General features: G+C 41.1%; 2 protein-coding genes across 4 annotated transcripts; both read left to right on the top strand.

The window, feature by feature from the left end:
* The first annotated feature begins 20,446 nt into the window (after nucleotides 1-20,446).
* dpt (dermatopontin) lies at nucleotides 20,447-26,968 on the top strand. 3 transcript variants are annotated; one of them, XM_028587519.1, is made up of 5 exons: nucleotides 20,447-20,534; nucleotides 20,915-21,398; nucleotides 24,496-24,621; nucleotides 25,326-25,433; nucleotides 25,678-26,968. In XM_028587519.1, exons 2-5 carry the CDS (start codon nucleotides 21,124-21,126, stop codon nucleotides 25,742-25,744), a joined length of 576 nt encoding a protein of 191 aa, XP_028443320.1. In that variant the 5' UTR covers nucleotides 20,447-20,534; nucleotides 20,915-21,123; the 3' UTR covers nucleotides 25,745-26,968. The 3 variants fall into 3 exon arrangements, with proteins under 3 accessions (XP_028443320.1, XP_028443321.1, XP_028443319.1); XM_028587520.1 differs by having other exon boundaries at nucleotides 20,483-20,534; nucleotides 21,014-21,398; XM_028587518.1 differs by lacking the exon at nucleotides 20,447-20,534 and having other exon boundaries at nucleotides 20,701-21,398.
* Nucleotides 26,969-41,798: 14,830 nt separating this feature from the next.
* On the top strand, nucleotides 41,799-54,868 carry zbtb11 (zinc finger and BTB domain containing 11). The gene is made up of 10 exons (XM_028588333.1): nucleotides 41,799-42,385; nucleotides 43,366-43,604; nucleotides 44,047-44,278; nucleotides 47,222-48,234; nucleotides 48,732-49,058; nucleotides 49,569-49,983; nucleotides 52,409-52,526; nucleotides 52,623-52,781; nucleotides 53,511-53,686; nucleotides 54,117-54,868. Exons 1-10 carry the CDS (start codon nucleotides 42,073-42,075, stop codon nucleotides 54,656-54,658), a joined length of 3,534 nt encoding a protein of 1,177 aa, XP_028444134.1. The 5' UTR covers nucleotides 41,799-42,072; the 3' UTR covers nucleotides 54,659-54,868.
* Nucleotides 54,869-55,174: the final 306 nt, after the last annotated feature.

The raw sequence follows: 55,174 nt of genomic DNA, 5'->3' as shown, positions 1-55,174 counted from the left end.
CATATGGCAAGAGGCAGAGGAAAGGGCTTTAACTACCCAACTATTGTCATCTGAGTTACAATTGTTGTGGTGATTTTCTCCCTGCCAACACAGGCTCTGGTAGCATTAACTACTGTTTGCAGAAAGTTAATGACAAGCCTGTTAGAAAACTGTTGCCTATTTACTAGGGGTGGGGAAGAAAATCGATACAGGATAGTATCGCGTTATTTTCCGTGGCAACACTGTATTGATACACAGACGCCGAGTATCAATCTATTAGTATTTATGTCAGTCTGTCTGCTTGACAATCCCATTTTGCAGCAATACAAGTGAAGTGAAATGAACAAACAGTTGGAAAAAAGGTAATACATTGCAATATATCGCAGAATATCGTGATGTGTTTATGTGAAATTGCAATAAAATCGTATATTGACATAAGTATCGTGATGATAATGTATCGTGAGGCCTCTGATGATTCCCACCCCTAATATTTACACAGCCAGCAGATATACGGAGCAACATTAGCATTAGAGTTGTGTTTCAACACGTACAGATATGTGCAATGTAGTAGCAGTAACATTATAATAGTAGTAAGAATAATATAGATATATTCAGTGTATTAACAGAATATATTATAATAATAATAAATAATAAATATGATGCAACAAGAAGTTTTTTTAATTTCATTTTTAAACACTGATCTCTGTGTTAATTTAGTCAATAACAGTGGTAAAGAATTCCATGTTTTCATCGCTATATATATCACTGTGCGTTTAAAGAAATTAGTGTTTTCCCTGTGGAGTAAAAAACTGCCTTCTGTAGCCTGTCTGGTGGCATATGTATATGACTCTAAATTGTGTTTTAATTGACTATACTGATATGATGAAATGTTTTTGGATTGTAAAACGTTGAAAGTAGGAGTGCAGCGATTAACCTGTCTTCAACCTTTAGCCAGTTAAGACCTGATGTTGGTGCTGTATGGACACTGGAGAGCAAGGCAGGCTGCATACTCCGATTGGACAGATAGTCTAGCTAGCTGTCTGGATTTACCCTGCAGAGATCTGAGGAGCAGTTAACCATAGTCCTCACAAATCCACCGGAGGTTAGAATGCCAACACAAAGGAAGAGGAAGGTGGTGCTGGACAGGTAGCATGCAGTGAGTTTATCCAAGCTTTTTCAGAAAAACAGCACCTGCTGCTAAAATAAGGCCTCAGCCTACATATTCCATGTTTAATTATAAATATTGTTTTAAGGCAAGGAATACTCTTTAAGGTGTTAAACTTCGTGAAATGGACTCTTTATAAAACACAGGGCCTCTATTCATTAATTTATGTTCACAAAATTATCTTCATAATACTTCTGATTGAATATGTTGTCAAAACAAACACAGCACATTTACAAAGTCAGGAATTTAAATACGTCAGCCACTTACAAGTTGATTTACATAATAATTTTACTACACTGCTCTCCTTTACAGTTTGCCTCTTTACTTTGAAGAAAAGAGACCGACAACAATTCAGTTCCATGCAGTGTAAAGTGTAGTAGTTCTTAGCTTGAGCTATGCTTTTTTGGATTGTATAGGCTACCAGTCAATTTGAGCGGTGGGAGTGCTATTTACCACATTCTCTGCACTTTGAAGGAAACCTCACGTGAACATGATAGCTTTCTGTTCGAAGCAGTTTGGCAGGTGCACACGATGACGACCATTAAAAGTTTGAGAATGTTGTCGGTGCAGTGCCTTGGAGTCTCTGCCTTTCACTGACTGTACATTCCACTCTAGCAGCTGTACTTCACATTTCTACTTCAGTATGTACAGACTGTCCAGTTCTCACTTTAGATAACAGAAGACTTATCAAGTATGTTGCAATTATTGTCCATTATTATGTCCATAACCATATTACAACTTTTCATATGAGAAATACTGACAATAATCCATATTAAAGGTTGGGTATTTTTTCAAATGTTTCACAATCTTCCTTTAGATATATGGTTTGTGTTTTGAATTATATGAACTTTTATTAACGTTTAATTACATTAATTTACTCAAGAAGGGAGAGAAATACCCTGATTATCCTACATGAATGTCCTCTACCAGTGTTTAGTGGAAGAAAACTCATTTTGTACTTTTTAACCTGGGTTGACTGAATCCTTCTCCTGTGCTGTATTCACATACAAGCATGTCTTTGTTCCTAGCCTTCAAATTACACATGGTTTGGGTACTGCCTGGAAAAGTTGATGTGAACTTCTCAGTTTAAGGGTTATACAAGGAGGGGCCTGCACATCCTTTCCTTCTTCACTTCCTGAACAACATGTGGACCCTCTGAGGCCATATGGTTTGACCTTTACATTTGTAATGGCAGCTGTCACAGGTGAATAAGCAGGTGATCCCACTGCACAAAATGATCAACCAGTCACTAGGAGACTCAAATAATATCCTATAGACGGGATCACAGCTGAACATTTTATGGTAATTGACTGCCTATATCATATATCAGTTTTTCATCACTAATCGAGGCAGCGGTAGAACAGCAACTCCCCTGTTGTCAGGTTTCACATGAACTGAACCCAATTGCAGACCCAAACAAGGTGAGAAGATTGAACAAGGTGAGGTTTTATTTGGATATTGTACGAGGGAAAAATGAACAGGCGAGTGCAGTTGGTGGAGCAGTGGGTGTAAGCGAGCCGGCTGGAGGGTTGTGAAGATCCAGTATACTGGTGTAGTAGTCAGCTAGGCGGAGGTGCAGCGAATATTCCAGGAGTCCAGAAACTACAGACAGATGAACAGGAGGCAGGTTAGCAAAAAGGCAAAAAACACTAAGAAGCAGAGCAAACCTTCCACACTGACTGACGTACAAGTAAGGCAAACAATCCGGCGGGGACTGGAGGGTTGGCCTGGCTTATGAAAGGAGGAAATGGCAGATGAGGAACAGGAGTGCTGAGTGGACTGATGAGCCACAGGTGTGTAGGCTTGAGCTGAGTGGCCACGCCCACCATCTGTCTTCAGAGCATGTGGGAGAGAGCAAAAACACGGAGACGGAACAAAAACAAAAACACACCAAGCACACAGCAGGCACACAAAAAAGTCAGAACACAAAACTACATTCACACACATACCATGAAGGAGGTCAGGGTCACGGCCGGCGGGCCGTGACACCTGTTCTGCGAGTTAAAATTAGTATTTTTGTCAAAGAGTCTGGTGGTTTTGAAGAGAGCAAGATAACGGCTTCAGTTCCCCCTCTGAAAGGGCTGACTGAAGGCAAGGTAAAACAGTGAAAATATTCTAAATATAGCATGCACTTAAAGGGACACTTTGCCGATTTTAAACCAGCTCTGTGTCATTGTACTGTGTGTGCAGATGAATGTCTTTCCTCCGTGGCACTAGCTATCAGTTTGTTAGCCTAATGTATTTTTTGAGGACACTTTTTGTGCAAAGGAATGTGATGTCATGGCTGTTGTATATGGTTATTTTATCCTGGCTATGAACCAATCAGATTGCCAGATTTGAGCTACCCATTTTTTAAGTATGCATATTTCATTTTTAAGGGAATGACTCTAAATACTGACTCTGAATAATCTATATCTCCATGTATACAGATAAAAAATGAAACAAATTCATACCTTCATTTACCAGGGTATTTAATGGTGCAACCCAGGCTAGTTTGAAACTAGTTAGCTAGTTAAGCTAAGAACTTAGGAAGGACTTTACATACATAATGGATTTGAATAGCTTGTACAACTTATTTCAGTAGATCAATGGACATAAAACACCAGGCAGAAACATACAGTAAGAACAGTCTGATTTGGGTTACTCCCTGCATTTTTGGTATGGTCAAAGTTTAAAACGTATGACTTCTTTATTTACGACATAATGGACAAAAGATTAAATTGCCATTTGATCAGCAGAGTTTTGTGCAATTGCAACAGCCTATAACTAGTCATTAACAGAGAGACTGAGACAGAGTAGGAAATAAGGGATGTCTGCTATGGAGCGTGCCGATGGAGAGTGTGCCCTGCAGGGTAAATGGGGGAGCAGTTGTCCGAGTTACGTGGAAAAAAAATCAATAAACTTCACATTATTTTCCATACAGTGACCACAGCAGAAGTTGAGTTTGTTTTCAATCACCATTATTACCAATATGGTTTGGTTCCGCATTACGAGACCGTCCAGCTCCACCACGCTTATTCTTTGTCATTTATTTTATGGATTGAGTGCAATAATTCTGTTGTAATTGCGACTATAAAATATGTAAACAATCTTTCTGACTCTAAAATGTACTGGTGCTTTCTGTCTGTTTTCACATTGTACATTAAATGTGTCTATTTAACTTAATGAAAAACATAGTTATTCATAATTGATATGTTAGGAACTTAATGTTATTAACTTTGTTCATAAATGTCAGACGACTGATTATGGGTCATAGCTCTGTCATCAGGAGGTTGTCGCTGTGTTCTCACTAAACAGTGTTGTCGTGTTGTGACGTCATTCAAAGTGGTTATTGATATGTTGTTTTAACACTGGAGAATCAACATAATGGATGTGATGTATTGGTTGGTTAGACATCCTTTGACTTTGTCATTCATACAGTACAGTAACTCAACCCTAACGTACCAAAACCGAGACATGTTGGGCCATGCACACACAGATTTTACCCAGATTGTTGCTCTGGTATGTATTAAAGGGATAGTTCAACATTTGGGAACTGTGCTTACTGGCTATAATAACAAGAGTTAGATGAGACGATTGCCACTCTATATGTGTATGGTAAATATGGAGTCAGCAGGCGGTTAAGTTAGCTTAGCTTAGCTTAGCATAAAGCCTGGAAACAGGGGGAAACAACTAGCTCAGTTCAATAGGTAAAACAAATCCACCCACCAGCAGACCTGAAAAAAGGCAAACTGACAAGTTTCTTAACATTGAGTGTAAGACATGAGTTTTTCAAACCATACTACTATCGACTGTAAATGATATGACAGCTGTGTGGAAACTGACAGGGTAGTTCCATCAAATACATATATATATATATATATATATATATATATATATATCATCTGCATACATCTAAAAACCTGCTCGGTGAGATTTTAATTATGATGTTTTAGCTTGTTTTAAAACTAATTTGTGGTTTTGTGATTAGCAGCTAATTATGTTTTTTGAGTTTAGGTGTTCGGTGTAGGCAGTGGGAATGACCATAGACAGTATATAATGGACCAATAGACCCCGTTGCTATGGACGGAGACCAGTGAAGGCTATTAGAAGCACTTTTCCGGTGATGGCCAGCTTTACTGCGCAGCCTCCAACTGAGAGAGACAACGTAGATGTGACGTGAGCAACGTGTCTGAAAGTTGTAAGTCTTCTGGTAGCTGTGTGCCGAGAAATCTCAATCATTCCCAATCTTACAGATACGGAGAGTGTAGGTGGATGTAAGGAGATAACATGGGCACAGGCTAATTATTGATCACTAACATGCTAGTTAACATTAGTAATTAAACTTAAACATCTCATGTAAGTCGAAACTGCCTGCGAGCTTCTCCTGTACTATACGGTAATTCCTCTACTATGCGACAGTAAGTTACTTGGTTATGACACAATCGTTAGCCTATTTTTACATAAACGTCTGCTACGGAGCCATAACGTGAGGTACAAGGTAATGGAGCCTTTTATACATTGTCGTGTTTCTTTGGAACTAAACAACGGACAAATAGAGTCTTTAAACGCTTCAGATGTAAAGTTATTCGCAGTCAAGTGACGTAAAAAAAAAAATGGCGGTCAGCGGAATGCTAACAGGAGGTGATGGCCAGTTAGCAACAAAATGGCGCCATGATGGCTCAAGTTCTGAAGCGAAGCTTACCCCCTTGGGAATGACAGAGGCACCATTCTCACATTCTCAGTGTAGCATAAACATTTTGAAGCTGTTATTTTAAGATAGAGTACTTACACAGTGTTGCTTTAAAGGTACAATATGTAACATTTCTGCTTTAAAATGTCTAAAAACGATCATTCCTATGTTATATATTTTTATGAGTTGTGTTCTTACACTATCCCAAATGTTTCCCCCAAATGTCAAACCCAGAGAAATCTGTTATTTTATTTTCAGACACGGCAGTTTCCTTTAGTCGCCCGTCAGTGGCGTCATATAACCTTTCACCCTCCAGTTACTCTAACTTCGGTCAGAACACTGGCACCAAGATGATACGTTCAGGAGTAATTGTAAATCATACAATGTCACAGAAAAAAAATACTTGTAACCGTAATACTGCTTTTTTTTGCCATACAGCATCATTTTGTGATTAATTACATCCCACTTTTTATCACAGTAATACAACAGAGACCTTATCTATTTTGTAAGTTCAATATCGATACCAGCTTAACGTTACTACAAAGCTAGCTAGTTACCGTTAGCCCCCAGTCAGCTATCAGCCAGCTACTTTCATTACAGCAACCCCCACCGGCCAGAACTTATCTGCAGTGCCTGGTGCTTACGACGCTTACGGCAGTTTAATTAAACGTCGGGAAACGGACCATATCAGAGCCAGCACAGAGTCACAACAGCAGCCATCCATAGCGGTAGCTACATCTCCGTAGCGCTACCGGTGTATGTGCCGAAAATCTCCTCCCTGCTAAATTTCTCCCCCCTTCGCGTTTAGCTGTCTTTACGCCGTTAGCTAAATTAACCCGTCCATTGTTTTGGTTGAGAGACCCCTAGCGGCAGAAAGTTACATATTGTACGTTTAAAGGTACGTATAGACAGTTTTTTACCTTTGGGCAGAGCCTTAGTATAAACACTGTTTTACTGTGTTTATACTAAGCTAGCCAGCTAGGCTGCTGCAGCTTCATAGTTAACTTACAAGCATGAGAGTGGCCTCGAACCCACTCATAATTTTGGCAACAAAATGAATAAATCTTTTATTCAACTGTTAGTACTCTGTATTAACTTGTTAAATGTTCCCAATGTTGCCTTTCATTCTGCAGGCTAGATTTTAACAGTAACCCAGAATCTGAACAGTTATCAATTGTACATGGGTTTGATTAATTAAGAGTTGAAGGAGAGTACGTCCAAGGCTATCAGAAAACAGCGTCAATGAAGAAAAGGTAACGCCTGCACACTCATCCCAACTGATTATGTGCTGTTCTCTGACAGCATTCTATTACCGTCTTATTACGTCTTATATAACAAATAATTTACAAAGTGATATCACTGAAATGCACCAACATGTCTGTAGTGATGAAAAATTACAAAACTCAGTTGCGTCATCCACAAATAATGATTAATTGATGGCATTTGAAAGTACGTTTTATTCAGAACAAAAGCTAAAGTTATGTGATATGTTGTATGTTGTTGTAGAATCACCTTCAGCAGTCGAGTGTAGGACTTGTGTTGAAATGCAGCTCTATAACCCGGTGTCTGTCAGCATTCACTGACCCAGTTCTTCAAACAAAGTGGAGAAATTAATGTGCTGTGTAGGTGTGTTATATGAAAATGGGGGGGGGGGGGCAGGAATTGAATGTATCAAACCAGGACAAACAAGGATCTGATCAATTAAATTGTGGATAATTTGGAGCAAAGACACTCAGTTTTATTGTGTAAGAAATATGGCACACTAGTTTTTATTACCTACTATGGTCTTTCTGAGCTCAAATGAAGTGTTATCAGTGAATACAGAATGCATAAAACTGACCTTGGACATGCCTTACCTTTGAAGATAACACCACAGAGTTTTGATTTGAATTCCAAATGTGCTGCAAAAGTAGAACTGAGCCTCTGGAAGAAAATAAATTCACGGATTAGTGAAATAGCTTGCATCCTCTAATTTTCTGTCAGAGTCATTTGAATAACATCAACATCTGAGGCTGAAAAACACAGCATTAGCAAAGTCAGTGTCACTTACAACATTTTCCACTCCACTGTGATTTAGGATCATTTCAGCCCACTTTTCTTTGCTGCGGATTAGATAACAGATGTTTGTTTCCATAGAGATATTCAATTAAATGACATGGAGACTGAGTTTATTGTATTATAGGAAATAGAATACTCAACAAAAGTGTTCCTCGCTTCTTTTGGAGAACAAGCCCTCTTGCAATACAGTGAAATCAAAATATTTGTTTCCTAGAAATCAGTTTATATGCTTCTATATCTTTAGTCTTTGCTGTGATCATAGACATACAAATAGTGGATGTAGCATCCGTGACGTCACCCATTGGTTTGTGTCGCCATCTTGTTTTTTGCAACTGGATGTGATGATTTTTGACGAGAGGGTGGAGCTGGGGAGGAGGGCGCAGCCAAGCTAGTGTTGTTGATGGTTGCAATGGCACTGCGCTAAGCTAAACACTAAAGGGGGAAAGTTGTCGATTTTCAACCCTTCTGAAAGGAGTTATCCAGCAGAGTTTTACTGGCAGGTAAACACGCACCTCCGGGTACTGCCGCCATTCATCTGCATGTACGGCAGAACAGCAAAGTTACCAGCTAACACTAGCGGAAGCTAGCTAGCTTGGTTAGCAGAACACTAAATAATGCTTTTCTACACGACCAAAATGTCCCAATTAACTTTGATGAAGTAAAGACACATAGTGAGAGGGTCAAAGTTCAAGATTAAAACACAGACAACACAAAAAAACAAGTCCAATGCTATTCTATTCTATTTTTAAGATTATTTTTTGGGGTATTTTAGGCCTTTATTTTTATAGGACAGCTGAAGACATGAAAGGGTAGAGAGGGGGACCAACACGCAGCAAAGGGCCGCAGGTCGGAGTCGAACATGCGCCGAGGAGTAAACCTCTATACATGGGCGTGCATTCTACCAGGTGAGCTTACCAGGCGCCCAAGTTCACAGCTATTCTAATGAACACAGTGCTATGGATACACATTGCTAAGCCTCTGTCCTGATTGACAGGTTGGCATGTAGCCACGCCCGTAAAGCATCCCCTGCTTTATCGTCTGTTTTAAAGTAAATGGGCCCATAATTTCCAAAATGAACATCATGCTGTATTGAAGAAGTCCTGAAATTAGCGATTGAGGCCATAAAATCGTTATGAAAATGTTCATTAGGTAGTAAATCCAGTGAGAAGTAGGGTCATTTTCCCATAGACTTGTATATAAATTATTACCTTTTTGCAACCGGTGGAGCGCCCCCTGCTGGAAATGAGATAGAATGCAGGTTTAAGGCACTTCCTTATTGGCTTCACTTTTCAGGCCCAGAAATGTATTATACAGTCTATGGTTGTGACTTGTGTACTTATACTTCAAAATTGTAATAAGAAGATGAACTTTTCTACAGTGACTGTGCCCCCTACATGAGTATTCTCCAGGGGTTTGAATTTTTGGCAATTACATTTAGTTTTCCTCTGAGGAAACTTGTTGGTGATCTTAAGGTCATCATGACCTATACACTAACCATCTGCAGTTAAAACCCACTGTGCAACTGTAACTCAAAATAGTTTCATGCCTGTCTAAACTTCATGTTGTGATCCTGCTAAGGACTTTCACTTTTCTACCAGATAGAGTTTGCTAAATTGTTTAATTCATACGGCTGCTCTTTTATTGTTTTTATTGAAACTTAATCAAGTTTCAATAAAGGGACTTCAAATCGTTCTCGGTCTGGTAGCCTGACTTTCTGGGGTCTGTCAGAGGAGATGAGACAGAGTTATTGAACTTTTCCAAGCAGAACTAATACATTCATTTAATTAATGAGTGACAATGTCAAAATATTCAAATAGATATGTGCAGTTATGCCAACAAAATGATAACAAGACAAGGTCAGCGTGTGGTGTTTGTGCAACATTTCTGTTCATTTAAAGAAAATGAAATAAATATGTGCACCTTGCTCTCGTTGATTTTACGATCAGTCAAACATTTTGACCCTTGCATATCTTCCAGATATCCTTAAAGCCACAGGGGCTAGTTTTGGCATCGATATATAAAAAAAAAAATGAGAACAGGGTATCATCCGCTTGAGATACTTGGGGCGTTATTATTTTCTGGGCAATCATTCCTGCTCTCCCATTATCACTACTGTCAGTGAGGCTTATCTCTGCCTGCCTGCCTGCCTCGCCAGCCATGGCTCAGACACATCCTCCAAGCAACCACAATGCATTGTTCTAATGAGGTTACAGCCTGAAGCAAAGTGATTTGTTTTGTAGACGTTATTATGGTGGCCTTTTGGCTGGCCCCTTAATTTCATCAGTGAAGCACTATTAAACAGTAAAGGTCTTATAAGAAAATGGGCCATGCTGGGGGACCTTTTGACATCCTCACAGTGGCAGTTGCATAACCCTGAATACCAGAGATAGTTGTGTTTTTAGAAGTTTCAGGCTATTCATCTATAATTAGAACCTAAGATGTCTAGATTGAGTTTGTTTTGATGGTTTGTTTTGATAAATTAATTTTAAGATTTGTCACACTTCCGGTAGGACACTGTACTAGGGCTGCTTGATCACGTAAAAAAAAATCATAATCATGATTATTTTGGTCAATATTGAAATCACAATAATTTAACACGATTACTCATTAACTTTTGGAAAGATGCATAGTATGCATCATTCAGAACACTGGGCAAAATGAGAGTTTTCCGGCAAAATGTCATGTGCAAAATAATTGTTATTCTCGAGTACATCGTTTTTATGGTTGTTCGGAGCCGAAATTGAAACGCGATGAAAATGTGATTAATTACACAGCCCTAGAGTCTAGACCAGGGGTCTTCAAAGCTTTTTAAGCCAAGGACCCCTTAGCTGAGAGAGAAATGTTCAAATTTGACCCGTTTTCAAAATATTTTATATCAGAAATATGGGGTTCTTTCAACCAAATTGCCAAGAAGTAACGTGGCTGCATGCATGTAAGTTGTATGGAACCCATACAACATTCTTTGCAGGTAATATTAATGATTACTTCCATTGAATTTTGGGTGTTTTATTCAATTTTATAGCATTTGGAGAGAAAAAAATGAAAACAGTATCCAGTCTGTGACTCAGTCAACATCCTTTGATTTTAACTATTAATCAAAATAATTCATAATTGTAGCTTTTTTTAAACCCAAAAATTAAGTATAATGTCATTTAAATTAGGTTTATTGAACATGAATTTTAAGAAAAAGCGTCAGAAAAGTGAATAAAATGTCGGAAAAAGCGCCCCAAAAAAGTTCATTTTAAATATTGACCCAGGTTCACAACACAAGGGTTAAAAAATGACAAGAAGTAAAAGTTGACTTCTAGTAGTTTATATCATAGCATGGATTCAAAGCCAATAAATTATAACTTTGCACATTGTAATGATCAGATCCATGATTATGGTGTTTGGACCTACTTTTTCATACTTATCCAGCACAAAGTCAAGTTGTATGCTTTGCTTATTAATACACTTTACTGCCATTCAACATGTTTGAATGTCTGGTACGTTTGCTTGGATTGAACTTTACAGGGTTAGCCAGCAATTGAGTATTGCACTTCTAAAACATTGGAGGGACATTACACAAAGAATGGTCGAAAAATCAAGCAGCAGAGGCCAATATATCCTGACTTTTAGTCCCTGGTGTGGCTCAAGCTCCGTAAAGACTTGAGTCTACATATCCCTTAATGCAGCTATGGCTTTTTTATGTCTCAATTATAAATCAACACAGCAGTAGAGAAACAGGAAATGAGGAAAGAGAGAGCTGGGGAATGGCGTGCAAGAAAAAGATCCCTGGCCGGACTTAAACCAGGGACAATGTTGTTCAAAATCTGCACTGTAAACCCCGAGGCTACCAAGGCGCCTGTTTTATTTTTTATGAGACCCTTCCTGCCTGGAAAGTTCCCACCTCTTCTAAGACAGGCTTTCTGTTAGAGATTTGTAGTCTCTAAACCCAAGTTTATATACTATGCTGTTGCAACAAGTCCTCCAAATTACACAACAAAATGTCACCCCTATCGGTAGGACAATGTCATTTGCCTGTTCCTTTCGAAACAAATTAACAAATCACAGTTGCAAAAATAAAAGCATTTTCTGATCTGACACTGGTATGGTTAGGTTTAATCAAAAACAGAACTTGGTAAAGGTTAGTGAATCAACTTTGACTGTCGCTAGGAAACAGGAAACAATCAGCAGTCTCCTGGGTTAAAGTCCGTCCACCCTGACCAGCTGCTGACTGTGTGGCTCTATGAGAGCGTCACCTGACTTCCTCATTTGCTACAGACGGACAAAAGTCATAATTCCAACAGCCGGTAGAGGGCTTTGTCGCTTGTGGCTTTGTGTTCCCCTGATGATGTCATCAGGGCTATTTTCTCAAACTTTGCAACCATAGAAATAGAATGAGAGTAGGACAGACATTGCCATTCAAATTCAAATTCAAATTTTTGTGTACCATTTTACCAAGAACTGTGACCGTTGTAGCGGGCTAACTTCCACAAAAACTTTCCCAAACTGACTTGTAGTAAGTCGCGGACTCACTGAGGTGAGGTTCTGCGACAAATGAGCAGTGCGAAGCGTGGAGAAGCATCTTTTGTGCATTATATCCATTGCCTTGAAGCCAGAGAGGAATTGAGGATTGCTAGATTTAATTGCTTCATCTTTCTTTTGGTAAGTCATCAAATTCTTTTCTATTCTCCATTAGGGCCAACCTCTAGCTCACCATGTAAGCCGAGTCCTTTGCAGCAGCCTGGGTTCGACTCCGACTTGCAGCCCTTTGCTGCATGTCATTCCTTCTGTCTCTCTCCCTTTCCTATCTGTCTATACTATCTAACAAAAAGAAAAGCCCCCAAAAAATAATCTTCAAAAATGTTCTCTGAAAGACTTTACTGATGTGTGTTGTCACAATACCAACTTTTCATTCACATTTTCTCTTCAAATAGTCAAAAAAAGGCAAACAGTTCAATGTCCGTTCTACTCTCATTCTATTTCTATGCTTGCAATGCTGCTTAAAAGAGCCACAGAAGAAGTAGAAACTGACCTCCATATGGAAAGTTAGTAGTGCCATGTTGACACTTTCTTTCATGTTGCTATGAGTCTGTGTATGTTTACAAAATAGCAGTTTTGTGACATTACATGATAAATTGAACCAAACATTTCATTTTGAGTGAACATTTGGGAAAAAGCCCACTGCATCCAAGACAGGCAGACAGTAATGTGGAACTAGAAAATTACAGACTTCCCACTAACACTGGCTTAAGTGAGAGAGAGGAAATCCAGTGGTTGAGCAAAGGCCATATAGTTAATATCATTAGTAACAGCTGATCTGAGCTACCTTTACTCTGCTGTTTGACATGTCCTGCAAAGAGAGGACAACACGGCCTACAGTAAAGAGTCTGCATGATAGGAAGGTTTGTGTGTGTGTGTGTGTGTGTGTGTGTGTGTGTGTGTGTGTGTGTGCAGTGAGGGAGTATCAGGGGAGGGGTAGATATTGTAGATGTGTTTTGTGTCTGCTGAGTTTGTCTAGCAGGTGTTGATCACCTGATTCGAACATGACCTGACTTTTTCCTTCTTCAACAGTCGGCCCTCTCTTGGCCCTTTGGTACTGTTCAGATTCTCACACAGAGAAACTTTTCACTCTGTTTTTTAAACAATGCCTTCTATGTGGAGATAATTGACAGGAGATGACAGTTTCATGCTGAATTAATGAAGCGCACCAAACTGAGAATGAGTGTCAGTTTTCATAATTAGTTAGTTAGTAGTGGTGGAATGTAACTAAGCACAGATTTACTCAAGTATTGTATTTAAGTACACATTTGAGTTACTTGTACTTTTCTTGAGTCTTTTCTTTTCATGCCACTTTCTACTTCTACTCCGCTACATTTCAGAGAGAAATATTGTACTTTTTACTCCACTACATTCATCTGACAGCTTTAGTTACTAGTTACTTTACACATTAAAGCTATAGTGCGTAGTTTCTACCTCCCCCATGAGGAATTCTAAGTAATTACAACAAAACTGTTGGCGCGTCCACATGATACAAGCCCCTCTAGCCAACCCCCTCCCCACGCAGTTGTTAGTAGCCAAGGAGGACACGGAGGATTAAAAAAACATGATGGACTCTTCAGAAGAGGAAATTATCTTTCTGTGCGGTAAGGTCACCAGACGCCCTAATCTTCTGAACATAGTCACATTGAGAAATCCAGAGAGAGTTGTGTGTAGCTGATAGTCTTAATTTGCTTTGTAGCAACTCATTTGACTTGAATGTAACAGACGACAGAATATCAAAAAGTTACACACTAAAACTTTAAGATTTTTGCATACAAAACACATGTAGTTTATAAAATATGATGTTTTATTATAAAGTAAACTACCCAACAATATAACGGCCTACAAGTCCAGCTGAAATGATTAGAACATTAATCACTTATTTGATTGACAGAACTGTTTTGATTGTTTCTAGTTTCTAAAATGTGAGGATTTTTCTGCATTGAATACTTTTACTTTTAATACTTTAAGTACATTTACTGATGATACATACTTTTACTTAGGTAACATTTTCAACGCAGGACTTTTACTTGTGACAGAGTATTAGAGTTTTTCAGCGTGGTATTAATGCTTTTACTTAAGTAAAGGATCTGAATACTTCTTTCACCACTGTTAGTTTTAGAATTTAGTCAATCTCTGTGTACAGAGTCGGAAGAATCGCAGGTTGGTCTGCTTCTGTACAGACAGCCTCAAGATGTCATCTTTGCAGAAACATTCCTGAATGGGACACTATCTACTTGGCAGCTGCTAATGCCCGCTGATTTGAATATACAAACCTCATTCTGACCACTGGGACAATGAAAGTCTGTCCTGTTGCTGAGAGACCAGAGCTGCCCTGACAAGCTCTGTGGGAAAGAGATGACAGTGATAATCAGTTTGAATGTGTAAAACTGCTGGTTAATAACTTAGATTTTGTATTTGCCATCATAATAAATATAGTAGCACATTTCTCTTGTGGAAACAAAGGAAGTTTCAATGTGAAGTATGAAGAGTTTATTTATCATCAGACATTAAGACTCCTGATTACAAAACAGCAAGTTGTGTAGTAAAATGGTGAACACGATAACCTTCACATATTTTTATATGTGAATTTATTTATTTATTTTCAAGTAGTGCATGAGAAAAGCTGAATGGAAACTGCAAAATTCAGTAAAACTTCCTCAGTTGTGTAAAAAGCTCACTTCAGGTGGTTTTTGCCTTTATGGAAAAAGAGTTGATGGGGAATCACGATTGGACGACTCAAAAAGCTCCCCGGTATGTGATTGTCATGATTGGATGTCCTGGCTGTCAGTCAAACTCCTTGCTATTGTAACACATGACATCTGAGGGAAAAAAGTGACTTGATTTGGGACTTGACTTGCCTCAACTAAGGACTGGACATTACTTGAGTTGATCTGCTTGAGACTTGGCCCAAATGACTTGAGACTCAGAGTGCTTTCACACCTGCCTCGTTTAGTTCAGTTGAATTGTGCTTGAGTTCATTTGCCCCACTGGTGCGGTTCGTTTGGGCAGGTCAGAATGCAGCAACCGCACTTGGGTGCGTGCCAAAAGCGGACCAAACAAGCGTACAGAGACCTGCTTGATGAGGTGGTCTTGGTATGCTTTGATCGAACTTTGGAGTGGTTCGTTTGTGGTAAGAACGTGATCTGACCTCAAACCGCACCAACTATACGTACTCCGCAAGTCTAAGCTAAATGTCTCCTGTAGTCAGGTGTGTTCAGCAGTCTGCGATGCAGCAGAGCAGCAAACTGTAGCAACTTGCAGTGTTTCTCTCACAGAAATAGACAGCAGTCAAGCTTGCCGTCCATCACTCGCATCTCCGTGGTCAAACCAGCCGCCGCTAAAGTTGGAGACAGACTCAAGCAGAGCAGAGAGAAGTCTCAGTGACCAGAGCAGACGTAGTAACGTCGCCCGCGAAACAATGTCTGATTATTGAAATGAAATGAGCTGGTTTGACCTTGGAGATGCAAGAAATATGCACTAGTCCAGAACACATGACCTTCTTCCTGTATTTACTTTCATCGCTCCCGCCCCAGAAACATCTAACCAGTAACAAGAGTGAACGTTCTTGCGTGATTTTTACCGTGCGTTCATGGACATCGGAAAAACATTTTCCCGAGTGAAAACGTCACCATTCACGTAACTTCCTGTGGGAATCAGAGGTGGGAAACTTGGACTGGATTTTGCTAACCGAGTTTTTGGTGAGAGTTGGTGACGCGTTGTTGACGACTGACATTTGATGGAGGCGACTTTGGTTCACTGAACATATTTCAGTGACAATAAATTGTTTATTGTGGACAAATGCCCCTGCCAAGAAACATGCACATACATAATATGTTTAAAATTATTCATAAATAGGCCCATGAATGAAAAAAACAACACATTATCTGTTTCTTTTCCTGTTGGTTGTCCTGCAGATAACACAAACAAACACTTGGCGATGTGCTGTTTGGATGCTCGCATAAGAAAACAGCAGCAGATCTTTTGTTAGTGTGGCCTCCATGTTTTCACCCACCTGATGCTCTAGGCTACGCCCAACTGTTGGTGGCAGTCATGCAACAAGTTGTTATGCCAAACGTTACTCAACTTTTGTATTCATAGAAACAGCACAATTTCAAAGTTGCTTGTTTGGTGCATATTTTTCCATGTAGCTCTTAGTCTCGGCCCTCCTTTGCTACCAGATGAGTCTGACCCATGAGTTTGGCTGTGGGTCACGGGGAGCACTGCCCCCCTGGTGGCTTCCTTCCTGTAACATCAACTGAGGAACTCAGCCTACATTGAGCACACACTCTACGGGGTGAGCTAGAGGTCCACACTTTTCCACCATATTTTAAAGAAAATAAAACTGCCATTTGTCACTCATACGGGACCTAAAGTCACGGTGAACGATTGATTACATCATTGCAAACCTATAATCTGCAGCTTAACAGCAGAAAGCAACAGTCGAAAGAAGCATATAGCGCGGCCTTTAAGAGTTAAGTTACCTAAATGTTTGATTAGTGAGGAGAGAAATCCATTCGATCAATGTGTGCCTGAGAATATGATCCAATGTGATATAGATCACCCTCAAAGCATCTAAAATTAAACAACAGCACATCTCCAGGAATAGTATGCGACTCACTGCATGAGGAGTTCCACAAAAGTCAAAATGGAGCAGGACTGGGATGTATTTATAGAAACTATTGTCTATTTAAAATGCTCTATTTAGAGCAGTGCTGTTGGCACTTGGAGAATGTAGGGCTCCATTCATACTTTAATCTGACTGTGACATACAGACTGCACTGTGCCAAAGATCACACAGTGGAGGCAGCCAGGCCTCTGACTAAAGGCCAGTCCTCACAATATCTTTCAAGACAACCAACCAAGATCTGAACAGGAATTCAGATGCTGCTGACTTTGGATCCTTTGAATCACTGACAACTAATAAATATGTTAGTCATTATTTTGGAATTATTATAGTGAACCAGGTCACTTATTGTAAATATTCTACAGTATATTCATTTTTGTCTATATTGTTTAAGTTAAGGGGGGCTCTCTCTAAGCTCTGTACTTCACTGCCACTGCCGTATCACATGCCTGCTCTTGGGGGGATTTTTTTGTGTTTCTGTAAATTAAAAATAGAGTGTGGTCTAGACCTACTCTTTCTGTAAAGTATCCTGAGATAACTTCTGTTAAGATTTGACACTATAAATAAAATTGAATTGAATTAAAATATAATGCAGTATTAGCCTGACAAGCCAGATCCACATCAAGATGTTGGGTCTGAGAACTCACCATTGACAGGGCTCAATCCGAGGGGCGGGATAAACAGTTGTCTTTCAAATTCTCTCTGCACACAATAGGATAGCGCTACAACCAACCAGAGCAACGAAGAAGGTAGGGAAGCTAGCTGATAGATTCAACTTTTGCCGTATCCGGTCGGCAAAACTCCGAACATATCTTACTTTAATAAGAATGACTTCAGTGCCGTTCTTTGTTCTCCAAGTCTTCCAGAGTCGCGGCCAAAGCCGATTCGAAAGGCCGCTGTTCCCAGCAGCAGGAGCCCTAAGCCCGCCCACCGACCCTATACACGATGTGATTAGCCCGGCCAGAATTCAGTTTTTCCAGCTCGCAAGTCAACGGAGAGTTGCTAGACCCCCTGGCTACATTTGCTGCCGCTAGGGTGCGTCTAGATTTCTAGGCTAATGCAGTATAGGTAGAAATGCCAGAACTGTGTTTTGTCCAACCTTTAAACTAAATTCACATGACTGATGATAGATTTAATTAGCATGGATCAAAGAAGATAAAAGAGATACTTCCTAGTGTGATTTAGCACACATTCGGCTTTATTTGAATGTAAATGTTATCTTGGTCTTAGATCTAAAAACAGTATTTTCTGTGGAAGACAATAAATATAGATCTTCCAAAAGTTTTTTTTTTTTTTTAAAAGATTATATTTTTTTGTCATTTTAGGCCTTTATCTGTATAGGACAGATGAAGACATGAAAGGGGGAATGACATGCAGCAAAGAGTCGAACCTGCGGCCACTGCGTCGAGGAGCAAACCCCTATACATGGGTGTACGCTCTAAGAACATTTTTTATTGTAAAACTTGCTGACATCTGTATGTTCAGATTACATTTTACATACTGAAAAATTGACCAATCTACACTTAAGCATTTTAATACTTATATTACCTGTCTTTATATATTTATTCCAATTCGTATTATTCATTCTTCACTGCACACTCACTTTTTAGCATAGGCTTAAGAGTATGCAGAATGTTACTGAGAGAACACAAGAATGTGACAAATAAAACCTTTGAATCTTCAATTATATTTTTATAATGTATCCATTGAAATCCATTGATGCCAACGGCTGTTTTGGTCGTTGGCAGAGGATTTTGTAATGCAAACGTGATGCAAAAAGTGACATATCACCACTGCTAATGTAGTAATGTGTGTCTTAGTGTGGTGTGGGAAGCACACTTCCTAAACAAATGATCTAAATTTCATTATTATGCTCCACTGAACTCTTCTGACATATGTCCCGGAACATAATATGGTCACATCTAGAAAAAAACTATTCTAAAACCACACTTAAATAAATAATATGAGCTAATTTTTCTAACAAAGCCTTCTTTGTCTGCCAGTCAGCTTTTACAGGAGCACTGTTTCACAGTAACAGGAGAAGCTGTGGGAAATCTTAAAGTTGTTTTCTTGTGATACAGTGAGGAAAATGGATGAGTGAGTCTGCCCTCATCCATTTGTGTGTGGTTTCTATTGAATGTACGGGTCATGTAAGCACTTAGAGATCTGTATCTGTGCAGAACAGCCACGTAAATGATTGTTTGTAATGGATGGTCTTGGATGGAACGCTACGAAGAGTAATGCACTGTAATTTGTATTCCACGTATTTATTGCTGTATGCACCACACTGACTGCTGCTGTATAAGAGCGCTAAGATCCGTGTAGAGAGGAGGTCAGGGTCAATGGGTAGGTCCTAAAACACAGGGCTTTTAAGCAGGGGAGTGGAGTTTGTGTTCTGGAAGAAGTTAAGGGGAAAACACAACACTTTCACCCAGGAAACAGGTGTTTGTGTGCCGGGAGTACTACTTAAGGGGACTGGTGTTTAAACCCAAACCACAATCTGATGACAAGTAGTCGTTTTGGTGCCTAACCTACTATCCCTGACCCCTAATCTACTAAACCACTAACCCTAACCCACTAACCCTAACCCTAGCCACAGGACAGTCATTTTTTGTCAGCTAAACTTAACAGCAACCTTCACGGTGCCTTTTTCCCGGCTTACCATAACCTTTACTCTGCTAAATTGAACTGTAAAGGCTGCTAAACTTAATTGTCGTGACTGGTTGCCACGTGACCAACCGGCTATCGCCATAATTTCATAGGATATCATACGAATTGGTGTGCATACATTTTGGTACGATATCATACGAACCCATTCATGAGAATGCATTGCCTGATGTGATAGAAGATCAGATTTTGTCATAAGTTTTTATTATTGTAATTTTGTGCCGGATGCTCCCTCACCTTCCGCTCTCTGTGTGTTGCCGTTCTCAAACTCAACAAACTTCAAGTTAGCAAGCTACACGTGAAAATAATTTGGATTTTGCAATAAGGCAGTCCTACTCGGTTCTTTCAGGGAATGATTTTATTTACAAAGAATATATTTAAGGCATTTACTATGTAACTGGGACGTTTTGGGACCGATTGGTGGGGATTGCTATGGACGTATTGATGGATGGATGGAAGTACACACGGCGACATACTGGTAAGAGCAAATGCTGTTTAACCATGTATCCAGCTAATTTAAATAGCTCACGTTACTGTATTGTGTGAACAGTTAACATCATTAAATATTGTATGTGCTGTTTTCTTTTGCGGCGTGCAAATGTTCCATAAAAGTTTCTCTTCCCAAGACCATTTTGCAGAGCCAGCGTCGCTGTGTCTGCAGCTTAGCTCCGCCCAAGACAATTGATTGGTTTATATTCATGCAAACAACCCAGATAGTTTTTTTGTCCTATCCCAGAATGTATGTGTGTTGTAGCCAGACCTTCCTCCACAGCGCTGTGGAGATAGGGCTGGCAATGCCAGACTACTGCACAAGAAAACTTACTTGGACAAGCAACACAAAGGTGAGATTTATGCTTTATCATGCCTTTTTGTTCTTGGCCATAGCTTATCCACGTTACTTATGACTGTTTATTAATTAATCCGTTAATGGGAATGGAATAACCAAATACATCTCCACCATGTATCACATTATTCAATTTTGTCAAAAATTGTTTAGCATTTCAATAGATAGATATTTTTGTGTGTTTTTATAATGTCTGTTTGGTAACAAAATGTTATGTGATGCTCATGATAAAATAAAACAGTTTAATTACCACTTACATTGGAAAAAGCCATGAAAAAAACATGATCACACTGCAAAGTTAACAGCCGGAGTAATTAGATGGTAAACACATGCTAACAGTATCTGATTGCATGTAATCTGAAAGTGCTGTCTTTTAAGGTTAACCCGTATCTACGGTGAGACTATGTGACTGCTCTGTCTCAGAGTCTACCTTAAAATGTCAAGTGAGGTCCACTTTTGGATTTGTCCCAAGAGCAGCAAATTACACATCACTCCTGGTTACAAAACATCTGGATAACAAAAGACCTGGAGGAGTTTAAAGGGAGGCAGCTGCGAGGAAGCGCAGCAGACGGACTGATTTCTTCAACATGAATCCTGCTCTGTTGGTGTTGGCGTTGTCTTCGCTGGCCACAGTGGCAGCTCAGTCTCACGACCATCATGACATGGGCTGGGTCAACGGCTACCGTCAGAGCTTCAACTTCCAGTGTCCCCACGGAGAGGTCCTCGTGGCCGTCAGGAGCTACTTCAGCGAGACGGACGGCTCGGACCGCCTGTGGACGTTTGAGTGCCAGCCCACGCCTGAGGGTCTGGGGGAGCCCAGTGACTGCTGGTGGGACGACATCAACCGTGCTGGGATGGAGTGGTGGGTCCTCTGTCAGTGATTGATTGAGTGTATTGAAAGTTTAAATACCATGTTAGTTGGACTGATTTGATTTTTAAGAGTGAATTTAAGTTGAATTTCAGCAGTTTTCTCTGTAGGACGACTAGCCTGTAGCACAGAGATGCACAGAATTCACTCAGATGAACTGTGTGTGAGTGAGTGGAGGGAAGGTGCAGAGAGTCGTTGGAGCAGTCCAGTATAACCAAGAGACAGTCAGGAGCCAGTTGTCTGTTATATACGACACTGTACAAATGTCAACCCAAAACCTTGTGAGCTTAGAGCAGGACCTAAAAAGATGCCTGCAAATTCTGTCAGCTGACCTACATTTATCACAGGTGGCAGAAACAAAAGGACTTTAAACTGAATAAGCGGACGTCTAGCATTAATAGAGCATACTAATACATACCAGTGTCCTTAATTAGGTTTTTCTCCCATTTATCTTATTGCAAACATTACACTCATGTCTTAGTTAGCAGGGACTTAACCAGCAGTGATATAAATAAATGCTGCAGAATAATATGCGACTACATTAATAATTCAAAATGCACTGTAAGGAGATCAACATCTGAGTCAGATTACATGTGTACAGTAAGTTTTTTTGGTACACTCTGTGAGCAGTTTTCTACAGCTTCTTTTTCACTCTGGACAGCAGCTTTGTTCATCTTGGCCCAGATGAACATTTTAGAAGAACATTTATCACAGACATATCCATGTGAAAGCCACGTCATAGGCACATCTTTGGCCCATTTCAGAACCAAAGGTTCCAATCAGCAGGACGTAGCCTACAGATCAAAGATAAAAAATGCCTGAATAAACAAGTTATGTGCCTTTACTGTATGTCTAGGCATACTTTGACTAACAACATTTGGTAAAGGTCACTGTTAGCAGACAACAAATACGAGGTCTGTGTGAAGTTTGATGCTGAAACTGTTGTATGAACAAAACCACCCGTGTTGTTGGAATGGAAGTTCTCATCTAGAGCAGTGGATCTCAACCTGGGGGTCAGGACCCCAAGGGGGTCGCAAGATCATTTTTGGGGGTCGCCAGATGGTTGTGGGGAAAAAAATTAAATAATATGACTAGACTAGACTGAGGAATGTTTTTTACATCACTGTGTGAGTTTGGTACATTTCCTGTGTTATATTCAGAGCTTTGTTCACAGAAAGAGGTCTGAAGGCAGGTCAGGGAGAGAGAAAAAGTCACAAACGCATCAACAACCCATAGAGCCTGGAGCACATTGGACAAGGCTAGGTGCTAGCTGCTAAAACTAAAACTAAAACTAAAACTAAAACTAAACTGTCATTTAGCAAAGCATTGTTTGTTGTTAAACTTAGCCAATTGTGTAGTAGGTGGACATTTATCAGCTACTTTACAGAATTAAATCCATAGACTGTATGAAATATGGATGTAGTCTCGTACATCGTCCATAGGTTTCTGAAGAGGAAAAAATGAAGCTCAAACTGGATGTCTCCAGCCATCGCCATCTTGGCAGTGCCTTACATGCCTGCTATACGCTAATCCAAAAATGGGCAAAGAGGTGGATGGAGCTGTGGCGGGCCGAATTAAACCTACAGTCCATGCTACCCACCTGTGCGGACATGCCCTTAATTACGTATAACTTTAAGCCATAATATTAATTAAATGGGTGCAGTTATGAACATGGAAATCATCTGGAGACTAAAACCGTTTTTTTGTACCAGGCTGTAAACATGTTTATTTCTGCAGTAAAGTTGGGCATTTTAACATGGGAGTTGAATTGCTTTTGGAGCCAGCCCCAAGTACCACACAAAAACACCACACAAACTATATTTACAATTGTATAGTTGCGTAACTGTAACTGCTGCGTAGTTAACTGAACTAGCGAGCTTAACCAACAAAACTAACATTAGTTTGCAAATACCCAGTTAGAGTGAGGATAGGTAATATGGAAAATGGTCAACATATTGACCACCTGATAAAATTGTGTTTAATAATCAAATTGAATGACATTTGACAAAATAACGCAACATAACTCCAATAACAAAATGTTAGCTAGGTTAGCATGACTGGATATTTCCCACTAATTCTAAACTGCTTGAATAATTTAAGTTTAATATAATTCTCCATATAATAGAATGTCTGTTCTCTCATTCAGAGGAACAAAGCAGTTCCTCCTGGTCCTCCCTGGCCAGCAACACTGACAGTTCCTGGGAACATGACTTCCTCCTGTGAATCGTAACAAGATTCCTCCAACAGGCCAATGTCCAATGGTGCTTCAGAGACATCACATTGCATTTTATGAACCACGTGTTAAAGCATTTTCCTGGGTTTTGCAACATGTTATTCACAAAAACTAGATAGTAAAAATAGACTATGCAACAATTAATGCCAAAATCTTACATTAACATGTTCCACAAACTTTGAACTAACTGCAAAGAAAGGTTGATCTAATTAAAGGACTTGGATCAAACTTTAATAAACCAGTTTGGAGGGATAATTGTAGCCTTGCAGGATCACATAAACAGCAGCTTGAATCACACAAGTAAACAAATCGCTGACTATATCTGCTTCAGATTACTTGTTCTAGGCAGAAGAGCATTTTTTTTGTGTTCTTCAGATTGATTTCAAGTTAAGCTCGACTGCACCCAGCCCCTGATAAAGACTACAATACTGTGAACTCTATCCCTGCCACGCCTCCTGCCTCTCTTTAACATAGCTGTTTGTTTGAATTACACCAGTTAGGACATTACCCTGCAGGAAAACTACCCCCACTGGCTAAATGGCTGATGGCTGTGCCCATGTTACCATGACAAATGTCACACAAATGTGTGTTGTGGTGACAGGAAAGTGTATGGGCCATAGAAATTGCAATGTCAACAGACCAGTATTTATACTTCATAACAATATAGACAAATTTTTTCTTTGTCTGAAATAATTTTCAGTTTTACCTCTCAAGAAATCCAATTACCTTTTGTTTGAAAGCAGGGAAAAGAATGACTCGGTGATAACAGGAGAGGATGGGGTTTTATTTTAGATCTTTTTCTGTGTCCTTACCTGTTTTTGTTTTTTATACCTGAATGATTCTCATTTGTCTTTGCAGGACTTCAACATGCACTCGCAACGGCCTGGTAGCAGGCGTACAAAGCAAGTACTTTGAATCTGTTCTTGACCGGGAATGGCAGTTCTACTGCTGCTATTACAAACGCCGCTGTCCCTACTCCTGCATGTACGTTCTCAGAGGGCTGTGTTAAAGTAGTAGTTCAACATTTTGGGAAATATGCTTATTCCCTTTTTTCTCAAGAGTTACAGTAGATAGGAAGATTGATACTGTATCTGTTTGTTAAACATGAAGCTGAAGTCAGTGGATGCTTGGCGACTTTCTCGTTAGATTTAGTGACGTTAACAACTTTCACAACCACTAAGTTTTTTGCAAATGATACACGATGATGTCACCAATATACAAATGAGCGTATTAGCAATTTTTGGAGCTTGTGCTAGCTACTTTTATTGGAAAAGAGTTAGCTTGTAAAATACTCAAAGGGGGGTTAACCCAGGCCAGACTATTTATTAGCCTTGAGTTTGCTATTGGAGACTCCAGGAAGTCACTGCTCCTTGCTAAGAAATCATCCTGCACATAACATACACTTACAGTAAACAAGTAAACAAACAATATATAACATGTTGATAAGTGAGTTTATTGTTCCCCCTTTGGACCAAGCCAGGCTAGCTTTGCAAATTTGTGCTAAGCTAACTGTCTCCTGGCTGTAGCTCACTGTACAGACGTGACAGTGGAATCGATCCTCTCATCTAAATCTCAGCAAGAAAGTGAATAATCATATTTCCCAAAATGTAAAATTATCCTTTTAAAGCTTTATATATTTAAACTTAACTCGCCAAAACATAACACAAACTTTTTGTTGCTTTCCACAGGAAGACCAATGACATTCCTGAATACTTCAGAGAGGAGGCGGAAATGGTGATCCCTTCTTATGGCTACTTCATCCGTGGTGCCCAGACCACCTTTAGTGGAGTGCTAAGGTTTGCTCACAACATCTGTTTCCTAATAACTTCTGATCCCATGAAGCAGCAGTCTGGATCTAGAATCTACAAATATACAAAATTGTTGAAATCATTTCATGGCTGCATTGTAAGAAAGGATCTCCGTAGTACAGCCTATGGGACCAGTATTTATTGGCAGACCAAACAAAAACTGAAGAAACATTTTTGTTTGGTCATTTGTGATCCTTGAACTGACACCATTTTGTCTTGTACTCTGTTTCAGAGATCGGCAGTGGAAGTACATCCTGTGCAGAATGACAGACTTTGACTGTGAATTTGAAAATTTATAGACTTGTAATCAGCATTTTGATGTTGTGTTTTTTTAATGAAACATACATATTTACTCTTACATTTAAACAAAAACATAGTACTGGCATTATACATAACTGATATGATTCATGTATTCATTCATGTATTTACTTTTGTTGAATGAATGAACCACAGGCATGCGATGTATGCCTGTATAATCACTGTTTTTTAGTTTAGCATGCAAAAATGACTGCTCATATAAAGATACATGTCATAATAAACATAAACACAGAGGGTCTAAAGGGGATTTGGGCTCGAGCAGATACTTTAGAAAGCTTTGGAAAGGGTTTTAATTCAGAGACCGGAGGAACTGCAAGTCATTTGGCAGCATGTTGTTCCACCAACAAAAGTCAATTATGTGATGCTGTGGTTATGGTGGTAGAAAATACTGCATCAGGCTCTGCTCCAAGATCTCTTAGTTGAGCTGAGTTGATGGTCAAACAAAGTGGTTTTAATTGGACCCTTTTCACGGTTATAAAAGCATTCCGTGAGCTACAGGGTGTGAATGATTAGGATATTGTCTTGGAGGTAACACTTGGAACAATTGTGTATGCGTTGCAAGTAATGAGACACTTCTTTGAGAATCACTGGCAACATGAGCTTTGCATACAATTAAGAGTGTCCCACTTGCTTTCAATTGCATCTCTCCTTAATTAAAGTGTCTTGTTCAGTTTGGCAATTACAGCCATACAGTATATTGTACTGGAACTCATGTAATACTGTTTGGAAATGGGCTTAAAACCATCTATTTCTTTTATTTATTACTTTGTAAAGTCATTTATTTGGTGTGTATCTGGTGTGTTCATCCATTCGACATGATGGAAAAAAAGCATCAAATAACAGAGTATATTATGTTTGAAATGAAATTCAAGAATATGAACTTAAATCTTACGAGTATTGAGATAACTGAAAAACAATAAGCTACACTCGTCGAGTGAAAAGGTTGTGGGAGAAAGGATCATTTAGCTGGTAATCCCTAATGTCAGACCCTTCCAGCAGCATGTTATGGCAATATAAAGCCGTGTTGAGTTTGCCTTCAGCCAAGTTAAGCCCAAATGAGCTGTTGATATCGTCATGACTGACTACATCCTCTGTGTTTTTGGAAGGCTTACACATATAAACAGCAAATCAGTTTTTTTATTCACATGGTAGTTTGTGGAATAGTGGTTGGAGTGGAGAAAAAATTATAAACAAATATATCTCAAGCAACTTGAAGTTATTATTGAAGATTTTCAAAGGAATAGTTTGACATTTTGGGAAAGTTGAAGTTCTGCTACGGAGAGTTAGAAGAGACGAGCGATACTACTCTTATATCTGTCTTTTATATACAGCCAGCAGCCACTTAGTTAATCTTAGAATAAAGACTCAAGGTTAAAATAAAAGCACTTCTAAAGTGAACAGGTTGTATCTTTTTTTTTTTTTAAACATTTTTATTACAAAAAAGAAGAAAAGGAGAAAAATACAAACAACCCAAACAAACAAATCAAGAATATAGAGATATAAATACATATAGGCCTATAGGAAATCATTGCATCACCAAACTTTCAGCTTCAACGGTCAAAACACACTCTTAAACTAAATGTCTCTTATTTAGGCCTATTATTATATGTGTCCATAGTCCATCTAAACCATTATCTCTGCAAAACCCCTGTAAAGCTGAGGCTGCACGTTCCATCATTACCAGTTCTATAAAGTCCTTTAGCCAGTGATGCAAAGAAAAACAATTTGATTTCCTTTTCTTTCCAATTCACTTGAATAATCCTTTTCACAGACAGGAATGTCATTGTTGTTGTTGTATCATGCGTTGTGTTGCCGCAGACTTCAGTCCGTCCACTTTGGCTCACAACAAACACACTTCTGGGCATTAACATAACATATTTTGGACTCCTTTCCAAATGTCTCTTATTTCTGTGTCATAACACAGATGTTGAAGTTCCTCTCTCTCTCTCTCGCTCTCTAACATATTAGGATTCATTTTATTCAGCTTCTGTGGAGTTATATACTGTATGTTTGGTATAAAATCGTCATCTGTATAAGTTTCTATCTAACACATTTTGACAGGTAATTTGTATGTGGCATTATAGTGTCCCATTGTTAGCGATAGCTGTTTTCCCAGAACATTTTCCCATTGTAATGTAACTTTATCCACGCCACTCCAGAGGACACAGATTTAATCTGTAAAGTTTGGATACTGTGCCTCTATTTGTTACAATCTCTTTCAATTCATTATGTGTCTTTATCTGTGCCCAGTACAGTGCCTTGAGATTGGAATTTCTGCAATATAGATTTTAGCTGTAAGTAGACTACTGCAGAAACACAAATCATTAAGGTCAACATTTGCTTTAACCTCATTACAGTAATACGGTTCCCCCATAATGGACATGAAGGCAGCTTTCTAGTAGCAGATTTCTGTTGGATTCTTTTTGCTTTTAACATGAGACGCAAATAATTAGGTTTGGTATGTTTGTAGTGACCTTTGTATAGTCTGGCATTGCCAGACCTTTCTCCACAAGTCTTTACCAGGGTTGGAGGACGAGTCTCGCTCGCCAAACCTATTTCCACAGTGCAGCGGAGTAAGGCCTGGCCCCTCCACACATACAATATTAAATGAAGTTAACTGTTGACACAATACAGTAACGTGAGCTATTTAAATTCGCTGGATATATGGTTAAACATAATTTGCTCTTACCAGTGTATCGCTGTGTGTACTTCATCCACAGCAATCCCACCAGTCAGTCCCAAAACGTCCCAGATAGAGAGGAAATGCTGTAAACATATTCTTAGTAAATCTTTACAATCATTCCCTGAAAGAACCAAGCAGACCTGCCTTATTGCACAATTCAAATTGTCTTCAAAACTTGCCATTTGCAAGCATTTTGCTAGCTCAAAGTTTGTTGTTGTTTCCCAAAACCAAGTTTTACAAGCGAGGGACATCCTTTCAATGAATTGTCGCCGATCCAGAATAGATGACTCCAACAGGCCCTCTTTTGGGTCCACAAACACCAGGTTATTCCTTCTGCTCTGGGATTTCAGGTAGGTGACTTTAGTTTTTAACAATTGCACTTCTTTGGAGAGGTCCCAGGTCATTTTGGTGTGTCTTAGAGGTCCTCTATGTTGCCAATTCGCTGTTCCGCATTCGCCACTTACTTACTTATTCATACTTTCGTTCAGGTCATCAAATTTTTGTTCAAATGATTAATTGATTTCAGCACAATGCTTTCCATCATTTGTTCGTAACTGTTGGCAAGAAAGCAAATTAGCATATTTCCCAACATTTTTAACAATTGGTTTAAGGAACTTGTATGTACTACAAATATATGAAAAAGCATTTTTACCCTCAGGCATAAACATTCTAACCTGACTCCGCCAGATGGATTGCTTCGCATTTGCTCGGCATATCCATCTGGGAACTTTCCGTTGGAGAACTTTTGGGAAGGGGCGGAAATACTGGTTAGCTGATTGGATGAACCATCTGTTTATCACCTATGTTGGTGATAGACGGGCCAAATCAACCAATCAGATCCACGAAGCGTATGAAAATACAACCACAAGCCCGCCCCTGCTGCTGCAGGCAAAGCATAGCTCGTTAGCTCAGCATGCAAGCAACATGTCGGTAAAGGAGATTTGCCGTTTGTGTAACGAGAATTTAGGAATAAAAGGAACCATTTCAGGTTCCCGGACCATATTCCAAAAGAAGGATCCAAGAGAAAAAAAGCATTAGCGAGCGGCTAACAGAATTAGGGCTACCGCTGTCTGATAATACTGGTTAGCTGATTGGATAAACCATCTGTCTATCACCACCTAACCCACCTCAAAACCAACGCTGATTGGCCCGGTCGTTTGGCTAACGGCTCCAAATTTTCTCTGCCTCAAGATGCCAGACTGATCTGGGAGAGGAGAACTGGAGCTCGCCAGATCAGGACGGTCTCACGAGGCTATAAACATTCCTTTTTAGACTTTGGAAATAGTAGTTTGAAAAAGCAATTCCAACTCAAGGTCTGCTTACTTGCTTTTTATATATATATATTATCTCAACCATATCATATAGTATGTACTTTCATGCTTCATTTTTGAGCCATTATAGACGAGAAGTTCTAATAGTGATATGTACGAAATCAGAACAGCTATTGAGCTTGAAAGTCAACAGATCTTTCTTCATGACAACTGGACAAACTCCATTCACTGATGAAGCTCATGTTATGTGGTTGAAGGTTCCAGAAAAAGCGAGTAACTGGACCTTGAGTTGGGATTGTACACTTGAGAGCATACATTTCCTCCAAGTTTCCGACTTCATTGAACAGCTTGAGGACCGAATGCTGTTCCTGTGTACTCGCCAAGTATGAAATGTGTTTTTTCCCCCCAGTACATCATCAAATAAAGGTACTAGAGCACATATGGAAAAATCAAGTGCCTAGCAGCCAATTTGTCCTCTTTCTCATTCCCCTTGTTTGGTACAGGACAAGCAGTGTTTCAGCTGAAGTCTTCAAAGTGCTGTTAAAATCTATTCCAATTTAATGGAGTGAGCTGGGCGAAGGTCAGTCGGCTCGCTGCACCGTCTTGAAAAGAGCTGGGGATTGGGCCAGTAGCTTTCAGCACTGTTTGTTTATGGCAACTGCTGTCCTGGGGCACAGGGCCAAACAGCGCAGCGTGACACAGCTGTCCCCTGAGCCAATGGATGATGGCGGGCCACACGCCTGTGGAGGCCTCTTGCGCTCAGAGACTCATTGTCCCTGTGGTGGAAGCCTCCTTCCTGAGCTGGAAAACACGGGGGGATATATTGTCCCGCTCTATCCTCTTCTTCTTCCAACAAATTTCATTACAGCTGGATGAAAAATAATCCTTTCAAAACAATATTCACTCTCGCTGTAATTAGAGTTCATAGGAGGAGTCACAAACCTTACTGCAATCACGTTTGGAATCTGTGGTTATCCGCCATATAATTAAGAGCTAAGTATACATTTATTGCAATGAAGCCCTAGAGAAAAAAGGGCTTTGACTTGGAAACCTGCTAGCTACTGTTTTGAACATGAGATATTTTGGACTATTTGACATTTAAATAGATCCTAATGCATACTTATTGTCCTCCAAAACGACCAAACCTTATTGGACAAATTAAACATTTTACCTAATGATGGTGCTAGTTAGAAAGTGAAGGGATCACCAAAGTTTTTACAAAACATTTTGAGGAGAAGATGAAAGTTTGTTCCAAGTGGCAACCTCTGATGTTGAAAAATGAAGCCAATGCGGAAGTGCCAAAAACTGCAGTTCATCGAGTGGTCACTTTTGGCTGGCTCCAAAAGAGAGTCAATCCCCATAGACCCTTATGTTAAAATACCCCACTTTACAGCAGAAGTTTACAGCCTGGCATACAAAATGTTTTTGTTCTCTGTAGCTAAGTTCCCCCTTCATTACAACCGTGGGAGGGTTGAATGTTTTTCTCACCCGTTTAAATTATATTCAGGCTTATATTGGCTCCTCAGAAAGTTATGTGTCACTGAGGCTACGTCCATATTTTTATATCTATAATTTGTACCAAATCTCATGGCAAACCATCCAAACTTTTTTGAGACATTCCACTCAAACCACACATATGCCAACGTCATGCCACCCAGTTAGAGAGTAAATGCCGTTGTAGTTTTTGTATGCTCATCAAGTAATCCTTATTTGACTTTGTTAAAATCATGAAGATTTGGGCAATTTTCCGTTGATATGTAAAGTAAACCTTTATTTGTTCAGAAAGACAGATGAAAGTAATGTTGGGAAGCTAGTTTAGCCTCGATGTGACGCCATGACTTTGGCTCTCTATACTTTGATATATGGCTAAATACCTGCAGAACTAATGACATCCCTTCAGCCCCAGCTCTTCTTCGTGTTTCCTGTTAATTTGCAAATGTTAGTATGCAAACATGCTAAACTAAGATGGTGAACATAGTAAACGTTATATCTGCTAAACATATTAGCAATGTTATTGTAAGCCTGCTGATGTGAGCATTTAGCTCAAAGTACCTCACTTAATTACATCAAATATTTTTTGTAATTATCTCAAAATATCTTTATAGTGACTTAAGGGTATTTTACAGTGAAAATATCCTGGCGTAAAAGAATAATACAGTACTCACACTGACTGGAAAACCAGCATTAGAACCTATGCATTCAATTTTACACTGTACAGGTTTTCTAATTATTCTTGACAGTTACTGTACATCCACTTCAGTGCCTATGTTATTATATTAAAACAATATTTAATCATTTAACTGTCAATGTCAAACAGGAGGAAATGCAACTTTATCTCCAGCACACTTCTCTTTCAAAGACAATAACAGGCACTGTGAAGATTTTTCAAACTAAGCCGCTGTTTATTTTCCTGAAATACTGTTTTAATTCAAGTCAAATGCTCTGTTTTCAACCAGTGAAGAAGTGAGGCGCTGTGTTTGTGATGTGGGCAGAGAGAGCCCCAGTGAGGGAGCACCATGGAGTGTGACCCTGACCCAGCCCTGGGGCTGAACAGATAGCCTGTTTATTTTAGGGAGCCTCTGCCCGCTCTCACTGTTCTCACTTGAGGACAAAAACAGCTGCGTCTTTTCATGTCAGACAACAGGGGGTGCAGTGCAGGGCCGAGCCACCAGAACTCAGTTTGACTAACTCTTTCCTACGGATCTGGACAGCTTTTCTAAGAAGATAGCAATGGTGTAAATTCATATATGTACATAATAGAGAATATCAAACCTGTGGAAGCAATTTAAAGGGCCTATTCAATCAAAATATTTTTTTTTATATACAATACACTTGAGGTCAATGGCAATTTGGTGTATAGTGCTTTTAGACATTTGAAAAATTCAACAACATCTGTTTTCACAAACAATGTCTTCATTACTCAGGATAATCCACAGACCTTTCTCAGGAATTTTGATAGGGACTATTTCTTCAGTAGAAAGCAATTCAAGTAAAACAACTACCATATCTGCATGACTAGATACCACTATGGGTAAACAAGAACATATGTTTTCTTGGATTGTTTTGGTTAACCAACCCCCAAGGGCCTGGATTTGGGCTTTTCTGACGATTTAATTGGTTTTGTTCACATTGAAGCTAGACTATGGATGTTTTGCTGAACAACCACACGATAATGGGACAGTCAATTTCCTTTCATTTCTCTTGAGTCAGTTGGTTTAAAGTCATCCTAAGGGGAGCTGACTGAGAGTGGGACGGGACCTCAAGAATGAAACAACAATGTCTCCCGGAGAGGTACAGTGTGTTTCCTTCATGTTTTACTCTTGTAAATGTAGAGAATTAGAGTCAAAAAGTCAGCAAACTGTCGCAGTAATGTCAGTTATACACTCCACTAACATTAGCAATTCTATGCTACTGGTCATACAGTACCTAGTCTGGATCAACGGAAGTTCATTTTCAAGCCTTACATGTCCCTCACCTTCCGCTCTTTTGGTGTTGCTGTTCTCAAAATCCCTTCGCTTTGGGAAACAGCAACAAACTTCAAGTTAGCGAGCTACACACTGAAAATGGCAAGTTTTGAAAAAAATGTTTTGATGGTGCAACAAGGCAGGTCTGCTTGGTTCTTTCAGGAAATGATTGTAAAGATTTACTAAGAATATGTTTACGACATTTCCTCTCTAACTGGTATGTTTTGGGGCTGATTGGCAGAATTGCTGTGGACCAAGTACACATGGCAATATACTGGTAAGAGCAAATGAGGTTTAACCATGTATCAGCTAATTTAAATAGCTCACGTTACTGTAATGTGTGAACAGTAAACGTTATTTAATATTTTATGTGGCCTTTTCCTTTGCGTGTTGCAAATGTTCCACCAAAACAAGTTCCTTCCTGAGACTATTTTGCAGAGCCACCGTCCAGAGCTTAGCGCCGCCCAAGATGATTGTGATTGGTTTAAAGAAATGCAAACAACCCAGAGCGTTTTTTTCCTCCTATCCTAGAATGTATGTGTGGTGTAGCCAGACCTTACTTCACAGCACTGTGGAGATAGGTCTGGCAATGTGGGACTGAGACCAAGTCAGGCTGTAGAAGCAAAACCCCTGAATGTATGGAATTGAGAGAGAGTGTGTTTTATTGCTCATGAACGAAACCTTTTATTTGTAAGAGGACCATTGTGCTATTTCTTCTTTCAAATGTTACACAGTCTCACTTTATTGGCTGCCTTAGGATGACCACCAACATGGGTTTCCATCAACAGGGCTGAGCAGGGCTGACAACTTGACAGCCTACCTCAGTCTACCTGTGCAGTACCCTTTGTACAGAAGCTATAGATCTATATTTGCTGGTGTGAGATTAGCAAATACTGGTTGTTGTCCATGAGAGGGTCCAAGACAAAAAGAAACATGGGTCAAACACAGGTTAATCATGTGGGGTGAGGCCTCTGCCATGATTGTGCTCTACTCCTGCAGATACATTCATATTTAGTCACAATCACATCTAGTCCCTCTCTATGAGAACCACTAAGACACAAAACAACCTTTTTAGCTGATGAGCTGTGATTAATGCTGTGTAATTATTCCCCCTGGATAACAATATTTTGTGGGTTTAAACATGAACAATAAGCTGATGGGAATCTTCCCAGTTGTAGGCTCTTGGGAAAGATTCTTTGCATTGAGGACTCAGGAGGAAGCTCTGCACTTTTGTTTGTACAGTCAACTCGTGCTCCTCCTGTGATCACGAAACGGCGGTGTCAGATTATAGAAGCTGGTTGAGATTTAAGGTGAAGAACAACAGCTTACTCGCTTTTTCCCCTCTGGGTACGTGGAGCAAAAAGTTTGGCATCGTAGGAACAATAAGTGTAAGGTGAGCTCAGTGACCTACTGGTTCCCAGCCTTCCCTTTGGCTTTCTCACTTTCCCTGCTCGATGTGTGCGATGTGCACCTCCAGACAAAAGCATCATTATTGCTCTTGGATTCTTCACTGGCGAATTCCTGGTAGTGAAACAGCATAGAATAAATTAGATGGTTTATGGCCTGTGATGGAGAGATTTGAATGGATAGCCAGAATTGGGCGTTTCCAGTCATTCAGACTCGTGTGACACCACAGTATTTCCAAGGCGGTTTTGTTTCTCTCTCATTAGCTGTGATGAGCTTGTGGCTGCATTTCCTGGAATCCTAGCAATGAAACTAATGGTGCCACAGAGAGCAAAGTCTTTGTTTTTAGAAGGTGTCAGACTTTATTCTGTGATTTTACTGAATCTCCCTGCAGGTGAAAGGTCAGGGCTGTGAGTGTGAAAGATGTACAGAGGCTCGTCAGCGTGTTAATCTGTCTGTTGGCCAGAGGCCCAGGCAGAGAAGAGCAGGACTCAAACAGTATTGGGTTACACAAAACAGGCTCTTCTCACACCATTGAGCACATGCTCGTTTCTTAGTTGTGTGAAAACCAACCGTGATCCAGAGTTTAGACACACTCCTGGAGTTTCTCAGGATATAGAAAGTACATCGCAAGGTGTAAAACAGTGCTCATAGGACACACGTTGACTTGACATGACAAATTTTTTCCCAAAACTGTATACACTTATACACAGCTAATAGAGTTAAATATGTAAATCAAAATGAGAAGCTTTTTTGAATGACTCATTGTTTAAGGTATATTCCCCTCAGAGCTCCCACAGTGTGGTTTGACTAAAAACTAACTACTAGTCTCTCATCTCAACAGGGACGGAGCCAGACGTTGTAAACATTTGGTGCTCAGCCCAAATCTAGGGGGGGTCCAGGTGCATGCTCCATTTATGGCCGCTATGTGCACATTTGAGAATAAAATGTCTAAAACCTTTACATCATTTTGGAAAAGACATGATAGTTGCCAAGGAAATAAATCATCCTATATAACCTATATCCTTTTTTACATCTAACTGTTCTCCAACTGTCTTCATCATTCTGAAACCAGAGCACAACAAATGTTGACAAAAAAGACAAAAATGTACTATTATGATATATATAAATATTACTATTTAATAATGTAGCCTATAGTAGGTAGGTTAGGAGTTTGGAGTTTCGTAAACAGCAGCAGAGGGGAAACAACATCAAGTTGAAGTTATTTTAAAACCCTCATGAGAAAATATGTGGGTCTCCACCCCTGCAGCACCCCCAGCCACCAAAGAGCACAGCACATTTTAAGGCTTGTCGAGTAACTAGCTCACCTACTGTATTTCAGCCAATGCGCTGTAAAAACCTGTAAAATGTCTGTTGCTCTTAGCCAGCCAGACAACAAAGCCATGATTGTGAGCTCTTACATCATTATCCTTCATTCACGGCCTCTGTGCTGCAAAGCTCAGTTTCCTTGGCAAACTGTGCTGAGTGCCAGTGTCATCCATGTTGGACTTTCCCCCCTCTGTGTTCACTGCAGTTAAATCACACCACTGGAAAACACTGAGTTATGGCCCAACATTTATCTCACTTTTATTATCAGATTCAGATTCAGATTCACTTTTATTAGCCATTAGTTTATGGATAAAACTTTGAGACACATTTTCATCTACAGATGTTCTAATCGGCATATTTACAGCTGGCACAGAGATTCTCCTCAGGCCATGAGAAATGAAAAAGTGCTCTAGTGCCAGAAGCAAGCCATTGCAAGCTTTTTATTACGGTGTCTGGCCTTGGACACAGCGAGAGCAAGACAATGAAAGATAAGGCAGTCTCCATTTGCTCGGTTCCCCAGCTGTGTTTGTCCTTAGATAGTCAGACACCTTTATCTTGCCAAGGAGTCTGGGTTAGACACAAGATCTTTCTGACTGCCAGTTCAGAGCCATTAGTGTAACAGGACAGACAGTAGTAGTACAAATCTAGACCTCAAATCAAGATTACAAATATACTGTAGACCTCAGGCCGATAATATCCTTTAATATCCTGATTAGTGCAAGTGGGTTCCAAACTTTTTTTGTCCTGGGTACCCCCACAGCGCTTTCAGATGAACTTGCGTCCCCCCCCTTAATCGTTTCCCAATGTACAGTATGTTTCAAATGTATAACATTATTCATCATATAATATATTATTGGATATTATTTCATACAATTAAACTTTCAATATTTAGATTGGTTTACAATCGTTCTAGGCTACTAATTTTGGAGCGACGCTGAATGTTTTAACCATTTATCCTTACGTTACTTTAAGCCAATACTTTTACCTAACTATTTCAACCGTTAGCTAACTATTCAACTTAAAGCTATTTTAATTTCATTAATTTAGCTAATCATTTGAACTGTTTAGTCTTTTCTTTTAACTAGGTTTTCTCAACTCTTCCATACACATCATGTTCTGAAGTGCATTTTGCAGTAAATAAGAACTTTCTTTAGTCAAAGCAAAAGTTTTACATTTTGGTAAATATGCTTATTTGTCTTCTGAGAGAGAGTTAGATGACAAGGTTGATACCAATCACATCTCTGTGTGAAATGTAAGACTACCAGCAGCCAGTTAGCTTAGCTCAGCATAAAGTCTGGAAATAGCTAACAGCTAGCCTGTCAAAAACAAATACAATAGCCTACTCTTGTTCTTTTCAGTAAGGGTTTTAAGTAAAAAATGCTCAGTGTTATGGAGTCTACGTTAACAAATAGAGGCTTTTTATATCAGGACAGTTAAAATGATCTCGAGTCCACAACGCCTAGGCGATCCTGATCATTTTATATTTAGGTCAAAACTCTGGTTTTAGGGTAAACAGAAGATGATTTGTTCATGAACTCTTTTGTGTGTACAGTCAATACTGGCTTGCTTCAACTGAGAGTGGAAAAAGATTCAACAGCAAATATACAACCAAATGGCCAATCATGTGGGTAGTAGGGGTTCAGATCAGATCTCTGGTCCGCAACGCCACGGGCTGTTTACTCTCTAATGTCAAGGATAGAGAAGGAAAACATTAGAATTATTACAATATTGTTAACCAAATGCCTCATTATCGATATTTTGACGTTACTGTGTGGTTGACTATTAGTTCTTTCACAAAATATTAACACAATGAGAGTTTTGATGAATAATCATTAATAATGTGGACATTATGACGTGGGTAAAGGCAAATAACAGAACAGCTAGAAAAGTATGGTAAATTCAGAAAATTGTGCAAAAAAAGTGCAACAACAACACAAGGCTGAATGAATATAGGGGAAACACAATGTCTATTTTGCATTATTTTTGGACTGTGGCCAGTGGCCTGTACAGTAAAGGGGAAACACTAGATATGTTGCCCAGCCCTAACTCCTTCAAGCTTGAAGCCTTTCTTATAGCAGAACTCTATGCGCCTTGGATTTCCCTCCTCTTTGCATACACTTGAAACCCTTGACAGAAGAGCACATTTCAATGCTGAGTGCGTGTGTGCATGTTTTTTTTACACACCATCAGACACCAGCCTTCCTGTTTTGAGTCACGAATGCCTTTGTCTCCGTACCAGAAAACCTGATTGAAACCAAACATCATCGCTAGAGAGGAGGAAATGAACACTTGAGCAAATACCTCAATAGAAGGAAGTGACATGATGTGCAGCACAGCAATCAAGCTGTGTGGTGTCAGTGGAGTATAAGGAGAAACTGAACAGAGGTGGCTTTGTTGGAAAGAAGTTTGAATGTGAAGGCATCACAGATTAGATTTGTCACTCAAGTAACCTGTGACGTTCTGTTAAACCTCAGCAGATGTCTGGATCGAGCAAACTAAACTAAACTTTACACAGTAACACACTGACAGGATGCAAATGACTTCTTTCCCATGCAACGCTCATCTAAACACTCAGCGACACGTGTTGAGGTGCCTGCCAACAGCAACTGAGAATAAACATATTAAATATCTGCCTCATAGGAGGGGGAACTAAATACACCAAATCAGCTATGGAAAGTTAAACAAGACAGAGACAAAAGACCTGAAATAATCATAATCATAGTCCACTGATTTTGTATGTGTATGTGCAATGAAGTAGAGCTGCAAAGATGAATCGATCAGTTGTCAACTATCAAACTAATCACCAACTATTTTGATAATCTATTTATCAGTTTGAGTCTTTTTTTTCATTTAAAAAAGTAAAACATTTTTGATTCCAGCTTCTTAAATGTAAATATGTTCTAGTTTCTTCACTTCTCTGTGACAGTAAACTGAATATCTTTGAGTTGGGGACAAAACATGACATTTGAGGATGTCAAATTCTTGACGTTCTGACATTTTAACAACTAATTGGTTAATCAACAAAAATAATCGACAGATCAATCGACAATGACATGAATCGTTAGTTGCAGCCCTACAATAAAAAGGCTTAGACTCTTGGGCGTTTTGTTGCAGCGGAGAGTGAAAAGAGAGTTACAGGTTCACTGGAGAGAGGGCTGTGGGTCTGGAGCCACCAGTTTAGTGAGTCGGGGATGTTTGTGGTCAGGGTGTCAGGGTGGAGTTTAAGCCACAAAGGCAGATTCTGAAGCAGCAAAGAACAGCAAGAGATGTTAGCTTCAAAGACATGACAACAGGTGGAAATGTGTCCGACACTGACACAGTGTATATGAGTGCACCAGTGGTGGAATGTAACTAAATACATTTACTCAAGTACTGTACTTAAGTACAAATTTCAGGTACTTATTTGAGTCTTTTCTTTTCATGCCACTTTCTACTTCTACTGCGCTACATTTCTGAGAGAAATATTGTACTTTTTACTCCACTACATTCATGTGTTACAGCTTTAGTTACTTTACACATTAAGATTTTTGCACACAAAACACATGTAGTTTATAAAATACAATGTTTTATTATAAAGTAAATTAGCCAACAATATAACAACCTACAAGTCCAGCTGAAATGATTAGACCATTAAACACTCAGTTAATTGACAGAACTGTTTTGATCGTTTCCAGATTCTAAAATATGAGGATTTTTCTGCATTGAGTACTTTAACTTTTAATACTTTAAGTACATTTACCTGATGATACCTAACATACTTTTATTTAGGTACCAACAGGACTTTTACATGTTACAGAGTACATTTACAGTGTGGTATTTGTACTTTTACTGAATACTTCTTCCACCACTGGAGTGCACAAGAGTGGCTTTTTCCTCATATTCCAGAGCTCTCAGACTATTTTGTTACCAGGGAACAGTGATTCATTATTTCACCCCCAAAAGTCCTTGGCAGGACAACATGTAACAAATACATCACTTTATTTTGAGCTGCAACTGTCATTTGCCCCTGGCACAGTCAGTGTAACTCTGAATGCTGGAATGCAGTGGTGAGACACATTACTAATACTGACCAGTGTTTGATGTCAGGTTTGGTATGTGACACATGGATGAGCAGCAAATTGTGTGTCGCTCCCTCCCCTCCGGGTCAGAGTAATTCAGAAAAAAACAAAGCAGTGAAACTACTACTATGTGCGATGTCCAGACAGTTCTACCAGGGCTGTAGTGCCACACTAAGGCCTGTCGGTGCAATTCTGAGGATGCAAGAACAGAGGATTGAAATGCATCGTTTCTTTCTGTTCATGTGGGATATCTGTGTGTGTGACTAAGAGATGGGAGAACTGGGGGTTTTTCACACTCCCCTCATTAGATTTTAAGAGATGAAAAAAAAGAAACTTGAAACTGACAATGAAGGCTTCTGAGCTGTCTGCATTAATGGTACCAAGTCAGACTTTCAACGGTTTCAGCTTTTCCAATTTTAAGACTCGCTGTTTTTCTCTGTTGTTTATCAAAGTGTAAACTACGATCTCATTTGGAAAAACATAACCTCTCGCTTTCATCTAATTTCTTACAAATCTCAGTCAGCTGTCCTGATGGAGAGACTTTTATCTAAAGACAGGAGGTGATAAGTGACACTCAGGAGGTTTGTCCCATAACTGAAGCTAATGTGGAATGTGTTGTGTACAGTAGACACAGATGTGTAATTTATCTCCTGCATTGAGAAGGTTAGCTTATCGACACTTCTGTCAAGCGGATTATGTAAAACTCCATCGCCTCATCTCCTCAAAGCCAAATATTAATGCTGAAGGAGTTATTGTATGTGTTTCTAAAAACATACAGTAAGGGAACATGTGGTCTTTGGCATAGCCCACAGGCCTATAATGTAAGTAACCTGCTTTCATATTGACTAATATCACACACAAAAAAATTACTTTCATACAGGAAATTAATCAAAACCTCATCTGACTTTACTCACAAGTGTAGGCCTAATGCCAATCAAGTAATGCCAAATGTATTTAACAATGCACATTTTAAAACAGCAAATGTTTATGTAGACTGAAAAGTCTGTAGACAAGATTTTAAATGCCAACAGTGATGGAAAACCTGACAGTGAGAGGTAAATTGTTCACAGCTGGGGCAAGATCGTACTCGGATTTGAACTTGGACAGTGAAAAGGAGAGTCTGAGTAAAGGTTTTGGGGATCCAAGTGATATATATATATATATATATATATATATATATATATATATATATATATATATATATATATATATATATAAGCTGCTGCATTACAACTTTCAACTAAAGTGAACCTGCCGTTGACTCAAAGGACCCACACAAGTTCACAAGTGCTTTATCTAAGCTTTGGGTATTTGTGTTTTAAATCTAAGGTTTATAGAGAGGTCCTGGGAGAAGCACATTAATATCAAAAGTTTTCCCACACTTTCTTATATGTGTACATTATTGGTAGGAGGCTTAAGCCTTTGAAATACCCAATCTTAACTGGAATCAAGTCAAACAAACAAATGTGTGCAGTAGTATGCAGTTAGTATGAGTGCAACAAGCATACGATGTTAAAGCACAATAAAGGACACTAGTAATCACAGCTTGGGACTGAAATGAAACAATGTTAACGGAAGAGTAATTACAGACTTTTATTATAATATTCTGTATATGATTCTGTATATGTTTTAACCAAGGCAACGGGCACCACAAAGTATGTCATTTCTTTAGTTCATTACTATAAAAAAAGGAAAGCTATCGGAAATAATGAGAAAAATCTAGCAATGATACATAAATTAACATATAAATGAAAAATAAAGCTGTGAGGATGAGAATGATGCCTTTCTATGGTGTTATAAGTTTGCAGATCGCTCCCTCTTGTGGTGGATAATGTCCACGACGTGCTTCCACTATTGCTGACGCAAGTTCCGGTTGTGCAGCAGCCATTTTGTCTGTTCGGGCAAGTCTACCCTGACGGTTACGAACTGCAGTTCCACCTTTAGGAAAACAATTTGAAATGTTGTTGTGGAATCTCTCTTTCACGTTATCTACTATCTGAGCGCCGTATAAAATTTATACCACACATTTACAAGCCGAAGAGGGCCCTCCTCTTCAGAGAAATCCACAATTGAGCGTGTAAAGCGCGGGTCAGCGGAGACATGTCGTCCGAGGAAAGCTACTTGGCCATCATACGCTATCTGACTGATGAACGGGAGCCATATGCGCCGGGCACGCCTGGCAACACCAAGAGAAAAATACGCAAAGCGGCTACCTGCTACGTTGTGCGAAACGGTACTTTGTTTTATCAACGTCGACTGAAGGGCCAGAATGATTTCACGGAGCTGGAGGTGGTGCTGCAGGACGGCCGGAGGAAGGAACTTATCAACGAGGCGCACATCATCATGGAAGGAGGGGAGCACCTCAACCAGCAACTCACCTGGGAGACCATCTCTCAGAAGTACTGGTGGAGAGGTAACCGACTCCAGTCCCGATACCGAAGGGAAGATAGAATCACTGGGAGCCGCACAACCGGTGGAAACATGAGCTTGTTCAAAGATAAATACGCCACCCGTCCCAGCCATGCACAGAGTTAACCTGTGTCTCCATCTAGTGGTTAGCTAAAGTGCTAGTCTATTCTTTTGACTTTATCTGTATTCCTCGCAGTATTGACAATGAATATAAAGACCAAGAAACGGACGGGAAGTTGCTAAATACTAGGACTGTGCTCGATTGAAGAAATTGTTAGTCGACTAACACTCATTCAATTGTATCAACTAATCGATTAGTTGATTTAATCGACAGATCTGTAAATCTGAGGTTCTCCGCAAAGAGTCATGGAAAAGCACCACTTTAATTCTTGTTTACCAGAGATGTGCTCGTACGTTTCTTGGGAATAAGTCATTCAGCATGAAAACAGCATCAGACATGACTAATGGACTAAAGAGATCTAAGTTGACTAAGACCAAAACCACCGCTTAGTCCACTAATCCACTAAGAGGGAGCAGACCTACCAAATACTATTGAATGTCCTAACTAGTTAACTAACTAACCCAGTAACTATCTGATTGTATGTGTTTACACCACTCAGAGTTTTTTAACAGTCCTCATTTCTGTCAGGAAGTAAAAATAAATACAAAACATCTACTTAGGGCAATTATTATATGTCATCTATTTAAGCAAAAATGTTAAACATTTACTACGATACTAACAGTGCCTCAAATGTCAATATTTCTTTCACATTTTCTTAGTCTCCTATAATAGCAAATTGAATATGCTTTCCCTTGGTGTTTATCAGAAAACAAAAAATATAAAGATGTCACCTTGCTTCCTGGGAAATTGTGATGAGCACATAATTGTCATATAATGGATAATGAAAATAGTAGCTTTGATTGGAGGAGTTTAAAATGATGGTGGTGTGTAACTGTGAGTGACGTGTCCTCTGTGGCCCTCAGGTATCCTGAAACATGTCAAAGACCACATCAGAGAGTGTGCTCAGTGTCAGAGCAGGCGCAGTGCTGATGACAGCTCTGGGCCTCGACTGTTCTCCCGGCCCGGGAAACGCAGGGCGGCTGCCAGCGCCAATGGTGACGAGGATGAGGAAGGGGAGGAAGAAGAGGGAGATGATAGTTTGGTCTTCACTGACTCATCTTTTCAACTGAGATCCAAGTTGGCCAAGCACAAACTGGTCTTTGTATGTTTCACAGTTTTTTTTGTTCCAGTCCTGATAAATACAAATGTGCAATATAGTGCTGCACGATATGAAGAAAATATGCCATATGCGATAATGTTTTTGAATGTTGCGATAACGATATTACTTGCGATATACAACAAGATATTAAAGTGTTCTCAGTTCTGGTTTTTTTCAGTATTCTGCTAAAATATTTAAAACAAATGAAGGGAAATTATTTCCAAAAAAGAATGACAATGACGGTTACATTATAAAATGCAGTTTTCTACTGATATTTTCTTTCAACTAACACAAAAAATCTCTGAGTGCCTTATGCGATGTGTTTTTTGCGTCAGTTGATATCAATGTATTGTGCAGCCCAAATGTGTGATTGTGTTTGCCCTATAATTTAGTCTTGTGTTAATGGAGATTTTTTTTTGGTGTGTATTGTGTGTGCTATTTCCAGGTGGACAGCAAGGGGGAGGTGAATCAGTTCCTCCCCAAACACAGCCAAACAATGTTGGACAAACTCAACCAGCAGCGCATCAGCAATCAATTCTGTGACATCACCCTGCTGATAGAAGGAGAGGAGTACCGTGCACACAAAGCTGTCCTGGCAGCATGCAGTGAATACTTCAACGAGCTCTTTTTTGAGAAGGGCGCTGCCTCCACACATGAAGCTGTGGTTGACCTCTCCGGTGAGATTTTAATTTGGTTGTTTACCGGTTAGATCTGGTGGGGCTTACCTCTACGCACAGTCTTGGTTCTGGAACCATACTCCTGGATAGGGGTTGGACTCTTTTCTTCTCCGGAGTTGCCCAGGGTGTGAGGCGCCGGGCGGGTGTGGGGATACTCACAAGTCCCCGGCTGGCGCCGCTGTTGGAGTTTACCCCAGTGGACGAGAGGGTCGCCTCCCCCACGCCTGCGGGTTGTGGGGAAAACTCTGACTGTTGTTTGTGCATATGCACCAAACAGGAGTTCGGAGTATTCGGCCTTCTTGGAGACCTTGACTGGAGTCCTGCATGGGGCTCCAGTGGGGGACTCCATTGTTCTGCTGGGGGACTTCAACGCACACGTGGGCAATGATGGAGACACCTGGAGGCGTGATTGGGAGGAACGGCCTCCTGATCTAAACCAGAGTGGTTGTTTGTTGTTGGACTTCTGTGCTAGTCATGGATTGTCTATAACGAACACCATGTTCGAACATAGGGATGCTCATAAGTGTACCTGGTACCAGAGCACCCTAGGCCGAAGGTCAATGATCGATTTCATAATCGTTTCATCTGATCTGAGGCCGTATGTTTTGGACACTCGGGTGAAGAGAGGGGCAGAGCTGTCAACCGATCACCATCTGGTGGTGAGTTGGGTCAGAGGGTGGGGAAGACTCTGGACAGACCTGGTAAGCCCAAACGTGTAGTGCGGGTAAATTGGGAACGTCTGGAGGAGGCCCCTGTCCAACAGACTTTCAACTCACACCTCCGGGCGGAGCTTTTCGTGCATCCCTGTGGAGGCTGGGGGCATTGAACCCGAGTGGACAATGTTCAAAGTTTCCATTGCTGAAGCTGCAGCGAGGAGCTGTGGTCTTAGGGTCTTAGGTGCCTCAAGGGGCGGTAACCCACGAACACCGTGGTGGACAACGGTGGTCAGGGAAGCCGTCCGACTGAAGAAGGAGTCTTTCGGGATATGTTATCCCGGAGGACTCGGAGGCAGTTGCAGGGTACCGAAGGGCCCGAAGGGCTGCAGCCTCTGCCGTGAAAGAGGCAAAGCAGCGGGTGTGGGAGAAGTTTGGAGAAGACATGGAGAAGGACTTTCGGTCGGCACCAAAGTGCTTCTGGAAAACTGTTCGCCACCCAGGAGGGGGCGGGGAACCATCCAAGCTGTGTACAGTAAGGATGGGACACTGTTGACCTCAACTGAGGAGGTAATAGGGCGGTGGAAGGAGCACTTTGCAGAACTCCTGAATCCGACTAATACGCCCTCTATGTTAGAGGCAGAGCTGGAGGATAATGGGGGATTGTCGTCGATTTCCCAGGCGGAAGTCACTGATGTAGTCAAACAACTACACAGTGGCAAAGCCCCGGGATTGATGAGATCCGTCCAGAAATGCTCAAGGCTCTGGGTGTGGAGGGGCTGTCCTGGTTGACACGCCTTTTCAACATTGCGTGGAAGTCTGGGGACGGTGCCAAAGGAGTGGCAGACTGGGGTGGTGGTTCCCCTTTTAAAAAGGGGGACCAGAGGGTGTGTGCCAATTATAGGGGTATCACACTTCTCAGCCTCCCTGGTAAAGTCTACTCCAAGGTGCTGGAAAGGAGGGTTCGCCAATAGTCGAACCTCGGGTTGAGGAGGAACAATGCGGATTCCGTCCTGGTCGTGGAACAACGGACCAGCTCTTCACTCTCGCAAGGATCCTGGAGGGAGCCTGGGAGTATGCCCAACCGGGTCTACATGTGTTTTGTGGATTTGGAGAAGGCGTATGACCGGGTCCCCGGGAGATACTGTGGGAGGTGCTGCGGGAGTATGGGGTGAGGGGGTCTCTTCTCAGGGCCATCCAATCTCTGTACAACCAAAGCGAGAGCTGTGTCCGGGTTCTCGTAGTAAGTCGGACTCTTTTCAGGTGAGGGTTGGCCTCCGCCAGGGCTGCGCTTTGTCACCAATCCTGTTTGTAGTATTTATGGACAGGATATCGAGGCGTAGTCGGGTGGGGAGGGGTTGCAGTTTGGTGGGCTGGGGATCTCATCGCTGCTCTTTGCAGATGATGTGGTCCTGATGGCATCATCGGCCTGCGACCTTCAGCACTCACTGGATCGGTTCGCAACCGAGTGTGAAGCGGTTGGGATGAGGATCAGCACCTCTAAATCTGAGGCCATGGTTCTCAGCAGGAAACCGATGGAATGCCTTCTCCAGGTAGGGAATGAGTCCTTACCCCAAGTGAAGGAGTTCAAGTATCTTGGGGTTGTGTTCGCGAGTGAGGGGACAATGGAGCGGGAGATTGGTCGGAGAATCGGGCGCAGCGGGTGCGGTATTGCATTCAATCTATCGCACCGTTGTGACGAAAAGAGAGCTTAGCCAGAAGGCAAAGCTCTCGATCTACCGGTCAGTTTTCGTTCCTACCCTCACCTATGGTCATGAAGGCTGGGTCATGACCGAAAGAACGAGATCCAGGGTACAAGCGGCTGAAATGGGTTTCCTCAGGAGGGTGGCTGGCGTCTCCCTTAGAGATAGGGTGAGAAGCTCACTCATCCGTGAGGAGCTCGGAGTAGAGCCGCTGCTCCTTTGCGTCGAAAGGAGCCAGTTGAGGTGGTTCGGGCATCTGGTAAGGATGCCCCCTGGGCGCCTCCCTAGGGAGGTGTTCCAGGCACGTCCAGCTGGGAGGAGGCCTCGGGGAAGACCCAGGACTAGGTGGAGGGATTATATCTCCAACCTGGCCTGGGGAACTCGGGATCCCCAGTCGGAGCTGGTTAATGTTGCTCGGGAAAGGGAAGTTTGGGGTCCCCTGCTGGAGCTGCTCCCCCCGCGACCCGACACCGGATAAGCGGACGAAGATGGATGGATGGATGGATGGATGGATGTTTTCTGATCAGAAAACATTTATCATAGTTGCTAGTTAGTTTTAACCTTCATACTTCTCTCTCTCTCTCCAGGTTTCACCAAAGCCAGCTTCCTCCCGCTGCTGGATTTTGCGTACACTTCTACGCTGACGTTCAATTTCTGCGTCATGGCAGATATTGCCAACCTAGCTCGGCATTTGCTGATGACCGAGGTGCTGCAGATATGCGAGTCTGTGCATAAGCAGGTGGAAGAACAGAAGCTGACGGTGTATCAAAGAGGAGATGTGCACACTGTGGTGTCGAGCCAACCGGCTGCTCCGGAGGACTTTAAGGGAGAATCTGGTGCCTACGTGGTCACCATAGAGAGCGACGGCAGGGCGGTGGTCACCCAGAGTGGCGTCGCCGTGACAGGCGAGCCCTTAGCTTTTGTTGCACCCACTGAGGAGGCCTACATCCAGCAGCCGATGACAGTCATTGCTGAAGCCGTAGAGGGAGACACAGTGCATCATGGGGAGGCTGGACAAAATGAAACCGTGACTCTGATCACTCACAGTGGACATGCTGAGCCAGGAGAAACTGTTACTCTCATCTCCCGCAGCGCAGAAGGAATGGAGGGGGAGACGATGACCGTGGTCACCCACAGTGGACAGGCGGGAGCCAGCGACTCTCTCGCCGTGGTGTCAGCCTGCCTGGCGATGGAGCAGCCGCAGGCCGCGGAAGCGGGAGCCTTTCTTATAAACGTGGACTCAGGCAAAGTGAGCCCGTCAAAGGTCGTCGAACTGGCAACCACAGCCGCCTCCGAAACAGTGGCGTTGCCTCCGGAGACAGGAGAATCAGCCCCCACACCCCAGAAACGTAAGCGAGGGCGTCCAGCCAAGGTGAAGAAGGACGTGGAGGTAGACGAGTTTGTGCCCCTCGACGAGGAGGATCCCTCTGCTGATGAAAGCCACGGAGACAAGCAAGAGATGATGTCAGATGACACTAACAGAAGACGACTCAGGCAGCGCTCTATTGCCGAGGGCGGTTATGCACGTTTACATATGGGGCTGGAGGATGAAGAGGAGGGGAAGAAGGGTACAACCCCTCCGCGTGCTGCCACCCCTAAGGTACACCTTTATTATTTCTTTGTTTATTTGTAAAGGGTCAAGTATGCAGCATAAACCTATGACACACAACACAGCATTTATAGCCTAAGCTAATTTGATTAGATGGGCCTTTAAAATACATAAAACTCAACAATAAATCCATAAAAGACAAGAACAAAACTCAAAATACATGCATTAAAATGCAGAACTCAACAAGAAAATAGACAGAAAAAGACACAGACTAATATAATAAAGCACCATAACACAGGAAGCACCAGATCATACATGACTGCTGCCTTTTCAGTAACAGTTTGAGTTTAAAATGATCCCAGTCAGGATCCAGTTTGAGTTCAGTAGGTAAGGAATTGCACATTTTGATTCTCCGAAAAGACAAAGCCGTTAGTCCGAATGAGGGTTTACGTAAGGGCATCTTATTGATATGTTTTTTTTTTTCCTTCTATCACATTCTCTCAGTAGTGAAAAATGAGTAGATGAATTGAACATGAATGTGTTTTTAGGTGGCTCCGAGGCCAGGTAAGAGGGGGAGACCACCAAAGCAGCCAGTGGAGACTCAAGGCAAAGGACAGTCTGTGTCTGAGTCGGGGGCGGACCCAGAGGCCAGCACAGCGGAGAGCCTGGCGACAGGAGAGCTCGGCACAGACGAGGCTGGGCCGAAGATTGCAGAGCCTGAGACCCAGACCCAAAATCAGCAGGAAGAAACCCCGGCAGGGAGCACCGTCGACGGAGAGCACACATGCTCCGAGTGCGGCATGTCCTTCCAACGACGCTACGCTCTCATTATGCACACATTAAAACACGAGAAAGCTCGTGGATACAAGTGCAGCGTAAGTTTTTTGCCTTTTATTAGAGAGAAGAGAGAGATAGGGAAAGAGTTTCAGCAAAGGTTGATGGCCGGATTGAAACCTGGAACATTATTTTAACCCCTAAGCCACCAGGGCAACCCATCTCTCTTTGATTTTTATGATTTATTGATTTCATTGATAAGTCTATCCAAGGTCTTTTTGTTTGTCCAAAACCCAGAAACACAGAAGGTAGCAAATTGTCACATTTTTTAAGCTGGAAACAGCAAATGTTTAGCATTTTCCCCTCCTAAATGACCACTATCACAACACTGCAACTAATAGATTAACGACTAATCCTTTTAGTACTTATTTTGTCTTTTAATTGTCTTTCTTTGTTTTGTTTTTTATTGATTCCACAATTTTTTCCTACAATAAACATAAAGGGCTTATTTTTTACATTTTCACTCCAACCCCAGGTACCACATAGTGTTTAATCTAAGTAATGTTATATAGTGAAAATGTTGTGACCACGGTGTGTCTGTGTCTGTGTAGCTGTGTAGTAAGGAGTTCCAGTACGCCGCCTCACTCCGCGCCCACCTGGCCCGACACAAGCAGCAGAGCAGCCAGCGAGCGCCCATTGCCAAACCCCCAGTAGAACCGAGCTCCGAGGGCAAGGTGGAAAGTGATTTGGACGAGAAGAACTTGTCGCCACACACCAAAAGAGAGTTTGTGTGCGACATCTGCGGGAAGACGTTGCCGAAGCTCTACTCTCTGCGGATCCACATGCTGAATCACACAGGCGTGCGGCCTCACACCTGCAAAGTCTGCGGCAAGACGTTCGCCCACAAACACAGCCTGAAGATGCATAGAGCGCTGCATGACGTCACCAAACAGTTCCAGTGTACGTACTGTAAGAAGATGTTTGTGAGCAAGCGGAGCATGGAGGAGCACACCAGCATCCATACAGGTCAGTGCAGACTGTGCTCGAGGTTTATCACCCTTAAAGGTCCAGTTCACCCTAATTACAAAACAAATGTTTTGTTTTATTATCCATTAGGGTTGTCATGATTTCTATTTTAAATTGAAAAGAGGTTTCAAAATCAAGAGCAGGATTGGCGATTCCCCCCAGTATTTTTTTCTCTCTCCACACCCACCTTTTTGTGCACGTCCAAAGAAAAAAAAAACAGACACAGCGTAGCTTACTGGCTGGTTGCATGCAGCTCAACACAGTAATTTTAGCTGCAGCTGCACTTTTCAAGACACCATGGCCAATGTCTGAGTAAGAGATGACGGAAAAACAACAGAACTGGAAAATCCTCTTGCTTCCCTGAAGTCACCAATGCAGCAACTATTTGCCTTCCCCGTGAGTGAGTTATGGAAACAAACAACGAAGGTAAAGCATGTGGGCTCCAACGAGACTCCATGGTGCATTCCATAGCACCTCGTAAACTTTGAGAAACTTAAACTGTTGTTGAAAAGTACCCCTCTGGCATCTAGTGGCTCTTAATGTGGCATTGCCATCCCCGTTGGAATATTATTTTAAATTTTGTAATCGTAACCTTAAAATCGAAAGTCAAATTGAATTGTGCATTTCTAGAATCGTGACACCCCTAATAGCATGCAGCATTTAGTTTTAGTTTGTTTGTTTTGAGATAAAATTGTTTCACAACATGACATTAGAGCAGCATTGTAGTGTGACAGAAATAAAGAGAGAATAAAGATGATAATAGATGGGGGCAGTCAAGTGGACGTGTCACAGAGATGGCCGAGTGAATATTACACAGCCGGCGATGTTCCACTGTCGGCTACTCAGTGTTCAGTAAAGACCCTGAGGCAGCTTTTGGACTGAAAACTGAACGGTAGACGTTACCAGGCCAAAATATGTCAATAAGTATATATTGTTGAATGTCTCAGTAAATTGCCATGATCATGATAATGTGGTAAACAGAATATTTATTTAACAAATTTAAACCACATTTATTCAGATTAAGGTATTATGATTAAAGGAACACGCCGACCTATTGGGAATTTAGCTTATTCACCATAACCCCCAGAGTTAGACAAGTCGATACATACCCTTCTCATCTCCGTGCGTGCTGTAATGCTGTCTGATGGCTCCAGCGGCATCAGGCCAGCACAGAACATGCAGGTGAATGGTTCCAGTAATCCTACTGCTCCGAATAAGTGACAAAATAACACCAACATGTTCCTATTTACATGTTGTGATTTATAAGTCTGGCGTGTACAAAAAACAACGTAACATGAGACACAGCCATCTTCTAACTGTAAACAAACCAGGAACTATATTCTCAGGCGGAAGAATATAATACTTGGGCGGAGTGATATGCTCGCAGCAAGCCTGTCTGAGAATATAGTTCCCGGTTTGTTTACTGTTAGAAGATGGCTGTGTCTCATGTTACGTTGTTTTTTGTACACGCTGTCACTCTACAAATCACAACATGTAAATAGGAACATGTTGGCGTTATTTTGTCACTTTTGTCACAATTGGGAGCAGTAGGCTAGTTGGAACCAGTTACCTGCAGGATCTGTGCTGGGCTAAGCTAATGCTGGAACCGTCAGACAGCGTTACAGCACGCACGGAGATGAGAAGGGTATGTATCGACTTGTCTTACTCTGGGGGTTACGGTGAATAAGCTAAATTCCCAATAAGTCGGCGTGTTCCTTTAAGTCAAACGTGTTTTTTTCCCCTTTGGAGAAAGGCAGACTGTCTGTGCATGACTTGCAAGACTGGTCTATGAAAATCTTAAATATGAGAACACTGGTGAATGGTTTAGGTCAATGAAACCGCTCGTACATATTTAAGAACTAATACAAGTATTGTAAGTTTGTTTCATTAGGACAATGCACATTAATCAACATTTCTGTAAATGCGTCAGTGTTAGCTAATTTTCAACTGTCCTAGTTACCTAACATGCATGTCTTTATGGTGGCCGGAGGAAACCCATGCAAACACGGGGAGAATATGCAAACTCGGGACGACTTGGGTTCGAACCCAGAACCTTCTTGCTGTGAGGCAGAAGTGCTAACCACTGAGCCCGATGCTGCAAAGTGCTTCTTGCATGAGCACAGTGATTTTGGAAAGAGGTGTTGCTGCTGAATTATTAAATTAAAAAAACAAACAAAATTCATATGCCCCCATTTTATTCACACAGGAAGTCGAAATGTGAGAGACGGATATCTTTAAACTTACTTTCTAACTTTTAATATGGATAAGCTAAAAACGTTCTGCATGGCAGGACAAACCCTAAAGCATGAGGAAATATTCCTTGTTAGTTGGGTAAACTGACCCTTTTCTATGATAAGACTGTAAAGCCAACCAGATATTTGTGTCTTTTTTTTTTTCACCATAAACAATAAAATACTTTTAACAGGTGAATCAAAGTACCTATGCAACACATGTGGAGCAACTTTCCATCGGGCCTCAGCTTTGAGCAAACACCTGAAGAAGCACCTGCCCAAACCAGACGTCCGTCCATTTGCTTGTGCTCAGTGAGTATCTCTCTTTAATGACACACGATTCACGTTCCATGGGGCAAGGCACTCATTGAGACAATGTTTAAATGCACTTACTAATTTCACCTGCAGCTGTGATAAGAGGTTCTATGAATCAAAAGATCTCCAGCAGCACATGAACAAGCACATGGGCCTGAAGCCGTTCCAGTGCCAGGTGTGCGGGAAATGCTACAGCTGGAAGAAGGACTGGTACTCCCACGTCAAGTCCCACAGTGTGGCCGAGCCGTTTAAGTAAGTCGAACTAGGGCTGGGCCACGTGGAGAAAATCAGATACCACAATCTCTTGACCAAATACCTCGATGATGATATTGCGACGATATTGTAAGGTTGACAGTTGGTGCGCTAACAAAATATCTTTACAGTTAGATTTTAGATAAATAATCACCAGTAATGTGGATAAAGATATGTGGTTAAAGGCAAATAATAGAACAGCTAAAACAGTCTGGTAAGTTCAGAAGATTACATTGCTTTACGTTAATGCAGCCTTTAAAACCAGGAAAGACAACACTTAGGCCATATTGCACAATACAACTTTATTGTCAGTTCACACTGAAATTCATTTTGCGTTTGCCGAGCAGCTCTGCTCCAAAGAAGAAAATAAAAATTAAAGAAAATACACACAGAGCTATTATAGCTTTTTTATATATATATATATATATATATATATATATAAATATATAAATATAAATAATTGTTGTATAATACAACAATTACACATTTAGTACAAAAGATGATATTACGATATCTTAAATCTAAGACGATATCTAGTCTGATATCACGATATTGATATAATATTGATGTATTACACATCCCTAAGTCTAACAGAACTGATGTTAGGGCTGAACTATAGTTTCCTCATATCGTACAGCTCTAACTGATGTACACCTTGTGCTTTTGTTAACATGGTAGCCAGGACATCAGAGTTTGGGTGTTGGAATCATGTTTGATGTGTGTCCTCAGGTGTAATGTGTGCGGGAAGGAGTTCTTTGAGAAGGCTCTGTTCAGGAGGCACGTGACCAAAGCCACTCACGGGAAGAAAGGCCGAGTAAAGCAGAACCTGGAGAGGGAGTGTGAGCAGTGTGGAAGGAAGTTCACTCAGCTTCGAGAGTACAGACGCCACGTCAACAACCACCAGGGTAGGCGTGCATTCACACACACGAGGCGGTCGTCTGACGGTCCGGCAAAAACACAGTTCTTTACATTCATTTTGAATAGGGTTTTGTCCCTTTACTATACTATGACTTTTTAGGACTTTTTTCGACATGACATACTATGCTTTGCCTTTTAATGACTTTTTGACATACTTTACTATGACTTTTTTTACTACATACTATACTATGAAATTATGAAATATAAAGTCTAATTGTAAGAAGAAATGGGCCATTTAATGACACTTCCACTGCTGCACAACCCCTCGCTTTAGTTGGTCTGAACGTGCCCAAAGATTCCGAACATGACAGGAACAGTCTAAATCCTGGAACAGTCCTGTGTTAGTGGATGCTTATTTCTAGGTTTAATGTTTAACAGTGCTTTTGAAGTTTTTCTTCTCTCTCTCTCTCCTTTTAGGAGTGAAGCCATTTGAGTGTCTGACTTGTGGCGTCGCCTGGGCTGACGCCCGTTCTCTCAAGCGTCACGTCCGCACGCACACAGGAGAGCGGCCGTACGTCTGCCCCATGTGCCAGGAGGCCCACATAGACGCACGCACTCTACGCAAACACATGGCCAAGTATCATGGGGACAACCTCCCTGGGAAGATCATGCTGGAGAAGGACACCCTCCAGTTCCACAACCAGGGCACCCAGGTTGAGCACGCCGTCAGCATCCTGGCGTCAGAGCTGCCTCCTGAGCTCCGGCCGGCCCAGCAGCCGCCATCCGAGGAGATCGAGACGGTTCTGATCACCGAGGAGACGGTGGAGGCTGTGGAGGCGGTGCAGGCCGCTCAGGCTGCGGGCGACGGCTCCTTGGCAACGCTCTCAGATCAGGGCATCATGCAGGTCGTGAACTACGTCCTGGCACAGCAGGCCCTCACAGACCCCAAGCTCGAGGAAGCTCCCGAAGTGATTCAGACCATGGAGGTGGAGGTCGCTCACTTGGCCGAGGTCGAGTAACTTTGTGCCGCGCGCCAGGATTCCCACACAGATGATCACATTGTTTCTCACAGTGTATAAAATGTAACAGAATGTACAAAGATGACTATTTTTCTGTGAATGTAAATACCATGAGTGGAATGTTTGCTGTCTGTTCAGCCCACAACTGTGTGTCGGATGAGGTGTGTGTGTGTGTGTGTGTGTGTGTGTGTGTGTGTGTGTGTGTGTGTGTGTGTGTGTGTGTGTGTGTGTGTGTGTGTGTGTGTGTGTGTGTGTGTGTGTGTGTGTGTGTGTGTGTGTGTGCGCGCGCACATACGTTCATGTCTATGTTCTATGTAAATAGCTACATACACAGTTACAAGATGAATTGATGAGTTCCAAGTCTGACATTTGGCACTCAGGAGAAATAAAGGTAGAAATGAAGACGCAACACTTTGGCTAAATGTGATTCATGTCATTGTGTATCAACCTTACAGCTTTTGTTGCTGACAGAGAAAAGCCGTGACACTTTACCACAGCAAACTTCATGGCTGTGGG

The sequence above is a fragment of the Perca flavescens genome, chromosome 9 (genome assembly GCF_004354835.1).
Source record: "Perca flavescens isolate YP-PL-M2 chromosome 9, PFLA_1.0, whole genome shotgun sequence".
Classification (NCBI taxonomy): Eukaryota; Metazoa; Chordata; class Actinopteri; order Perciformes; family Percidae; genus Perca; species Perca flavescens.
This window is presented reverse-complemented; position numbering and strand designations above follow the sequence as displayed.

Coding starts and splice junctions, on each gene's coding strand:
- dpt (XM_028587519.1), top strand. CDS start 21,124: ATGAATCCTGCTCTGTTGGTGTTGGCGTTGTCTTCGCTGGCCACAGTG. Junction 21,399..24,495: donor AACCGTGCTGGGATGGAGTG/GTGGGTCCTCTG, acceptor TTGTCTTTGCAG/GACTTCAACATGCACTCGCA. Junction 24,622..25,325: donor CGCTGTCCCTACTCCTGCAT/GTACGTTCTCAG, acceptor TGCTTTCCACAG/GAAGACCAATGACATTCCTG.
- zbtb11 (XM_028588333.1), top strand. CDS start 42,073: ATGTCGTCCGAGGAAAGCTACTTGGCCATCATACGCTATCTGACTGAT. Junction 42,386..43,365: donor TCAGAAGTACTGGTGGAGAG/GTAACCGACTCC, acceptor TGTGGCCCTCAG/GTATCCTGAAACATGTCAAA. Junction 49,059..49,568: donor CTCGTGGATACAAGTGCAGC/GTAAGTTTTTTG, acceptor GTGTCTGTGTAG/CTGTGTAGTAAGGAGTTCCA.